The sequence below is a fragment of the Hyperolius riggenbachi genome, chromosome 3 (genome assembly GCF_040937935.1).
Source record: "Hyperolius riggenbachi isolate aHypRig1 chromosome 3, aHypRig1.pri, whole genome shotgun sequence".
In the NCBI taxonomy this organism is placed as follows: domain Eukaryota; kingdom Metazoa; phylum Chordata; class Amphibia; order Anura; family Hyperoliidae; genus Hyperolius; species Hyperolius riggenbachi.
Window position 1 is genome coordinate 129633691 of NC_090648.1, and position 72089 is coordinate 129705779.

General features: G+C 46.3%; 1 protein-coding gene across 1 annotated transcript; it reads left to right on the plus strand.

Moving 5' to 3' along the window:
* The first annotated feature begins 2094 nt into the window (after window positions 1-2094).
* Window positions 2095-56576, plus strand: LOC137562223 (uncharacterized). Its single transcript, XM_068273556.1, has 22 exons — window positions 2095-2169; window positions 3549-3626; window positions 4621-4734; window positions 6657-6719; window positions 6847-7077; window positions 22698-22735; window positions 34571-34621; window positions 36436-36466; window positions 36579-36612; window positions 38195-38213; window positions 39661-39691; window positions 39804-39837; window positions 41420-41438; window positions 42438-42503; window positions 44084-44137; window positions 49391-49435; window positions 49752-49817; window positions 49907-49945; window positions 50948-50977; window positions 51249-51353; window positions 53208-53229; window positions 54594-56576. The coding sequence occupies exons 1-22, from the start codon at window positions 2095-2097 to the stop codon at window positions 54651-54653; spliced, it is 1305 nt and encodes a 434-aa protein (XP_068129657.1). The 3' UTR covers window positions 54654-56576.
* The last annotated feature ends 15513 nt before the right edge of the window (window positions 56577-72089 follow it).

Genomic DNA, 72089 nt, shown 5'->3' on the forward strand with positions numbered 1-72089 from the left:
CACCCCCAGGCCTGATTACTGCCACACCTGTTTCAATCAAGAAATCACTTAAATAGGAGCTATCTGACACAGAGAAGTAGACCAAAAGCACCTCAAAAGCTAGACATCATGCCAAGATCCAAAGAAATTCAGGAACAAATGAGAACAAAAGTACTGTAATTGAGATCTATCAGTCTGGTAAAGGTTATAAAGCCATTTCTAAAGCTTTGGGACTCCAGCGAACCACAGTGAGAGCCATTATCCACAAATGGCAAAAACATGGAACAGTGATGAACCTTCCCAGGAGTGGCTGGCCGACCAAAATTACCCCAAGAGCGCAGAGAAAACTCATCCGAGAGGCCACAAAAGGCCCCAGGACAACATCTAAAGAACTGCAGGCCTCACTTGCCTCAATTAAGGTCAGTGTTCACAACTCCATCATAAGAAAGAGACTGGGCGAAAACGGCCTGCATGGCAGATATCCAAGGCGCAAACCACTTTTAAGCAAAAAGAACATTAAGGCTCGTCTCAATTTTGCTAAAAAAAAACATCTCAATGGTTGGCAAGACTTGTGGGAAAATACCTTGTGGACCGCCGAGACAAAAGTTGAACTTTTTGGAAGGTGCGTGTCCTGTTAAATCTGTCGTAGAAGTAACACAGCATTTCAGCAAAAGAACATCATACCAACAGTAAAATATGGTGGTGGTAGTGTGATGGTCTGGGGTTGTTTTGCTGCTTCAGGACCTGGAAGGCTTGCTGTGATAGATGGAACCATGAATTCTACTGTCTACCAAAAAATCCTGAAGGAGAATGTCCGGCCATCTGTTCGTCAACTCAAGCTGAAGCGATCTTGGGTGCTGCAGCAGGACAATGACCCAAAAGACACCAGCAAATCCACCTCTGAATGGCTGAAGTAAAACAAAATGAAGACTTTGGAGTGGCCTAGTCAAATCCCTGACCTGAATCCTATTGAGATGTTGTGGCATGACCTTAAAAAGGCATTTCATGCTAGAAAACCCTCAAATAAAGCTGAATTACAACAATTCTGCACAGATGAGTGGGCCAAAATTCCTCCAGAGCGCTGTAAAAGACTTGTTGCAAGTTATCGCAAAAGCTCGATTGCAGTTATTGCTGCTAAGGGTGGCCCAACCAGTTATTAGGTTCAGGGGGCAATTTCTTTTTCACACAGCGCCATGTAGGTTTTGAGTTTTTTTTCTCACTAAATAATAAAAACCATCATTTAAAACTGCATTTTGTGTTCAATTATGTTATCTTTAACTAATGGTTAACGGTTTTTGATGAGCAGAAACATTTAAGTGTGACAAACATGCAAAAGAATAAGAAATCAGGAAGGGGGCAAATAGTTTTTCACACCACTGTACATTACCCAGCCTGGCACCAGCGATCGGCGCAGCCTCCCCGCACAGCTCCGGTCTTCTCTATGGGGAGGATAACCTGACATCATGACATCGCCAACGTCATGACATCATGCACAAACCCGATCCTCTCCACAGAGAGAACAGAGCTGTGCGGAGAGGCTGCACGATTGCTGGAGCCAGGCTGGATAATGTATAAATGGAGGGATCGGGGGGGGGATCGCAGGTGATCGGGGGGTGCCGGACACCTGTACTAGCTAGTCTAGTGCTAGCTAAAGCTTATGCTGTCATTTGATCAAATTAATTATGCATGGGGGACTCCTGAGGCCAGCAAGCGGTATGCGCAACACAGTGTCGGGCATACCGCTAAGGAGGTTAAAGGAAAGCTACAGTAAAACAAATTTGCCCAGTTTAACTTACTGTATTTTTTGGAATATAAGACGCACTTTTTCTTCCCCTAAACAGGGGGGGGGGGGGGGTGTTATATTGTAAAGTTACGGTATTTTGGTCCCCATAATATACTTACCGGATCCTGCCGCCACGATCCTCTTCTCTTCTGTCACACTGCAGAAATCCGAGGGTCACAGCTGTCATCCGAGGGTCCCAGCCGTCATCTGAAGGTCCCAGCCGTCATCCGACGTACACCACTCATCACACAGTAGGGGGCACTGTAACCAGGAAGAGGATGCCGTAACTATGGAGGATGTCGGCGGATCAGCAACACGTGTATATCGCAAGGATGCAGTCTGTATACGGAGACTGCAGCGAAGAGGAGCCAGCGGCTGGGACACTGAAGATCTTGATCCTGGATGATGTCTGGGACCCTCGGATGACTGCTGGGACCCTCGGATGATGGACTGCAATCAGATGGAGGAGGAGAGGAGCACGGTGGCAGGATCAGGTGAGATGAAGCAGGGATTATTTAGTGAAGTGTAGTGTAGTGTGGGTTGGCTGCAGGGGTTAGTTAGTGAAGTGTACTGTAGTTTGGGTTGGCTGCAGGGGTTAGTTAGTGTAGTGTAGTGTAGTTTGGGTTGGCTGCAGGGGTTAGTTAGTGAAGTTTAGTGTAGTTGGTGGTGGCAGCAGGAGTTAGTGTAGTGTAGCAGGGGTTAGTGTAGATGGGCAGTGAAGCTTAGATAGAGACAGTTTTTAGGGAGTTAGAGGTCCATAAGACGCCCCTGCACCTCAGACACACCTAGGTTTAGTATTTTCCACTGATTTTTGCCCTCTAAAACTAGGTATGTCTTATATGCCAGAGTGTCTTATATTCCGAAAAATATGGTACCTGGGGCTTCTTCTTAATATTTTTTATTTATATAGCGCCAACATCTTCTGTAGCACTGTACAGAAACATACAATAATGAGGAAAATAGATCCATGAGCAACTAGTGATACAAGTACAGATACATACAATTGATGTGTAGTTTGATCATCACCAGTACTGATGGATGTTCATTTGATAAAATGGGGTGGGGTGGGGTGGAGACACTGGGGGAGTAGACAAAAGGGGTTAGCAGATGAGGCAGTGAGCTTTAAATTATAACTATAGCAAATTACACTCACCTAAAGGAGTATTGGGAACACCATACCAACTGCCTTAATTCTACGTGGCATTGATTCAACAAGGTGCTGAAAGCATTCTTTATAAACGTTGGCCCATATTGATAGGATAGTATCTTGCCGTTGATGGAGATTTGTGGGATGCACATCCAGGGCATGAAGCTCCTGTTCCATCACATCCCAAAGATGCTCTATTGGGTTGAGATCTGGTGACTGTGGGGGCCATTTTAGTACAGTGAGCTCATTGTCATGTTCAAGAAACCAATTTGAAATGATTCAAGCTTTGTGACATGGTGCATTATCCTGCTGGAAGTAGCCATCAGAGGATGGGTACATGGTGGTCATGAAAGGATGGACAGGGTCAGAAACAATACTAAGGTAGCCCGTGGCATTTAAACGATGCCCAATTGGCACTAAGGGGCCTAAAGTGTGCCAAGATTACATCCCCCACACCATTACACCACCACCACCAGCCTGCACAGTGTTAACAAGGCATGATGGATCCATGTTCTCATTCTGTTTATGCCAAATTCTTACTCTATCGAGACTCATCAGACCAGGCAACATTTTTCCAGTCTTCAACTGTCCAATTTTGGTGAGCTTGTGCAAATTGTAGCCTCTTTTTCCCATTTGTAGGTGAGTATGATTGAAAATTTCCAGGCTTGGGGTGAGACGAACAGGCTGTGGGAGAGTTCCAAAGGAGAGGTGACACTCGTGAGAAGTCCTGGATGTGAGAGTGAGAGGAGGTGACCAAGCTGGATGACAAGAGGGTCTCTTGGGAGGAGCAAAGGTTCTGGGAGGGATGATATCTGGAGATTAATAAGGAAATGGATGGAGAGGAAAGCCTATGTACAGCTTTGAATGATAGTGTTAGGCGTTTGAAGTGGATCCTTTGGGTGATTGGCAAAGAGGGGCAACATCAGAGTAGTGGAAGGAGAGATTTCAGGAGGTTGTTAATGTATTACTATGTGGTTTAAATTCAAGCCCCATGTAGTCCTTATGGATAGATACAGGTTGGGTGGGGAGCTAGGGGTGTGTACCAGACTGACTGGGGATGGGTGCTAGGCTGAATGGGGAGTTGGGGTGCCTCTTCTGCACCACCTCAAGGGGACAGGGTGATATGTGTTGTGTCTGTTGTCCTGACTTTGCTGGCGGACTCTGATTCTGTTGGTGGTATTGGAGTCTTTACCTGTTTAGCAAATTATTATATCAAAATATAATGCTACTGAGTCCTGTGAGAGGTTGATTGGCGCAGACTTGCAGTGGTCGGCGATGGGTCTGTAGTATTTTGCGCGCCTGTGGCTGGGAGTGCTGTGCGTATGACGTAAATGATGTCAATGCGCAGGGTGCAAAAAACGGGGTTCTCAGTGCGACTGTGCATGACTGCATGACCCCCTTCAGGTGTGGGGCCTGGGGCGAACGCCCCACTCCCCCCCCCCCCCCCCCCAAGGCCGCCTCTGGCCCTAGACAAAAGTTAACATGGGGCTTCTCTGACCCCACTATAATAGGTGGCGGTATTAAAGCATACCCTAAGTGACAAGCGATAACTTAAGCATAAATGCTTATAGTACTAGTCTATTAAGAAATTATTTTAAGTCCCTTTCTATTTTCCTGTATATGCAATAAATGCGTTTGAAATACACAGCAGTAAATGATCAGCTTTGCTTCTGACTTTCTTGCCCTCATTTCCATATTGTTTATAATTTAGCCATCGTGGTATGGATCAGTCACTCAGAACTGGGCAAACCACATCACTAGTTATGCAGAAACCATCCCTGGAGACCTCACTCACGCTGCCAATGGCTCTACAAACCACTTACCGGTAACTTAACTGCTGGAGGGCTAAGGATGGTCCTACATGATATTGCCCACAAGAGTCACAAGGTAAAATGTGACAATGCTATTGTACTATCTCAGCATATTTTGTATCCTCCATTTAATATATAGGGGTTAATTCACTAAATTGCAGAGAAATTTCCAATTTTTACAGATGTGTATTCAAGAAATGTGACAAGCTCTGCTTTTCTGCTGTGACAATTACAGGAAGTTTAACTATCCCTGTCGGAGTGTCCATATCCACTGATCAGCCAAAACATTAGGACCACCTGCCTGAGATTGCTTAGGTTCTTAAAGGGAACCTGAGATGGGCATATACAGACAAAATATACATACCTGGGGCTTCCTCCATCCCCCCTCAGCCTGATCGCTCCCATGCTGTCCTTTTCCGAATCCCCGAAAGTTCTCTAGTCCGGGGCAAATTGCGCATGTGTGGACTTGCCGCACGCATGCTCCCGCTGTGTTCACGTCACTGAGAGCATTCTGTGCCAGCGCAGTACCATGGCGCAGAATTCTCCCGGAGACGGGGGAGCGCGCCTGGTCAGACTGCCAAATGGCCCCGACTGGAGGATTTTCCAGGGGCCAGTTGGGGGTGAAGGAGGAGGCAACTGAGGGACAAGGGAGTGATCACGCCGGAGAGGGCTGGAGGAAACCCCAAGTATGTATACATTTTTAAAGTGGCCCCATCTCAGGTACACTTTAAGACTTATATGGGGTGGGGATGACACAGTCTAATTATGTTGCTTAAAGTGGTACCATACACCCAAAACTAAAATTTCAGTAACTACTCTTAGTTACATAAAGAACATTTAAAAACATTCCCTGTATGTAAAAACTTACATTTTCACTGCAGAGAGCAGCACAAGCTTATCTGTGTCTCATCGGCAAAGGCAGTAGACACTCTCTGCCTCTGTTTTGATTCTGCTCCCTCTGCTGAACAGACACATTGGCAACAGCTGAACCACTTCAGAAGAAAAAGAGGGATGCACAGTGAGGGCACATGCCTCAGAGAGCTTCAGCCAGCAATTATTATGTTTACCATTAGCCAGAGATAAGCGATCTTGCACTGCTCTCTGCAGTGAAATTATATGTTTTTACACAGAGAGAATGTGTGGGATTGCTTTCAAATGTTTTTTTATATAACAAAGCATATTTGCTGAAATGTTTGCTTCGGGAGAATAATCCCACTTAAAGAGACACACTGCCTATTGATGTTGTACTAGTGACCTTTGCCGTTTAAAAACAAGCTAGATCTGTCACCGCTCATCTGCTGTGCGTGCGCTCACACGCCCGCCCATCCTGGCCCCCGCCACGTCATTCCCCCAGCTCTCCGCGTGCGCTCACACGCCCGCCCATCCTGGCCCCCCGCCACGTCATTCTCCCAGCTCTCCTCAGTGTCTCTGTATCCCTCCCTGCACATGCGCACTGCAAAGAAACACACACATACAGGGACATTGGACGCAGAGACACTTGCGTTTTATTAGGTAGGATAGAGGAAATGCTACTAAGTTATGTTGTTTGGGGGTATATGATGATCTGCTGGATAGCTTACTGGTAAAGCTGTTGCCCTTGATGTGGGATTTGAGCTCTTTGACAAGTATTTGAATCCTGGCTCAAGCCAGTATGTAAAACAGTAAGGAGTCTTTGGGCAAGGCTTCCTAATTATCCTGGTTGCCAGAAGAGCGTGCCTTAATTGGCTGCAGCTCTGGTGCTTTAAGTCAGCCAGGAGAAAAGTGTTATTTAAATGCTCTGGGTCTTGTCTTGTCAGGAATGTTATTTGGGGAGAATTCCTGTCCTCATCAGCATATAGCTATAACTTAAGTATTCGATTTTTAGGTAATGCTGAAATTATGCTTAGATAAACATTGGTCTTTTTCTGACTGTTGATAATAATTTGCATGTCATTAGGTGGATGTTCGAAGGACTCACCGAAATCCCTCTCGGAATCAAGTGGAGGCAGATGTCATCATGGTACACTGACTTTTTCCGCTTATAATTCCTACACTGGGCTAGTTTCAGAAGAAGAGAAAAAAGAGCTCAGTATGGATCACAACAAGGGCCCCACAGAATGTTTGACTCCAACCTCTAACGCTCACAGCAATCAGAAGAAACTGAAAGTGAGAATCAATACTGGAGCAAACAGCCATTGGTGGCCATCAGTACAGAACACACATTAAATGCTATGGCCACAAAGAGCCCACACCTTGCCAATGGTATCCACTGGATTGGGGACTCTCAGGATAATCAGACTGTCATTGGCCCACCTTTTACTGTAGACAGTGGAGATTCATGTTCAGAAGATGTACCACTAGCTTCAAGGGCTCAGCAAGTACTGCCTCTAAGCAATACATCTGTCCCACCACATGCATTAAATCCAGAGGAGACCGTGCACTGAACTGTAGAGAATAAGAGACACACCAGCTATACTGGATTTGGTACGGCCTTTTTCCTTGGCATCAAAGATTTTGCAAGAGGACTCCATTCCACGTGATCAGTTAACCAATTTAGCCTGCGGGAATTTTTCACCTGATGCATCAGAGCAATTTTCACTTCCCATTCATTCACTAATAACTTTATCGCTACTTATCACAATTTATTGATCTATATCTTGTTTTTTCCGACACTAATTAGGCTTTCTTTGGGTGGTACATTTTGCTAAGAATTATTTTTTTATAAATGCATTTTAACAGGATTAATAAGAAAAAAAATGGAAAAAATTAATGATTTCTCAGTTTTTAGCCATTATAGATTTAAAATAATCCACGCTACCATAATTAAAACCCGCGTATTTTATTTGCCCCTTTGTTTCGGTTATGACACCATTTAAATTTTGTCCCTATCACAATGTATGGCGCCAATATTTTATTTGGAAATAAAGGTGCATTTTTTCTGTTTTGCGTCCATCACTATTTACAAGCTTAGCATTTTAAAAATGTTCGTAGTATACCCCCTTCAAATGCATATTTAACCACTTCACAACGCAGGGGTTTTACCCCTGAAGCACCAGCGCGATTTGTAACTTGCAGCGCTGCTTCGATTCATTTTTTTCTGTGATATGATTGCTTATTGGGGACTGGGGTCCCCATAACCAATCATTGCACTGCAGAGCGGGGGTGTGCGCGCGCCCGCGCGGGTCGCGGGGGCGCGCGATCGCACGCTGCACGTTTGTTTACATTTTATTGTTATCAATGGAGATTGCTTCTGTTTGAAGCAGTCTTCATTGTGTCCGCAATCGGCGCGTCTAATTGGATTTAGGAACGCTTGTTCCTAACATCCAATTAGTCACCTGCTGTGCTGGCTAGCTGGAGTGTGCGCGCAAGGTCCCCGCCCACTCCCAGCCAGTAAACAAACAAGTGCGCCTTTCTCCATCCCTGGGGGTGAAGCAGTGGACGGAGAAATTTAGCACTGGGGGGGTAAAGTGGTTAAAAAGTTCAGACCCTTAGGTAACTATTTATGTCTTTTTTTTTTTTTTTAATTGTAATTTTTTTCCATTAAAAATGTTATTTGGGTAATATTTTGGTGTGGGAAATAAACAGTTAATTTTTAATGTTATTATATGTGTAAATTGTAATGTAAAGAATAGAGATGGGACGAATCCAATTTCTTCGAATCCGAATCCAGATCCGCATCTAAAAAGGTTCTCGAATATCTCGAACCTTTCGAATCCCGAATCTAACGAATCCTGCACATAAGAATTGTGCGATCCGTGGTATAGTTGCCCGCAGTATAGGTACCCAGGCATAGGTAGCGAGGTAAAGGTGCCTTCAGTATAGCTAGCTAGGTATGGGTGCCTTCAATATTGGTAGCTTTCAGTATAGGTAGCAAGGTATAAGGGCCTGCAGTATAGGTAGCAAGGTATATGGGCCTTCAGTATAGGTAGCAGGGTATATGGGCCTTCAGTATAGGTAGCAGGGTATATGGGCCTTCAGTATAGGTAACAGGGTATATGGGCCTTCAGTATAGGTAGCAGGGTATATGGGCCTTTAGTATAGGTAGCAGGGTATATGGGCCTTCAGTATAGGTAGCAGGGTATATGGGCCTTCAGTATAGGTAGCAGGGTATATGGGCCTTCAGTATAGGTAGCAGGGTATATGGGCCTTCAGTATAGGTAGAAGGGTATATGGGCCTTCAGTAAAGGTAGCAGGGTATAGAGGCCTTCAGTATCGGTAGTAAGGTACATGTGTCTTCAGTATCGGTAGCAAGGTACGTGTGCCTTCAGTATAGGTAGCACGGTACATGTGCTTTCAGTATTGGTAGGTAACTAGGTATAGGGGCCTTCAGTATAGGTAGCAGGGTATATGTGCCTTCAGTATAGGTAGGTAGCAGGGTATGGAGGCCTTCAGTATCGGTAGCAAGGTACGTCTGCCTTCAGTATCGGTAGCAAGGTACATGTGCCTTCAGTATCGGTAGCAAGGTATAGGGGCCTTCAGTATAGGTAGCACAGTACATGTGCTTTCAGTATTGGTAGGTAACTAGGTATAGGGGCCTTCAGTATAGGTAGCAGGGTATATGTGCCTTCAGTACAGGTAGGTAGCTAAGTATAGGGGCCTTCAGTATAGGTAGTAAGGTACATGTGCCTTCAGTATAGGTAGGTAGGTAGGTAAAGGGTATATGGGCCTTAAGTATAGGTAGGTAGGTAGGTATAGGGGCCTTTAGGTAGGTAGGTAGGTAGGTAAAGGGACCTTCAGTATAGGTAGCAGGGTATAGGGCCTTAAGTATAGGTAGGTATGTAGGTAGGTAGGTATAGGGGCCTTTAGGTAGGTAGGTAGGTAAAGGGACCTTCAGTATAGGTAGCAGGGTATAGGGCCTTAAGTATAGGTAGGTATGTAGGTAGGCAGGTATAGGTGCCTTTAGGTAGGTAGGTACGTGTAGGGGGCCTTTAGGTAGGTAGGTGGGTAGGTAGGTATTGAGGCCTGTAGGTAGGTATAGTGGCCTTTAGGTAGGTAGGTAGGTAGGTATAGGGGCCTTTAGGTAGGTAGGTATAGGGGCCTTTAGGTAGGTAAGTATAGGGGCCTGTGGGTAGGTAGGTAGGTGAGGATAGTGGCCGGTAGGTATAGTGGCCTGTAGGTAGGCATAGTGGCCTGTAGGTAGGTAGGTATAGTGTCCGATAGGTAGGTATAGTGTCCGATAGGTAGGTAGGTAGACCAACCACCCCCCCCCCCCCCCCCCCGTGCCTCCTCTGCTCACCCCCAACGGCCTCCTCCGTCCCCTTTGCCTCCTCCGCTCAGCCCTGCATAGGTATCTACTCACCTTTCCCGTGGAGCGTAGAGCGGCAGACCTCTTCGTTACTTCCCTGTTCCCTCTAGTGGCCGGACCGGCTTTTACTGATGACGTCATTGTAAAAGCCGTCACTAGAGGGAACCAGGAAGTCAGCGAGAGGTCTGCCTCTCTGCGCTCCGCTCTGGATAGGTGAGTTGATACTAAGTATGCGGGCGGAGAAGGCGCGGGGGGGTCGGAGGAGGACGAATGCGAGCAACGGATGCGAGCGGCGGATGCGTGGCGATGCAGCATCGGGCTTCGGCGGATTCGTACAGTGGAAAATGGCGTCGGGTTTCGATTCCACGAATCTCGAATATTTCCCAATATTCGAGGGATTCGTGGATTCGCCGGATTCGTCGTCCCATCCCTAGTAAAAAATATGTAGATGTAGTTTTACTATTTGGCCACAAGATGACCACGTTGAATGTTTTTTTCCCACCTTGTGCTTCTCGCTAAGCGGAAGCACAAGGGGGATGCGGAAATTTTTACGGGCAGAAAGACTGAAGCCTCTAGTAAGAGCGCTTTGGTTTTTCTGCTAGGGACATGGATCGGTGATCGGGAACCATGTTGTGTGGGGACACCACGGAGCCACCGCAGCAGAGCAGCCGCCCGGACGTGAGCTTCACGTCCGAGCGGCAGAAATGGTTAATGGTGTGGATGATTTTAAAAATCTAAGCAAAAGTTTGACTCTTTAGTTATATTGGGCAACTACAGTTTGCTCTGACCTAGAGGACTTTACAGACAGCCTTATAAAGTATAAGCATTGCTATGCACAAGAAGTTGGTAAAACTGGAACCAGATAGAGTCAGTAGTGAGTATGAGAGGGGATAGTTAGAGCAACATCCAATACATTAAGTGATAATTTTGCTATTACTGTTTACAATGACTTTAAGTAGAAATGTTTCTGTATTACAGATATCTTTTTAAAGCCATGTGAGAAGAGCTGTATGTGTCACAAAGTTTTCTACAATTTAAAGTCACCATAAGAAGTCTAATCATTTATATGGATTTGGATGATGCTGTAACATCTGCTGGAAAACCCTGGGATGTAGGACAGGTCCAGATATATCCAGGATTATGAAAGTCATTGGTGCCATGGAAAAACCCTATTATATGTGAATTGGAGAACACTATGGGTTCAGGTCATAAAATGCTGTCCATAATATTCTTCACGATTAGTTAAACAGCAGTTTTTAATCAGGACTCCTTCAAATCTTTAATGAGGGCTCTCTTTGCCACGTGAACTGGTATTGATTTTTGTGCCTGTGATTCTTGGTCTGTTCGGCAATAATGGAATAGCCAAATAAGGACAGGATTTTCTTCTATGGCAAATAATTTTTTTTAATATAGAACTGGTCACAAAGACAACCTGCTTTTGATAAGTTTTAGTTATCCACCATGGCTGCTAATGTTAATTAAGGTAACAGGTTTTCCTCACAAGACTATTGGTTAGGGAACGATGCAGAGCTTTTTGATTTACCACAGTGGGTTGGGCGAGTAGAGTAGGATCAGCTTTGTAAGTCCAGACAGAGTCTCCATAAAATTGAGTTTTATTTGCATGAATTTAAGTGGATACTCTGAACCAGGAGTATATGTTTCATACTCTGTATCTGTCTGTGGCATTATGTCATCACAGGTGACATCATCGTCATACTCTTCAAATGATTCTGCCATGTCTTGCCACTCTCTGCTCCAGGCATACGGAATTGGTGACCTCAGTCCATCTAACCTTGCACTAAACGACTGAGAGGATGTGGACATCAGAAGGAAACTCTATGGAGATAACCACACCACATAAGGTCCAATAAATGGATGGGACCTCCGATATGTTTTCAACGTCAAATACAATTTTTATTGTTATAATCAGTCAAAGCTAGTGGGAAACATCAGTTAGGATACATAATAGATAAGAACCACAGACGTTTCAGGCATAAAGGACTGATGTAATTGTTTCAGGGCGGTTTAGATAAAACACTGTGCTTTAAAGAGTTTACGGAAGCCACAGATGCTATCGTCGCACCTTCCCTGTGGATAAGAATTGGGCAGCTAGAAGGGGAGGGGGGGAGGGGGGACAGGACAGCTCCTGTAGCTACTAAAACACCAGGAAGAGAAAAGTGGTGCATGGTTGTCTTTAAGAGGAAATACATATGGCAGCCTCCATATCCCTCTCCCTTCAGTTGTCCTTTAAGTTAAACCAAATTGCAATGAAAAAGGATATATTAGGTCTTGAAGAAGATGGGTGTCGTCCCCGCCCTTCCCCGACACACACCTGTGTGAACTTTGAGTTCTCCAGCACATTTTAGGTCAGGCTAAATTCACCAAACAAGTTGCCTTCATGCACGCCCAGTGCAAAATCTCCTACATCTATGTACTGTAATGTACTTTCCATCTACACTGACAATGCTCTATGAAATGTACACAGATGAATGGCTAGACAGCTGCAAAGACCAATACCTGGCAGGCCTCATTACCCATCAGGCATATGTTCTGTTGTATGCTCTGAAGCCTTCATTACATTCCAAGGTTGCATTGTATATTTGCCTGGAAGTCTTGTGTCTATTCACTGCCCAGGGCTTATTAACATTCCTTTATGCCATGTCTGGGGATTTCATATAAAATGTAAAAGGGCCACAGAGCTCTGACTGAATCCGTAACAGCAATTACAGTACTGTTATGATGTGAATGGATGCTGCGTTTCAGCCCTCTGATTGGTCACAGGCTTGGTACTATTGTTATGCGAAACTGCATGACAACTCAAGACTCATGGACGGTGCTACACAAGACCCTTCTGTGTTTATGTGCCCCTTTCTATGCACTCTGAGTGCCTCACAACCGCCTACAAACTTTTTTTTAAGCCCCAAACCATCAACACCCTCCTGTCTTTACTGAAGTTTCTATATTTCATGTTTTTCCCTTCTCTATTTCAGATCCCTTGTACAAGTGTTATTAGTTTATTTTTGTTACGCCGCCTGGACTGCAGCCTTTTCTCATTGGGTAGGACTTCTGCCCTATCATAGAGTCCAAATTCAAGAGAGGAGGAAGGTCATGAGCTTGATAAAGCAGCCTATATCCATCAAAGGTCACACTACAAAAACTCATTTTAAAGGCATTAGCAGTGTTTAGCAATCATTTTATTAATTAACCTGAATATTGTTTACAACTTTTATTATTCAGTGCGGGGAATAAATAACACAAATGGGATCACTATAAGCAGCTTTGCGTTGCCTTTTTTGTCATTAAAGGATACCACAACTGACATGTGGCATAATGAGATAGACATGGGTATGTATAGTGCCTAGCACACAAATAACTATGCTGTGTTCCTTTTTTTCTTTCTCTGCCTGAAAGAGGTAAATATCAGGTATGTAAGTGGCTGACTCAGTCCGGACTCAGACAGGAAGTGACTACAGTGTGACCTATACTGATAAGCAATTCCAACTATAAAACACTTTCCTAGCAGAAAATGGCTTCTGAGAGCAAGAAAGAGATAAAAAAGTGGGAATTTCTTATCAGTAAGGGTTACACTGTAGTCACTTCCTGTCTGAGTAAGGACTGAGTCAGCCACTTACATACCTGATATTTACCTCTTTCAGGCAGAGAAAGAAAAAAAGGAACACAGCATAGTTATTTGTGTGCTAGGCACTGTACATACCCATGTCTATCTCATTATGCCACATGTCAGTTGTGGTATCCTTTAATGCAAGCCTTTCAGATACACGTGTCAACTGTGCCCTGAAGTAACACATAAAGCATTCTCATAATGCTCAAAACAGCTGACTTTACCGACCATTTAGCAAAGTGTCCATTCATAAAAGCTGTTTCCGCATGAAAAGCTACAATTCCTGAGCAGTGCGGGAAATTACCGCCTTATGCAGTGATTATCTCAACACGTCACTAAGGGCCCTTTTCCACTTGCAGTCGCTAGCGTTCACGCTGAACGCTAGCGATTGCTGAATCGCAATTACCGGCGATTCCCCGACGTTCACGGCCGCGATTTTGCTATGCTATGCACTGCATAGCAAAATCGCGGCAAATATCGCTCCGCCGCGCGTTCGCGTTCCCGTAAAAAGCGAATCGCGGTAGTGGAAATGACCTACCGCGATTCCTATGTTAAAAAGCAAACCGTAGCGATTGTAAAATCGCTAGCGGTTTGCGTTTTTGCGATTCAGCCAGCGCAAACGCGCTGGTGGAAAAGGGCCCTGAATGTCAATTCATAAAGATTAGAGCAGGCGGAATGGGAAAGGAGAATACCGTCTGTTTAGATAATGCGATAAGCATGTGGATAACAGGCAAGCTAATGGGGACAGACCTCCCAGGCAGCAGCAGAGAGAACAGAGCAAACAAGACATCCAGGAATACCAAGGCTGTGTTTTTTAACCCCTTGGGTACCTGTTTTCAGATACATTTCACATCAGAAAGCCTGCATGTGTAACATTTCTGGAAGTTCTTCTAAGCTGCGGCAATTAAATAGATTGTTTAGAAAGACTAATAGACAGATTCAGCGCAGATTCAGGGCAAGGAGAGGCAGTTTTTAAAAAAATGCACATCTATAAGAATGCTGGGGCTGCCTCCTTTATAGTAACTCTGTCTCTGCACAGAGAAAATGTATCAACTCAGCCAGCCCCGCTAGTTTAGTGCTGGAATTCCCCGACCTTTCATCGCAAGTGTAAATATTTTTATGAATTAGCACACAAAAGTCTAAAATACCGATGCTGTGTTTTCCCTCCAAGATTTTTTTTTCCGCAAATGTTTTATGAATAGAGCCCAATGTGTCACAATGTGTGCCGTAAGTTATGTAGTACTTATCAGCCCCAATGTGGGTTTGATGCACGAAGCAGCGGAAATATTGCTGTGCGCAGGTAGCACACATCACTGTCACTGGTACTAACAGCAGCGTGCAGCACCCGTTACCATATTAGTGCAACGGGCGTTTGTGGGGTAATGCGCAGTACACCACCCATAACCATAGTAACGCGCACGTAACCCTGGGACTGCTTATTACACCAAAAGGGTTACGCATGCTGCCCCCTGCCATTACTACTGGTAAAAATCCCATTCGCTGCCTTGCTCACTGCAATTTTACTGCTACTTCCTGCATCAGGCCCATTGGGGAATTCTGTAACTACTGCAAAAGCCGTAGTTATGTTACATGGAATTAAAGAATAGATTGCTCTCATTATAAGAATCCAGGGAAACAGAGATGGTTGGTAAGATGCAAATCATTCCAGCTTGCATGCAAATTGTATGCAGCTGGGCCAATCCAAATCATCAGGAAGCGCATTTGATTGGCTCAATTTCAAGCTTCACACGATTTACATGAAGTTTGCATGCTAGCTAGAATTGTTTGCATCTCCTTGACCATCTCTACAGGTGAATACATTGGGGTTGATTCACTATATGATGGTAAAATTGGTGTGATTTGAAAAGCTCTTGCTAATGTAAGGGTATGGTGGATCTTTTAAAAATGACATCCCTCAAGTGGGATCACACACATTGCATTACATTAGCAATAATCAGTGATAGGCCAATCAAAATTGGATGTGTGTATGCACCCGCGTCCCGCTGGCTGTATTGAGCTGTCCCACATGAAGGTGGCTGCAATGTGCTGCTGGAAGCTTGGGCCCGCCATGTAGTGTGTGCCCTCCCTGGGCCTGAAAGAGGCCATCCTGCGCGAGCCGCTATCCACCTACCTCTCCAACCTGCAACACTCCCGGCCCGGACAGCTGCTACTCCTGCAGCTTTCCCCACCCAAATCCTCTGCGGGACACCAGTGCACGTGTCTGAGCAAACTCAGGGTGACCCCACTGACAGCCACAGCCCAGTACATGAGCAGCAGCCCCACAGCAGCAAACAAGTTGGTTGCCCTCTCTGGTGTGTGTGTGTGTGTGTGTGTGCGTGCGTGCGTGCGTGCGTGCGTGCGTGCGTGTGTGTGTGTGTTATTGCCTGTGAATATACTGCCTACCCTTTCCTCTGTGTATGTGTGTGTACTGTCTGCCCTCGCTCCTTTGTGTGTACCGACTGCCCTCACTCTTCAGATCTCATCCTTCCCAGAACCTTCACTCCTCTCATGAGACCCTCTTGTCATTCATCTTGATCGACATCCTGAGGCTTCCCTCTCTTTAAGGATACCCGAGGTGACATGTGACATGATAAGATAGGCATGTGTATGTATAGTGCTTAGCACACAAACAACTCTGCTATGTTCCTTTTTTTCTTTCTCTGCCTCAGAGCTTAGGTCGCAGTGTTTTGCGGGAGTGATTTTTCCGCGAATAACGTGGCAAAAATCACTGGACACTGCAGCAATTTTTCTGCGATCGCGATTAGCGCTTCTATAGCACTAAACGCGATTGCTGGGAAATCGCCTGAAAATGGTGCAGGCTACACATTTGCATTTGCCAAATTATGTTAATCGCTGACGATTAACGCAAATCTCCCAAGTGAGAATGGGCATAGGTTATTATTGCACTAACGTTTTAAAAAGCGCTAGCGCTTGAGCGTTTTGCCGAAATCACGGGCATGCCGCTTTAGTGTGAATGGACCATAAGAGTTAAAGGGAACCAGAGACAAATGATCTCTGAAAAATGAAAAAAGATGTTATACATACCTGGGGCTTCTTCCAGCCCCATAAGCCTGGATCGCTCCCACGCCGCCGTCCTCCACTGCCTCTATCGCTGGTACCGGGTCCTGTTACTTCCGCTGGACGTGACCAGTTGTACGCATGTGCAGGGGCTCCCTCCGGCTTTGTACGCATGCGCCTGCGCAGTACGGAGGGAGCGCACTGCGCTTGCGTCGACTGGCCGAAAAGACGGGACCCGGTACCGGCGGACAAAGGCAGCGAAGGATGGTGGCGTGGGATCGATCCAGGCTGATGGGGCTGGAGGAAGCCCTGGATATGTATAAAAGTGGTAAGTAGTTTGTCTCTGGGTCTCTTTAAACATCAGGTATGTAAGTAGCAGTTCCTGTCTGAGTCAGACTACAGTGTGACCCTCACTGATAAGAATACAACTATAAAACACTTTCCTAAAAGAAAATGGCTTCTGAGAGCAGGAAAGAGATAAAAAGGTTCAATAGTTCATAGATTTTAGCTCTGGAATACTTCAATGAATGTGTCATTAAGCAAAAACAATAAAAACTTAAAAAGTAGATTTAACTATGAAATAAAACTGTCGAATATCTAAAAAAAAACATTTTTAGGAGAAGGAGGATAGACACAATTGTTGGGTGTCCTTTAAACTACATGCACACATCATACCAAAATTCGTTGAAATGTAGTAAGACCAACGGTTGTTCGACAAAACTATGTGACTATGAATGACCAACTTCAGTCGACCGTTATACACATATGAACGACACAAGAAAGATGAAAATGTGATAGTAGACGGAAATGACACAAATGAGCTAATTGGTTAAACGATTGATCTGCGTACAAAAATCTTTGACTACAACCGACTGTCAGGAAGTGATGTTGAAAAATGCCCCATGATGATTGAAGAAACGTAAGAAATGTGCGGGTGGAAATGCAGCGATCAGCGACGGCCCAGAAGTCATGTTAGTCTATGGCGACGCGTGGATTTGTAAATATTCCGTGCACTTCCACATACCCAAAGCACGAAATAACGGCAAGCGTGCAACACACACGCATCATTTCCTGCTTGGCCGGTGGCCAGACTGGGAACACCGCGCAATAGCGTGAGAGTGGTATGCTAAACATTCAACAATAAACCCTATTGAAATGTAACATTAAGGAACGACCGTTCTTAGTACGAATATGCGGAAAAACCCGCGCCTGCGCTCTTCGGTCGCACTACTACGCAGGCATTACTTTCACTCATGTGCTTTAATAAAAATTTATGTTTTTACGCTGGTTAATTATTTGTACACACATACAACGATAACAGACCTTTGGCCGAACGATTCCAACAGATTCGATCATGGCCGACTCCCGATATCGGTTGTTTCATTGAGTCATTGATGGTCGGTCATTGTTGGTTGCTGCCCATAAATCAGATCGAAAGCACTTTAATAGGTCTTTATTAGGCTTACAACCGATTTTTATCTAATGTGTGTACATAGCTTTACTCCGAAAACTGTAGGAGGAAAAACGAATAGAAAAACAGGGCAGAATAACAATACGCTGAAAACAAATAATATATTGGCTTCATTACGCTGACCATATGTCCCGCTTTACCCAGGACAGATCCCGGATTCGGGGTCCCCTGTCCCAGGCTGCATGAGGTCCAGGCCTCGGGACTCTGGCCAGCCTACTATTCCATGAAATGGCCACGGCGTCTAATAGACACCGCGCCAGTTCATAACCCGCAGCCCTGCTTCAGCCTGCATATTCTTCCGGGCCCGGCAGGCAGAGCAGGGCTATGGGAAGATGGCGTCCAAAGCCCTGTACTGGAGACTATTTGTGTCTCCAGTACAGGGCTTCGGGTGCCATCTTCCCGTAGCCCTGCTCTGCCTGTCAGCGCGGGAGACTGCAGGAGGATCGTCCGAGGAGCTGCTGGACGGCCAGAGAAGACTTCTGTCAGGTGAGTAAATTCTTTTTTTTTAGGTGAAATGTGGCCCAAATTGCGTTTATTTCCTGCTAAAATGTGGCCCAAAGTGCATTTGTTTTCTGCTGAAATGTGGCCCAAATTGCATTTATTTCTTGCTAAAATGTGGCCCAAAGTGCGTTTATGTCCGCTGAAATGTGGCCCAAAGTGCGTTTATTTTGTGCTAAAATGTGGCCCAAAGTGCATTTGTTTTCTGCTAAAATGTGGCCCAAATTGCGTTTATTTCCTGCTGAAATGTGGCCCAAATTGCGTTTGTTTTCTGCTAAAATGTGGCCCAAATTGCGTTTATTTTCTGCTAAAATGTGGCCCAAATTGCGTTTGTTTTCTGTTAAAATGTGGCCCAAATTGCATTTATTTTCCGCTGAAATGTGGCCCAAATTGCATTTATTTTGTGCTAAAATGTGGCCCAAATTGCGTTTGTTTTCTGCTAAAATGTGTCCCAAATTGCGTTTGTTTTCTGCTAAAATGTGGCCAAAATTGTGTTTATTTTCTGCTTAAATGTGGCCCAAATTGTGTTTATTTCCTGCTAAAATGTGGCCCAAAGTGCGTTTGTTTTCTGCTAAAATCTAGCCCAAATTGCCTTTGTTTTCTGCTAAAATGTGGCCTAAATTGCGTTTATTTTCTGCTAAAATGTTGCCCAAAGTGCATTTATTTTCTGCTAAAATGTTGCCCAAAGTGCGTTTGTTTATTGCTAAAATGTGGCCCAAAGTGCGCTTTTTTCCAGCTGAAATGTGGCCCAAATTGTGTTTATTTTCTGCTAAAATGTGGCCCAAATTGCGTTTGTTTTCTGCTAAAATGTGTCCCAAATTGCGTTTGTTTTCTGCTAAAATGTGGCCAAAATTGTGTTTATTTTCTGCTTAAATGTGGCCCAAATTGCGTTTATTTCCTGCTAAAATGTGGCCCAAAGTGCGTTTGTTTTCTGCTAAAATCTAGCCCAAATTGCCTTTGTTTTCTGCTAAAATGTGGCCTAAATTGCGTTTATTTTCTGCTAAAATGTTGCCCAAAGTGCGTTTATTTTCTGCTAAAATGTTGCCCAAAGTGCGTTTGTTTATTGCTAAAATGTGGCCCAAAGTGCGCTTTTTTCCTGCTGAAATGTGGCCCAAATTGTGTTTATTTTCTGCTAAAATGTGGCCCAAATTGCGTTTAGTTCCTGCTAAAATGTGGCCCAAACGTGCCCCCGGGTTGGACCCTGAAAAATCTGGTCACTGTAGCTTCATTCTGCACAACATAATATCAATATTTCTCTGCCCTGGCTATGTTAGTGCAGAGATTAACAGCCAGAGCATGCGACCTAACTGGCAGAGCATGCGACCTGGCAGTATGACATAGCGGAGCATGCGGGAAGCAGGAGATTTGGGCGCATGAGACAAGTGGACAAAAAGGGCGCCCCATTCACTCCCATTATAAATATCGTTTAATGGGCGCCGAACAGGGAAAAAAAGGCGCTGGAGATTATTAACGTTTTAACAAACGGCGCCCGGAGATTTTTAAGGATTTATAACTGTGCTTGTGATGATTTAACTTTACAAAATGAGCCCGTGACGAATAACGTTTATAAAGATACTAAATCACTATTTCTAAAACATTTCTAAAACATTATCCACCCAAAAAAATTATTTACATTTTTTATTTAGTAATGTCTGTAAAACATTATTATCCATAGGGGGTCTTAGGTTTAGGCACCACCAGGGGGGGTCTTAGGTTTAGGCACCAACACGGGGGTCTTAGGTTTAGGCACCAACTGGGGGTCTTAGGTTTAGGCACCAACAGGGGGGTCTTAGGTTTAGGCACCAACTGGGGGGTCTTAGGTTTAGGCACCAACAGGGGGGTCTTAGGTTTAGGCACCAATAGGGGGGTCTTAGGTTTAGGCACCAACAGGGGGGTCTTAGGTTTAGGCACCAATAGGGGGGTCTTAGGTTTAGGCACCAACAGGGGGGTCTTAGGTTTAGGCACCAATAGGGGGGTCTTAGGTTTAGGCACCAATAGGGGGGTCTTAGGTTTAGGCACCAACAGGGGGTCTTAGGTTTAGGCACCAATAGGGGGGTCTTAGGTTTAGGCACCAACTGGGGGGTCTTAGGTTTAGGCACCCACAGGGGGTCTAGGGGTTAGGGATAGGTACAGGGAGGGTTTTTAACAAACGTAAATATAAGTTTCAGTTTACAAACAGGGAAGATTAACGTTTTAAGAATTGCCGATCTCATACACATTATTTAGTGATTTATAAATTCTTAAAACACTATTTGTAAACGAAATTCTACACAATATTTCTATAAACGATAATACTGTTTATCGTTTACACCACGCGCCCTTTTTTCCCGATGCCCTTTTTTGATGTACGCGAGCATGCGACCTAACTGCCAGAGCATGCGACATGGCAGTATGACATAGCAGAGCATGCGACCTGGCAGTATGACATACCAGAGCATGCGACCTGGCAGTATAACATAGCAGAGCATGCGACCTGGCAGTATGACATAGCAGAGCATGCGACCTGGCAGTATGACATACCAGAGCATGCGACCTGGCAGTATAACATAGCAGAGCATGCGACCTGGCAGTATGACATAGCAGAGCATGCGACCTGGCAGCAGGGGCGTAGCAGGAAATGACTGGGCCCCATAGCAAAAAAATGTTATGCCCCCCCCCCCACAACCTTACAACCCCACGGACCTCCCACCCAAACATTCCTCCAGGACCCTCCACCCCAACAGTCCCACAACCCTCTAAGTACAGTATAAGTAGCCAGGTCTATAGGTGTCCCCAGAACAGGTAGCCAGGGGTAGAGATGTCCCCAGAACAGGTAGCCAGGAGTAGAGATGTCCCCAGAACAGGTAGCCAGGGGTAGCGATGTCCCCAGAACAGGTAGCCAGGGGTAGCGATGTCCCAAGAACAGGTAGCCAGGGGTAGCGATGTCTCCAGAACAGGTAGCCAGGGGTAGAGATGTCCCCAGAACAGGTAGCCAGGGGTAGAGATGTCCCCAGAACAGGTAGCCAGGGGTAGAGATGTCCCCAGAACAGGTAGCCAGGGGTATATGTGCCCAGTATATGTAGGCAGGGTACAGGGCCGGTTCTAGACTGGCACATATGAGGGGGCAGTCAAAAATGGTTAGGGGGCAACATGTTTGTGGCCATGATGTCATGTGGGTGGGGCTAACTAATGTAGTTATACTAGCTAATGTAGTTACATAAAAAAAAATATGAAGTAAATGCACATAATGAGAGACAGCCTTTCACCAGTAAATGCACGTAATGAGAGACATCATTTCCCCAGTAAATGCACATAATGAGAGACAGCTTTTCACCAGTAAATGCATATAATAATAGACAGCTTTTCACCAGTAAACGCACATAATAAGAGACAGCTTTTCACCAGTAAACGCACATAATAAGAGACAGCTTTTCACCAGTAAACGCACATAATAAGAGACAGCTTTTCACCAGTAAATGCACATAATGACAAACAGCCAGTGTCCCCAGTATATGTAGCCAGGGATATATGCGCCCAGTATATGTAGTTCGGGGTATATGCGCCCAGTATATGTAGTCAGGGGTATATGCGCCCAGTATATGTAATCAGAGGTATATGCGCCCAGTATATGTAGTCAGGGGTATATGCGCCCAGTATATGTAGTCAGGGGTATATGCGCCCAGTATATGTAGTCAGGGGTATATGCGCCCAGTATATGTAGTCAGGGGTATATGCGCCCAGTATATGTAGTCAGGGGTATATGCGCCCAGTATATATAGTCAGGGGTATATGCGCCCAGTATATATAGTCAGGGGTATATGCGCCCAGTATATATAGTCAGGGGTATATGCGCCCTTTATATAGTCAGGGGTATATGCGCCCAGTATATGTAGTCAGGGGTATATGCGCCCAGTATATGTAGTCAGGGGTATATGTGCCCGCTCCATTACCCCCCCCCCCCCAGCAGCCAGCAACATCATAATGTAAACAAAAAAAAAAAGTCCCCCGACTCGCACGGGCCCCTTGTGGCTAGGGGCCCCGTAGCAACGCTATGGTGGCTATAGCGAATGCTACGCCACTGCCTGGCAGTATGACATAGCAGAGCATGCGACCTGGCAGTATGACATACCAGAGCATGTGACCTGGCATGTGCCACATTTGACAGTTGGTAACTTCATGTTTACTTTCTGCTGAGCCTTGGAGGTGAGTAGATGCTGATTTGGGGTCTCTGAGGGGTTATGGCTGCAAATTGATGGTATTTACATTTCAAAGTGTACCTGAACGTTTCTTTTTAATGAGAAAGATGTGTTTTTACCCCTCGATTACATAATTAGCTCCATATACCCCTCCATTACATAATTAGCTCCGTGTGTCCAGGGGAGGACTGGGACCTTTTGGCCTGGGGGAGAACACAAACTAGAGGCCCATTTTCACAGAAGCCCCAGCCCAAATGACATCACTTATATGCTGGTAGTCATGTGGGAAATGCAGCAAGGACACTCAAGAGACAGCGTGACAGGTAAAGTATAAATGCACTTGCACCAGGGGCACATATTGCGTTACATTTTGAGTTACAAGCAGCCCTTCTGGAGTCTAGGGACTGTCTGCCAGCAGCCCTCCTGGAGTCTAGGGACTGTCTGCCAGCAGCCCTCCTGGAGTCTAGGGACTGTCTGCCAGCAGCCCTCCTGGAGTCTAGGGACTGTCTTGTAAGCAGCCCTTCTGGAGTCTAGGGACTGTAAAAAAAACTTTTTAACCTAGACAATATCTTATGTAGCTGTGCACATGCAGTTAACAATGGTGAGAGACCAGACATATTTTTTCCCATGGACCCTGTAGGCAAGGCGCTGCTCTGCATCATGCTGTGTATATTTACCAGTTTGCCCGCCCTCTAATTGCTCTGTAATTGGGTGTTTATTTCCCTCAGCCAGCTTAGTGGTTCACATTGCTTTATACAAAAACCTGAATGCCCCAGGCATTGTTCCAGCCCTAAATCATTAAATGAGAGGCAGCCTGGGGGGAAATCTCCCCCCTTCCCCCCTGGCCAGTCCTCCCCTGCGTGTGTCCCCCCTTCCACCGCCCGCTGTGTTTTGCCTGCTCCAGCGTCTCTCTCTCTCTCTCAGTAAACTCGGTCCTCTCTCTCTCTCCCTCCCTCTCTCCTCTCTCTGTCTCGGTGTTGTCCGGATCATGAACGATTGAATCTATTTTGTGAGTCGAATCATCCGAATCATCAAAATGAGTGATTCTGATCGCAAAAGGGGCGGGGCCAGGAGCGACACGCCCCCTCTCAGCGGGCAGCGGGGTCCTGGAAGCAGAGCAGAGATGGATCGCTCTGTTGGAGGGGACTCAGGGGAGCCAGCCTTGCAGGGACAGGTAGAGGGGACATGGGTGCCACTGCCAGATATGTGTAGAGCACACATACTGGCTGAAATGTGCTGCTCATTACAGGCTGTCTGTTCCGTAGTGCTGCACAGTGAACACATTGGAAACTTTTGGCTCAGCTCAGCATAGCTCAGTAACTTTGCAGGCACTGTGATTGCAGGGCAATATGATCCTCCTGCACTGGGCACTAAACAGCTGCACTTCACTTCGGGGAATGCTTTCTTTCAATGTGCGACGTTTCCATTCAAGGTATACAGATAAACATGTAGGTGAAATACATGTAAAGCATATGATTGCAGCATGTGGGTATTGTGTGCAAACAAACATTTATGCTCTCTGCTTCCCTCCTCCCTTCTCTGTCCACTCATTGCCCTCTGTCCATCTTCTCCCCTTCTCTGTGTGTCCACCCCCCCCTCCCCTTCTCCTGTCCTGCTAGTCATTTCACCCCCCCAATGCTTCCCTTGTAAAATGATCCAAGATTCGGATCAAAGATCCGGATCTTTTCAATGAACCGATTCGAATCATCCTGATCATTGAAAAGATCCGAACTTCCCATCTCTAGTAGAGATGGGAAGTTCAGATCTTTTTAATGATTCGAATCGGATCATTGAAAAGATCCGGATCTTTGATCCGAATATCGGATCATTTTACTATGGAAGCATTTCGGGGGTGAAATGACTAGCAGGACAGGAGAAGGGGAGAAGATGGACAGAGGGCAGGGAGTGGACAGAGAAGGGAGGAGGGACGAGCAGAGAGCAGAAATGTTTGCACACAATACCCACATGCTGCAATCATATGCTTTACATGTATTTCACCTATATGCTCATCTGTATACTTTGAATGCAAACGTCGCACAGTGAAAGAAAGCATTCCCAGAAGTAAAGTGCAGCTGTTTAGGAGGACCATATTGCGCTGCAATCACAGTGCCTGCAAAGTTACTGAGCTGTGCTGAGCTGAGCCAAAAGCTTCCAATGTGTTCACTGTGCACAACTACGGAACAGACAGCCTATAATGAGCAGCACATTATAGCCAGTATGTGTGCTCTACACATATCTGGCAGTGGCACCGATGTCCCCTCTCTCTCTCATCTACCTGTCTCCCTGCAAGGCTGCCTCCCATCCAACAGAGCGATCCATCTCAGCTCTGCTTCCAGGACCCCGCTGCCCGCTGAGAGGGGGCGTGTTGCTCCTGGCCCCGCCCCTTTTACGATCCGAATCACTCATTTTGATGATTCGGATGATTCGACTCACAAAATAGATTTGGATCAAAGATCCGAATCGTTCATGATCCGGACAACACTACTGATAAGTGCAGCTTTCCTGTGATGAAACGCGGAAAAGCCGCTGTCTCTCAAGGCGAGGCGGCTGTTTCCGCGTCCAGCATGGCGTCACAACGCGGAAAAAACGCCGCATGCCGCTTAGGCAGAGCGGCGGAATCCGCATCGGAGGCGGCTCCCGCACTCAGTTCACTGGATACATTGCAAGACAGTACTGGTGTGGCTGGGACTGATAGTCCACCAAGATTCAGACTTACACGCGCGCGAGCACAGAGGCAGAGTTTAAATAGCAGTTAGAAGGGTGTCGGCTGACCAGCTGGGTCAGCTGACAAATTCCACTGCTCTCATTGGACCAGCAATTAGGGAGGTCCTGGAAAGGTCCTAGAGTATATATACTGCTGGTTGTTCACTTGCTCTTTGTCTGGCGTGCGATCACATATGTGGAAGCACCCAGATCCGTAGTCAGATCCGCAAGTGTGCCGGGACCAGCTGGAGCTGTAATCCTACACTTAGCTAGATTTTGTTGATAGCTTAAAGAGAACCCGAGGTGGCTTTGTATAACGTTAGTGGGGCACAGAGGCTGGTTGGGCACACTAACACCAGCCTCTGTTGCCCCATGGTGTGTGTCAAAGACCCCCCTGCTCGCCGCTATACCCCCGCAATGCTGGCGACACGCAGCGTGTCGCCAGCACAATGTTTACCCTAGCGCTGTCTGTCAGCGCCGCTCCGCCGCCTCCTCCGCATCGCCGCTACCCGCCCTCGTCCCTTCCCTCCCGCTGATTGGAGGGAAGGGACGAGGGCGGGTAGCGGCGATGCGGAGGAGGCGGGGGAGCGGCGCTGACAGACAGCGCTAGGGTAAACATTGTGCTGGCGACGCGCTGCGTGTCGCCAGCACTGCGGGAAGGATAGCGGCGAGCAGGGGGGTCTTTGACACACACCATGGGGCAACAGAGGCTGGTGTTAGTGTGCCCAACCAGCCTCTGTGCCCCACTAACGTTATACAAAGCCACCTCGGGTTCTCTTTAAAGTACTAGTTTGATTGTGATTATTTGTTATGACTTTTGCCTGCCTTGACTACCCTTCTGAACTCTGATCTTGTACCTTGATATTTCTGATACCCTGTTGCCGAACCCCGGCTCGTTTCTAGACTCCGCCTCAGCCTCCTGATTCTGTACCTCGATATTTCTGATACCCCGTTACTGAACCCTGCCTGTACTTAGACTCCGCCTTTGCCTCCTGATCTTGTACTTTATCTGTCCGTGTGTGTACGACCTGGCTTGTCCGACCTCGAGAACCGACCTTACCGTTAGAGGCGGTTCCTCGCTCTGTTAGCGACCTTTCCTCCTGAGGGTCACTTCCAGACATCCTTCCTACTGTCAGTCTGACTCCTCCCGTCTTGGAGAGCTCAGGTCTGCAGAAGGAATCTGTGCAGTACTCCTTGCTGCACTGAGGCCTAGTCCTCAAAGTGTTACTGTTACACCAAACACTACACTCTACTCAGGTGAATAGAGGTTAGCTAGTATATCGGATTATCGGTGAGACTGCAGATCACTTATAATCTGGTATATATCTGTATTCCCAGTGATACTGCAGATCACCGGTAATCAGATCCTCTCTGTGCTTCACCGATCGTTACATTTCCCTTCTGTGTCATGCTGGGGCCGATATCTCTGCAGGTATTCCCTCTACACATCCCAAATTTTGAGGGTTAGGAAGGGACAACCCGATATACATCTGTGCCAAATTACAGCCAGCGAGCCCTGCTGGTTCCCGAGATAAGAGTATAAGAACCTATCTGGTGAACCAGCAGGGCTGGGGGGCTGATATTCTGCACATAGGCAAATCAGGGGGCCCCTCCCTACCCTCAAACTTTGGGGTGTACAGGGGGAATAACTGCTGAGATATTGGGGGTGATTAGCACTGAGCATGTCACGTGGGTTAGTGAGGCAGCTCTGGGCAGCACAGACACTACTGCAGCCAGTAACAAAGTGATGATCAATGTGTGTTTTACATTAGCTGGACCAGTGCTGTGTCTGCTCTGCTGCATATTCAATTCCAACATAGGGCAGCAGTATAAGAGGTTTTGACATGAATAGAAATTAATTTCAGTTTTGTTTTTTTTTATTCTGGAAAATGCTTCTGTTCATTAAGGTTATCTAAGACGTTTATTAGCATTTGTTTGGTGCTGGCCATGCTGAGAATTGCAAGTCTACCCACCTACTTCTGCTCATTGCTAGATTTATTTTATAATTGTGAGGATTGCATCACTGGCATGCTATGGACTGGGCTCAGCATCACCATGCCTGGGGACTGTGGAGCAATGAAAGGGGCAAAGCACACCACAGCTGGTTTCTTCTCAGTCTTCTGTAAGGACACGTTCACATCTAAGGGGGAATCGGGCGATTCCTGCAAACCGCTAACGTTTTCACAAAAAGGCTACTCCTATCCTATGGCAGTGTTCTCACTGCCGCGACCACAGGCGGTTTTCAATTTTCGGTAATCTCAAACGCATTACCTGCAGCTGTTTGCCGTCAGTTCTGGAATGATCGCGATTAGCATCTATATAACCACTAATCGCAATCGCTCCTAAAAAGCTACTTCGTCCTGTGATTTTTCTGCGTTTATCGTGGAAAAATCACTCCCGCAAAAATGCTAGCGGTAATCACTAGCATTTTGCGATTTCCTCGTGTGAACGAGCCCTAAAGTGCAGCTGTTGCTTGCCCAGTTGAGAGGTTAGTGGAAGCCTGCTATATCACTTTTCTATGGGAGCTCGGTGTGTGTGTTGCTGGGCACTATGTGTTGTCACATATGCTGTTACTGCAGTCCAACAACACTGTCATCCCCAACTTTACACCCCCTTCCCTCCCTTCCTACCTGTAAGAGAATTATATATGTGTATGGGGCTCTTCCATCTCTTCCTATATGGGCATTGTATAAGTATCGGGAGATTCCTCTCTCCTTCCTTTAGGGGCATTATGTATGGGGTGACAGCACTGCCCCTAAAGGAAGGAGAGAGGAACACAGGCCGGAGTGTGACATGTATTCCCTAAAGGAAGGAGGGGAAAGACCTTGGATAGGAAAGGGGGGACCACTAAACATCAGGGAATTGTATAGACGAGGGAGGGAAGACCGCTAAACATCAGGGAACTGTATAGGGGATGATGGAGGGGGCTACTAGACACCAGGGAACTATATAAGGGAGGGAGGTGGCCACTAGACATTGAGGTTGGCCCGCGACTTGGTCCCAGAGCTCAATTGTGGCCCACTTTGTATTTGAGTTCGACACCCCTGCTGTAGGGCCATCATATATTGGGTGACAGCTCAGCAATGTTTATAAGGGGTGCCTCTCCTCAGTCTCCTATAAGTGCATTATATAAGTAGTAGAGAACAGAGGCACCAGCAGGATAAAAAGGTCTAAAAACTTTATAAATGCTTGGGAGGCAGTGGTGGACTTACCTCCAAGAAGCAGGCACGATAACTGTCATTTAGGACAAACACATTTATTGCATATTCCCCAAAAAAGATGCAATGCGTTTTGCAGGTGTACCCTGCTTCATCAGGCAATAAGTAGGGGCATAGACTGTGGACAGAGACAAATATGCTCCATGAGCCTACTCGTATATGAATTGATATCGAAAATAGAAAACGGTTTACATACATTGAACTTTAAAAACATTTAAATGATATTTGTAAGTATGTTTTAAGAATTAGACCAAATGGATAAAAAAACGTAAACAATAACAGATTAAAAAAAAAAATTGTGTGTAGTCGTGTGTTCTTATAGGGGTTTGGCATGCCCTAAACATATATCACTTATTCTAATATGAAGGGTAAAAAGGGTGGATAGGTGCTGAGCCAATAGCAGGAAATACTGAAGAATGTCAATAAGGTGAGACAGGTGATGTGGCAGGTAATGCTAGATGGCGAGTGTTAACTAAAAATTGTTGATCCAATATGAATCAATAAGGTGCAGGCAGGTGTGCAATTTCATCAACTATTAACTAATAAAGTGCAGGGGGGGGGGGGGGGGGGTGATGAGTGAACTGACAATCTAGTCACAGCAAGCGAGGAAGGGGGAGCCCAAAGGTGAGGAAAGGGGGGGGAGGAGATGTCCCCCCTTTCCCACTGCTGAACCTACCGCTCCCTCTTCTCCGCGCTCTCTCCCTCCACACAGCCCAGCGTCCAAAAAGGAGGACATCTGGCTGTCCGTCCTGCCCAGACGGAGGACATGCAGTCCAGAAACCGAACTGTCCGGCCTAAATCCGGACGGATGGCCACCCTACTGCTAATGCAAGGCTAATGCAAGGTACACATTGCAATTTGCAGTCAGATTGATTTTTTTCCAACATGCCCAATCTGATTTCTGCTCGATTTTCCATAGAAGTGAACAGAAAATCGATCGAAAATCAGATCAGACATGTTGGAAATAATCGATCTGACAGTAAATCTGTCAGCAAATTGCATTGTGGGTATCTAGCATTAGATTATGTATATTTGGTTCACAACTACGCCCACATTATGTTGCATGGCTATGCCCATTTTTTCAGTGCTGAGTCCTTTTCATGTTGCAGGAATGGGTGTCAGTAAAAAAAATATTTGCAAGTAAATTTTGAGAAGTTTGTCAGTAAAGAATAATTTGAAAGCTTGACACTTGTGTTGGCTATACTTGTGATTTGAGGAACCTGTAATGGCTTCTGCAGGTTAGGATTATCTCCTGAAGTTGATTGGTTCCAGCAATTTATGTTTATGTGTTTCTCAGCATGATAAGTACATGCAGGGCCGACCCTAGACTTTTTGCCGCCCGAGGCAAATTTTTTAAAAAATTGTCACCGCCGCCCCTCCCCCCCCCCTCGGGGGGGGGGGGGCGCTCTGGGGGGCCACCGAGCTGGAGGAGTAGCTGGCAGGACGGGGGTATTGGGCCAGCGGCGGGGAGGGGGTCGGACCCCCCCCCCCCCTCCCTCGCCTGGGAGGACACTCACCTCTTCCCAGCGTGCGCTCCACTGACGTCACTTCCTGCAGCGTCCTGCAGGAAGTGATATCAGTGGAACGCATGCTGGAGCGAAGAGGAGGTGAGTGTCTCCCCGCCCGTGCCTCTTACACATACGGCTGCTTCTATTTAGGCTGGAGGGGAGCGGAGGACGGGGGACCCAGGCGAGGGAGGGGGGGGGGGGGGGTCCGACCCCCCCCTCCCCGCCGCTGGCCCAATACCCCCGTCCTGCCAGCTACCCCTCCAGCTCGGCGGGCCGGCTCCCTGCACCCACGGACGGGCGGGTGCCGCCCCTGGAAATTTGCCGCCTGAGGCAAAAGTTTCACCCCGCCTCATGAGCGGGCCGGCCCTGAGCACATGTAGCCTGGAGAGTGGCAGTTAGCGGGGGCGGAGTCTGTGTCTGATCTTCTGGGCCTATAGGCTCTAGATATGTAAATCCTGCCCTGTGTGTTATTAGTAGGGGACACCAAAGATTGCTTGATTATCTGGTTATAAATGCTTTTATGCAATGCTTTGTAATCATGTGATAGAATAAAGTTTATGAATTGATATATACTTAAAGGAGTTCTCTGGAGTTAAAAAAAAAAAGCACAGACACTTACCTGGGGCTTCTATTGGCTCCCTGTAGCTCTCGTGCCACGCCGTCCTCCTCCGATCACTCGTTCCCCGCCGCCAGTCACGGTCTAATCATCCCTTCAGCGAGACTGCGGCTGCACGGCGGTGGCCGCGCGCATGCTCCCTCCTGCTCGCGTCTCCGGGACCGTACTGCAGTAGGCGGGAGCACGCACTATTCGACTTGACCGGTGCCGGCGGCAGGGAACGAGTGATCGGAGGAGGACAGCGCAGGACATGACAGCCACAGGGGGCCGATAGGAGTCCAAGGTAAGTGTCTGTGCTTTTTTAAAACTCCACAGAACCCCTTTAACATGTGGTGCAATGCTTATGCCAAATTGCTTCCCTGGTTAGTGTCTGTGTGTCATTATGTTATTTGGTCACATTAGAGTTATGATATGGTTATATCTACCTCTGAAATAGTCCCTGTGACCCCATTCTATGCACAATTTATTAAGTAATAATGAAATCTGGACTCGGCCATGTAAGGCCCGGTTCACATTAGTGGTGAGCCATTCCGGGAGCGGAACGCATACTGTACAAACGGACCGGTATGCGAACGGATCCAATGTTAAACCAATGTAACCATTTACCTCCATCCCCTTGTACGGATCCATTGTCCGTTCCGCTCAACAGACAAAAAAAATGCAGCAGGACCTAATTTCCCAGCGCCCAGCTGACCAGAAACGGAAAGTTTTGCAGCTACATAGGAACAAATAGAAAACTGACTTTTTACAGCACACTGGCTGTAAAAACTGTTTTTACCTGTTCCTGATGGCCGGTTCCATGAAAACCACAAATGTGAACCTGGCCTTACTGCAGAGATTTGTTGCCAGACCATATGACCTGGCATGATGCCACCTGGGACTCCCTGATTGGTGCAGCTGTTGCTATGTTGACCATTATGAGATGGGCATGCTGGGGATTGTGGTCTCCATGCTGGGGCTGCACTGCTCACTTCCTGCTGTGACTTGAAGGTGAGTAGCTGCTTTTTAAGGCGGTCTCTGATGGGGCTTATTATCACTATACTAGTAGACCTAAGCCCATTAATATAACGAGCTCTAGGTCTCCCTCTTGCCCAGACCGCACTCGGCTGCCTGGGCCCGTCCTCCTCCTGTCCCAACGGCTGTCCGTGCTACACATGCGCAGTAGCGCAAACGCACAGACACGGACAGGGGAGGCAGAGACACTTGCTGATTATTCTATAGGATGTGGTGCAGAAATCACCTGATGTGATCACACTATATTGCACTTTATAATAGATATGAAGTTGGGCTTATACTGAGTGTGGATTGTGCTGTTATTTATCTGATATACAGAGGTGTAGCAATAGTTATGGGCACAGCAGCTGCTTTGGGGCCTAGAAGATAAGGGTCCACCCGAGATGAGAGGGGCCCATGTGTCCTGTAACTCCATCAGCAGTCCAGGGCTGTAGTTAGGGTTCGGACTCCGACCTATGACGCCCCCCATTACTTTGAAAAAAGAACACGGGCCGTGGCCACAAACTGTGGTGGGCGTGGCCAATGAAAATTTCCTAGTAAGAGTGCAACCCAAAGTCAGTGGGCCTGTGTTTCCTCCCCAGATATGAGTAAAGTGACCCTTAAACAAGCTAGTAGGAAATTTTCCCACCATAAAACACATTAGCCAGTGTTGTCCCCACAAAATGGTAGTAGGTATTAGATTGTGAGCTCCTCTGAGGACAGTCAGTGGCATGACTATGTTCTCTGTACAGTGCTGCAGAAGATGCCAGTGCTATATAAATGCATAATAATAATTACGGTAGGACATTAGACTATGACTATGGTAGGATTAGATTGTGAGCTCCTCTGAGGACAATCAGTGACATTACTATGTACTCTGTAAAGTGCTGCAGAAGATGCCAGTGCTATATAAATGCATAATAATAATTACGGTAGGACATTAGACTATGACTATGGTAGGATTAGATTGTGAGCTCCTCTGAGGACAATCAGTGACATGACTATGTACTCTGTAAAGTGCAGCAGAAGATGTCAGTGCTATATAAATACATAATAATATGGTTGAATATTAGAGTATGGCAGGATTAGATTGTGAGCTCCTCTGAGGACAGTCAATAACATGACTATGCATCTGTAAAGCGCTGTAGAAGATGTCAGCAGCAGTGTATCCCTAAAAATACACACACTCCAGCAGTGTATCCCCCAAAATACACCCAATGCGGCAATGTATCTCCCAAAGTACACACAGTTTGCCTCTTTTGTCCCCCTGTGACACCTCTGTTCCCCCTGTGTGCCACTTATGTTCTTCCTAGCCTAGGTAGCCAGGCATAGATGCCCTATTATAAGTAGCCAGGCATAGGCACGCCAGTATAGGAATCCAGGCATAGGTGTCCCAGTATGGTTAGCCAGACATAGGTGCTCCAGTATAGATAGCCAGGCATAATAGGTGCCCCAGTATAGGTACCCAGGCATAGGTAGGTGTCCCAGTATGGGTGGCCAGGCAAAGGTAGGTGCCCAGTATAGGTAGCCAGGCATAGGTAGGTTTCCCAGTATTGACAGCTAGGCATAGGTAGGTGTCCCAATATAGGTAGCCAGGCATAGGTAGGTGTCCCAGTATAGGTAGCCAGGCATAGGTAGGTGCCCCAGTATAGGTAACCAGGCATAGGTAGGTGCCTCAGTATAGGTAGCCAGGCATAGTTATGTGCCCCAGTATATGTAGCCAGGCATAGGTAGGTGTCCCAGTATAGGTAGCCAGGCATTGGTAGGTGCCCCAGTATAGGTAGCCAGGCATAGGTAGGTGTCCCAGTATTGGTAGCCAGGCATAGGTAGGTGTCCCAATATAGGTAGCCAGGTATAGGTAGGTGTCCCAGTATAGGTAGCCAGAGAGTGCTCCCCCCAGTATAGGTAGCCAGAGAGTGCTCCCCCAGTATAGGTAGCCAGAGAGTGCTCCCCACAGTATAGCTAGCCAGAGAGTGCTCCCCCAGTATAGGTAGCCAGAGAGTGCTCCTCCAGTATAAATAGCCAGAGACTGTTCCCCCCAGTATAACTAACCAGAGAGTGCTCCCCAGTATAGGTAGCCAGAGAGTGCTCCCCCCAGTATAGGTAGCCAGAGAGTGCTCCCCCCAGTATAGGAAGCCAGAGAGTGCTCCCCCAGTAAAGCTAGCCAGAGAGTACTCCCCCAGTATAGCTAGCCAGAGAGTTTTCCCCGCAGTATAGGTAACCAGAGAGTGCTCCCCCTAGTATAGTTAGCCAGAGAGATCTTCCAGTATAGGTAGCCAGAAAGCCCCCTACTATAGGTAGCCAGAGAGTGTTCCCCCCATTATAGGTAGCCAGAAAGCCCCCTACTATAGTTAGCCAGAGAGTGCTCCCCAGTATAAAAAGACGGGCTACATGTGGCCGGATCCTGATGCCCTCTTTGCATATACCCTTCCAGGCTGCGTCTCTGAGTGTGGCTCAGGGTTCTCAGTTTATAAACTGAAATAACCCTGAGTCACACTTAGAAAAAACTCTAGGTGGTTAAGTAACATGTGAAGGCTAATTCTCTGCAATGACCACACATCTCCAGCTAGTCCTGCCAATCACAGGGAACTTAGATCCCTTTTCTGACCTCTTTTCTTGTATTACTGTTATTATTATTGTAGAAGGAATGTTATCCCACTATATTACACTGTCTGCCACTGAGGCCTGATTTATTTTGACCTGTGTTTTATTGTGCATTGGCAAATGTTATTATATTACTATGGCTGATGTGATATCATACAGATCATGTGATCTCAATGTTTCTTTTGCTCTTTTCTCTACAGAATTATGTCTGATCTTGAGGACCCGCAGACTTTGAGCCCTCCATCCATGTCGTGAGTATACCCATATTCTGTTCAGTGACCCTCCTGTAACATGAGCAATACTATGGGCGGCGCACGAAGGCTACCTAATACTACTATGGGGGGTGCACAAAGACTACCTAATACTACTATGGGGGGTGCACAAAGACTACCTAATACTACTATGGGGGTACACAAAGACTAGCTAATACTACTATGGGGGATGCACAAAGGCTGCCTAATGCTACCATGGGGGGTGCACAAAGACTACCTAATACTACTATCGGCAAGGCACAAAGACTACCTAATACTACTATGGGGGGTGCATAAAGACTACCTAATACTACTATCGGCAAGGCACAAAGACTACCTAATACTACTATGGGGGGTGCATAAAGACTACCTAATACTACTATCGGCAAGGCACAGAGACTACCTAATACTACTATGGGGGGTGCACGAAAGCTACCTAATACTGCTATGGGGGGTGCGCGAAGGCTTCCTAATACTACCATGGGATGCATGAAGGCTACTTAACACTACTATCGCAGGTACACAAAGGCTACCGAATACTACTATGGGGGTGCACAAAGAGTACTTAATACTACTATGGGGGATGCACAAAGGCTACCTAATACTACTATGGGGGTGCATAAAGGCTACTTAATACTACTATGGGGGGGGGGTACAAAGACTATCTAATACTACTATGGAGGGTGCACAAAGGCTACCTTATACTACTATGGGGGTGCACGAAGGCTACCTAATACTACTATGGGGGGTGCACAAAGGCTACCTAATACTACTATGGAGGGGTGGACGAAGGCTACCTTATACTACTATGGGGGGTGCACGAAGGCTACCTAACACTACTATGGAGGGTGCATGAAGACTTCCTAATAGCTACCTTATACTACTATGGGGGGTGCACAAAGGCTACCTAATACTACTATCGGGGGTACACGAAGGCTACTAATACTACTATGGGGGGTGCATGAAGGCTTCCTAATAGCTACCTTATACTACTATGGGGGTGCACGAAGGCTACTTAATACTACTATCAGCGGTACACGAAGGCTACCTAATACTACTATCAGGGGTACACGAAGGCTACCTAATACTACTATCAGGGGTACACGAAGGCTACCTAATACTACTATCAGGGGTACACGAAGGCTTCCTAATACTACTATGGGGGGGTGCATGAAGTCTGCCTTATACTACTACGAGAGTGTACAAAGACTATTATTATGGGGGGCACAAAGGCTACCTAATACTACTATGGGTGTGCAGAAAGACCACCTAATACTATTATAAGGGCAGTACAAGGGCTCCCTAAAATTACTATGGGGTGCACAAAGACCACCTAATGCTACTATGGGGGGTTGTACAAAGGCTACCTAATACTACTATTGAGTGTGTGCAAAGTCTACATAATACTGCCATGGGGCTGCAGAAAGGCTATCTATTATTACTATGGGGGATGTAGAAAGGCTACCTAAAACTACTATGGAGGGCGTGCACAAAGGCTACCTAAAACTACTAAGGGATTTAAAAAGGTTACCTAATACAACTATGCGGGCATTAAGAGTGGGCCCAAAAACTACTAAAAACTACTATCGGGGTGGGTGGACCCAAAAGCTTCCTAATACTATTATTTGGGAATGATAAGGGGGCACAAGTGGAGGGGAGGCAAAAAGGCTACCTAATACTGCTACCTGGGAGTAAACTACCTACTACTATCTGGGGTAAGGGGTGATGGAGGGCCACAGAGGCTTCCTAGTATTGCTATTTGTGTTACTTTACTCTTCCTGTATCTGACACAGTTTTTGTTTCTCTCATTACAGTGAGGACCGTGAGGTTTCAGACAGTGACTCGGTAAGTACACCCCACTTGGCATGGGAGGAATAGATGGAATTTGTTGAATATAATGTATGTATATGTATAATATGAAATACTAATTTATGTCTTTCCACTTTTCTCTTTTCAGTCTGATTTTGAAAATGGCGGATATCTTCTTGACTGTAAGTATAAGTCTTATAAATACACGGATGTACAATTGTACACACCCCGGACCAGCAGCGGTAATGGCAGAGCTGCAACTGGAGTATGATAGAGTTTACTCACATCTGCCATCTATACTGAGGAGGGGGCTACCTAATACTGGGGACACATCTGCTATCTATACTGAGAAGGGGGCTACCTAATACTGGGGGCACATCTGCTATCTATACTGAGGTGGCGAAACCTAATACTGGGGGCACATCTGCCATCTATACTGAGGAGGGGGCTACCTAATACTGGGGACACATCTGCTATCTATACTGAGAAGGGGGCTACCTAATACTGGGGGCACATCTGCTATCTATACTGAGGTGGCGAAACCTAATACTGGGGGCACATCTGTTATCTATACTGAGGAGGCGAAACCTAATACTGGGGGCACATCTGCTATCTATACTGAGGAGGGGGCTACCTAATACTGGGGGCACATCTGCTATCTATACTGAGGAGGCGAAACCTAATACTGGGGGCACATCTGCTATCTATACTTACTGAGCAGGCGAAACCTAATACTGGGGGCACATCTGCTATCTATACTGAGGAGGGGGGAAACCTAGTACTGGGGGCACATCTGCTATCTATAATGAGGAGGGGGCTACCTAATACTGGGGGCACATCTGCTATCTATACTGAGGAGGGGGCTACCTAATACTGGGGGCACATCTGCAATCTATACTGAGGAGGGGGCTACCTAATACTGGGGGCACATCTGCAATCTATACTGAGGAGGGGGCTACCTAATACTGGGGGCACATCTGCTATCTATACTGAGGAGGGGGGACCTAATACTGGGGGCACATCTGCTGTCTATACTGAGGAGGAGGCTACCTAATACTGGGGGCACATCTGCTATCTATACTGAGGAGGGGGCTACCTTATACTGGGGGCACATCTGCTATCTATACTGAGGAGGGGACTACCTAATACTTGGGGACACATCTGCTATCTATACTGAGGAGGGGGCTACCTAATACTGGGGGCATATCTGTTATCTCTATACTAAGGAGGGGCTACCTAATACTGGGGGCACATCTGCTATCTATATTGAGAAGGTGGTACATCTGCTGTCTATACTGAGGAGAAAGGGTTCCTAATATTGTAGACACACCTGGGCAACTACACTGGGTGGAGTGATTCCCTAATACTGGAAGCACATCTGGCAACTTTTACTGGGTGTGTGAAGGCAGTTTGGCTACCTATTCTGGGTGGGGCTAGGGTACGTAATACTGGTGGCACATCTGGCTACCTATGCTGGGTGGGGGGGGGGGCTACATAATACTGGAGGCACATCTGGCTACCTATACTGGTGGAAAGGGGTAATTGCTTTTTATTACTGCAGGTGCATTTCTTACCTATAGTGGGGTGAGCACAATTGAATGGGGGGACTTTGTCCTGGCCCTGGTGACAAAGGTCTAGTCAGTGCAGGACACTAATATTACTATAGGGGAGGACCAACTTATCCCACAAAGCCTACAATACTCCAACTATTCTGTGCCTGATATTTCTGAATAATCTCACTTATGTTTTCTCTTTTATTTTCAGCCCTCTGGAGAGACGAATTGTAAGTCATTTTTCTTTGTCTACAAAGCCTACAGGTGCAACTCGAAAAATTTGGATATCGCTCAAATTTTCATTTATGTCAGTAATTCAACTTAAAAGGTTAAACTAATATATAAAATAGACCCATTATATGCAAAGGGAGATATTTCAAGCCTTTATTTGTTATCATTTTAATCATTATGGCTTACAGTTTATGAAAATCCCAAAATCAAAAGACCATTAAAATATTGTACAAATGTTCCATATTCTAGGCTCAAAGTGTCAGACTCTAATCAGTTAATTAATCCAAAACACCTGCAGTGGGTTCTTATGTCATGTATCAGTTTCACCTTTTAAGTTGAATGACTGAAATTAATGGACTTTTGCACGATATTCTAATTTTTGGAGTTTTACCTGTTTATATTCACTTATAGTATAAACAGATGTGTGATATACATGCTTTCTATGTGTGATTATACCATATTTTTCAGAATATAAGACGCACCTTGGTTTAGAGGGTAAAAACCAGGGAAAAAATATACATACTAAACCTGATGCGTCCATGTTCCAGTAGCATCTAGATGTTCTCCCCATTGTCCTCCTGTGTCCCCTTCTGTCCACCATGTATCCTCTTTTGTCCCTCTGTGTCCTCCTTTACTTCCCCTGTGTTTCCTCCCTGTGTACTCCAGTGTGTCCCACTGTGTCCTTATAATCTTAACCTCCTTTTAGCAAACTACCCCAGTGACCTATGCAGGTGATGAGCATTATAGCCAAAAACAGGCTTTTCCTTAGAATTCCAGCAATGCCTGCTCCCATACCCCTGAGGACAGGTGCAGTGCTGGACAGGAAGAGGTGCGGGATCCCCTATTATTATGGGGGGCACAAAGGCTACCTAATACTACTATGGGTGTGCAGAAAGACCACCTAATACTATTATAAGGGCAGTACAAGGGCTCCCTAAAATTACTATGGGGTGCACAAAGACCACCTAATGCTACTATGGGGGGTTGTACAAAGGCTACCTAATACTACTATTGAGTGTGTGCAAAGTCTACATAATACTGCCATGGGGCTGCAGAAAGGCTATCTATTATTACTATGGGGGATGTAGAAAGGCTACCTAAAACTACTATGGAGGGCGTGCACAAAGGCTACCTAAAACTACTAAGGGATTTAAAAAGGTTACCTAATACAACTATGCGGGCATTAAGAGTGGGCCCAAAAACTACTAAAAACTACTATCGGGGTGGGTGGACCCAAAAGCTTCCTAATACTATTATTTGGGAATGATAAGGGGGCACAAGTGGAGGGGAGGCAAAAAGGCTACCTAATACTGCTACCTGGGAGTAAACTACCTACTACTATCTGGGGTAAGGGGTGATGGAGGGCCACAGAGGCTTCCTAGTATTGCTATTTGTGTTACTTTACTCTTCCTGTATCTGACACAGTTTTTGTTTCTCTCATTACAGTGAGGACCGTGAGGTTTCAGACAGTGACTCGGTAAGTACACCCCACTTGGCATGGGAGGAATAGATGGAATTTGTTGAATATAATGTATGTATATGTATAATATGAAATACTAATTTATGTCTTTCCACTTTTCTCTTTTCAGTCTGATTTTGAAAATGGCGGATATCTTCTTGACTGTAAGTATAAGTCTTATAAATACACGGATGTACAATTGTACACACCCCGGACCAGCAGCGGTAATGGCAGAGCTGCAACTGGAGTATGATAGAGTTTACTCACATCTGCCATCTATACTGAGGAGGGGGCTACCTAATACTGGGGACACATCTGCTATCTATACTGAGAAGGGGGCTACCTAATACTGGGGGCACATCTGCTATCTATACTGAGGTGGCGAAACCTAATACTGGGGGCACATCTGCCATCTATACTGAGGAGGGGGCTACCTAATACTGGGGACACATCTGCTATCTATACTGAGAAGGGGGCTACCTAATACTGGGGGCACATCTGCTATCTATACTGAGGTGGCGAAACCTAATACTGGGGGCACATCTGTTATCTATACTGAGGAGGCGAAACCTAATACTGGGGGCACATCTGCTATCTATACTGAGGAGGGGGCTACCTAATACTGGGGGCACATCTGCTATCTATACTGAGGAGGCGAAACCTAATACTGGGGGCACATCTGCTATCTATACTTACTGAGCAGGCGAAACCTAATACTGGGGGCACATCTGCTATCTATACTGAGGAGGGGGGAAACCTAGTACTGGGGGCACATCTGCTATCTATAATGAGGAGGGGGCTACCTAATACTGGGGGCACATCTGCTATCTATACTGAGGAGGGGGCTACCTAATACTGGGGGCACATCTGCAATCTATACTGAGGAGGGGGCTACCTAATACTGGGGGCACATCTGCAATCTATACTGAGGAGGGGGCTACCTAATACTGGGGGCACATCTGCTATCTATACTGAGGAGGGGGGACCTAATACTGGGGGCACATCTGCTGTCTATACTGAGGAGGAGGCTACCTAATACTGGGGGCACATCTGCTATCTATACTGAGGAGGGGGCTACCTTATACTGGGGGCACATCTGCTATCTATACTGAGGAGGGGACTACCTAATACTTGGGGACACATCTGCTATCTATACTGAGGAGGGGGCTACCTAATACTGGGGGCATATCTGTTATCTCTATACTAAGGAGGGGCTACCTAATACTGGGGGCACATCTGCTATCTATATTGAGAAGGTGGTACATCTGCTGTCTATACTGAGGAGAAAGGGTTCCTAATATTGTAGACACACCTGGGCAACTACACTGGGTGGAGTGATTCCCTAATACTGGAAGCACATCTGGCAACTTTTACTGGGTGTGTGAAGGCAGTTTGGCTACCTATTCTGGGTGGGGCTAGGGTACGTAATACTGGTGGCACATCTGGCTACCTATGCTGGGTGGGGGGGGGGGCTACATAATACTGGAGGCACATCTGGCTACCTATACTGGTGGAAAGGGGTAATTGCTTTTTATTACTGCAGGTGCATTTCTTACCTATAGTGGGGTGAGCACAATTGAATGGGGGGACTTTGTCCTGGCCCTGGTGACAAAGGTCTAGTCAGTGCAGGACACTAATATTACTATAGGGGAGGACCAACTTATCCCACAAAGCCTACAATACTCCAACTATTCTGTGCCTGATATTTCTGAATAATCTCACTTATGTTTTCTCTTTTATTTTCAGCCCTCTGGAGAGACGAATTGTAAGTCATTTTTCTTTGTCTACAAAGCCTACAGGTGCAACTCGAAAAATTTGGATATCGCTCAAATTTTCATTTATGTCAGTAATTCAACTTAAAAGGTTAAACTAATATATAAAATAGACCCATTATATGCAAAGGGAGATATTTCAAGCCTTTATTTGTTATCATTTTAATCATTATGGCTTACAGTTTATGAAAATCCCAAAATCAAAAGACCATTAAAATATTGTACAAATGTTCCATATTCTAGGCTCAAAGTGTCAGACTCTAATCAGTTAATTAATCCAAAACACCTGCAGTGGGTTCTTATGTCATGTATCAGTTTCACCTTTTAAGTTGAATGACTGAAATTAATGGACTTTTGCACGATATTCTAATTTTTGGAGTTTTACCTGTTTATATTCACTTATAGTATAAACAGATGTGTGATATACATGCTTTCTATGTGTGATTATACCATATTTTTCAGAATATAAGACGCACCTTGGTTTAGAGGGTAAAAACCAGGGAAAAAATATACATACTAAACCTGATGCGTCCATGTTCCAGTAGCATCTAGATGTTCTCCCCATTGTCCTCCTGTGTCCCCTTCTGTCCACCATGTATCCTCTTTTGTCCCTCTGTGTCCTCCTTTACTTCCCCTGTGTTTCCTCCCTGTGTACTCCAGTGTGTCCCACTGTGTCCTTATAATCTTAACCTCCTTTTAGCAAACTACCCCAGTGACCTATGCAGGTGATGAGCATTATAGCCAAAAACAGGCTTTTCCTTAGAATTCCAGCAATGCCTGCTCCCATACCCCTGAGGACAGGTGCAGTGCTGGACAGGAAGAGGTGCGGGATCCCCTTTTATATAGCCTAAGAATAGGGGTTAGACCCACAGGGAGTATTGTTTGAAGAAATAAGCTTAGAAGGTGGAAGGATTGCTGTTGTAGATGTTTTAAACCTGTCAGAATCCCAATCCAAGCAAAGATAGCTCATTATTGTCTCTTTCATCTCTTAGCTTTCTTGCTTCTCGTCTGGCTTCTGCCCTCTACTTCAGAGACATCCTGCATGAGCCACGTCCGGAGTGAGTATCACATCTACTATTCACTTATTGTTTATAAAATGTTTTTACTGTATGTATAATGTTATGTTATTGTGGGAAGGTGAACATATGAAGTGACTAGTCTGGTGAACACCAATCACATTGTTTAGTGACACACGCACACATGCACGCACACACATACACGTGTATGCACGCACGGACGCCCACACATACACGTGTATGCACGCACGCCCACACATACACATGCACACACACACACACACCACACACACATACACACACACACACACACACACACATGCACGCATGCCCACACATACACATGCACACGCACACATACAGCACGCCAGGAACAACAGGAAACCCTGTAGATGTAACCAGTAATGCTACAATGTGCTGAACGATCTTTTGCGAAAGATTCTTCTTATGACTGATCGGAAATGATCGTTTGTGACCACTGATGGACTGAGATCTCCTAACCAATCCTATCTGATTGACGGGATTGATCCAAAATTCAGATCTATTTCATTCATCTGATCAGATTGGTTTGGGAGATATTTGTCCATTAGTGGTCCCAAGTGATCATTTCTGATTGTTCATAAGAAGAATTATTTGTAAACGAATATTCAGCAAATTGTATCATTAGTGGCCGCCTTAAGAGGACCTGGGAAGCCTCTGGCTGGGAACACATTAGGCATTGCATAAAAGGTTGCGTTTTGAGTGCATTTTTTTATATGCATTTCATGCTAATCACTAGGAAGTCATGGTCATGCAGAGGTATAGCGTTTTTATTGCATTTTGTATGCCTTTCTTTATGCAATACATCTATTTCTGCATACATCAAACTTTTTTTTTTAAATGCATAAAGAAATGCATACAAAATGCAATAAAAGGCTATATCTCTGCATGACCATGACTTACATTAGGTGCATTTTAGATGCATTCTGGAAAAAATATGCAGCAGGTCCTGTGTTTTCAAAAACGCACATTGCAGAACACAAACAGATGCGTTTTTCATGGGTCCCATTGACTTGCATTATATCCGTTACTGCTAGCAGTTTACACAACGCTAGCGTTTCTGCCTAGCGTGTTTCTACCCTCTAGACTATCCAGAGTCTTCCAGCTACTGAAGTATATGCAACTTTAGCTGTGGAAACGCAATGCAATCTGCAGGGATATCAGCTAGTGCATAGTCTGCACTGTCTGATGTTTTCATCCATGCTTTGCAATCACCATGGAATTACAATGCAGGGTTGCACGCATTTTGCTGCGTTTGCGGTGCGATTCCATTTATTAATTATGAATGGAATCACAATGGCAGCAGGGAAAGTGACAGTGCGGGACAGTGCTGTGCATCGCGGTGGCCACCTGCATTGCCTGCAGCACTAGATGGAAACCAGGCCTCACACTTCCCAGCAATTGGAATAGTAATGGTGAGAACATAGAAATGATTTATTGGCGGAATAGGAGGGCACTAATTCTTCTTCATCACACATCACTTCATTACAGAGGTCACTAATACTGCTCAGATCTGGCTATATACAGATGTGTTATGATAATATGATGGCTCATGTAATCATTCTATCTCCTGTATTCCTTAGGTTTGGCCTGGCCATCGTGCAGACCCGCCTGACCAGAGACCATGGACCGATGCCGTAAGTATTTTATTAGTGTTATTTACTGGATTTATATAGCACCAACATATTACAGAGCACTGTACAATAAATTAGGTTACAGACATTGATAATAAGGGTTACAGACAACACAATACAGGGAATAAGCAATAAGACACACAATGCCAGATCAGGCACTAGAGTAGTAGTCCGAGTAATGCAAGTTCATGTTAATCGATGAGCAGAATGCACGATCAGATAGGCTACACAAGGCGGGAGGGCCCTGTCAAAGGCTTACAATCTATAGGGAGGGGGTGGTGACACGATAGGAGGGGATTGCATCGAGATTCCATGATAGGCTAGGATGGTGTTCAGCATGCAGGGAATTCACAGGCTCTCCGCGCCTATTCCCTCAGCTCCACTCCTGCTTCAGCCACCATAAGTCAGTGTGTCCCTTTAAGAGTATCTCCCACCAGGGCCGAGCCTGGGCGGGTGCTGCGGGTGCAAGGCACCCAGGCGCCTGCCTCTGAGAGGCGCCGCCCGGCCGCCGCTCTCCCCCTGTGGCCGCCGCTCGCTCGCTCCCTCCCTCCCTCTAGCCGCCGGCGCCGCGTCAGACCTCGATCAGGCGGGCGGGCGCTAGGACCTAGCACGCCGCACTGATATGCGGAAGTGACATCACTTCCGCATATAGAGCGGGTGCGCCTGGCGCCTTCTTACTGGTCGGGTCGCCCGCTGATTGAGGTCTGAAGCTGCTGCAAGGTGAGGAGGGAGCGGCGGCGGCAGAGGCAGCAGCGGCGGGAGGGGAGGATTGGGTGCGCTCCTGTCACTACCTAAACGGGGACCCTATACCCCCTGGCTACCTATCCTGGGCACATATTACCCCCTGGCTACCTATCCTGGGCACATATTACCCCCTGGCTACCTATCCTGGGCACATATTACCCCCTGGCTACCTATCCTGGGCACATATTACCCCCTGGCTACCTATCCTGGGCACATATTACCCCCTGGCTACCTATCCTGGGCACATATTACCCCCTGGCTACCTATCCTGGGCACATAATACCCCCTGGCTACCTATCCTGGGCACATATTACCCCCTGGCTACCTATCCTGGGCACATATTACCCCCTGGCTACCTATCCTGGGCACATATTACCCCCTGGCTACCTATCCTGGGCACATATTACCCCCTGGCTACCTATCCTGGGCACATATTACCCCCTGGCTACCTATCCTGGGCACATATTACCCCCTGGCTACCTATCCTGGGCACATATTACCCTCTGGCTACCTATCCTGGGCACATATTACCCCCTGGCTACCTATCCTGGGCACATATTACCCCCTGGCTACCTATCCTGGGCACATATTACCCTCTGGCTACCTATCCTGGGCACATATTACCCCCTGGCTACCTATCCTGGGCACATATTACCCCCTGGCTACCTATCCTGGGCACATATTACCCCCTGGCTACCTATCCTGGGCACATATTACCCCCTGGCTACCTATCCTGGGCACATAATACCCCCTGGCTACCTATCCTGGGCACATAATACCCCCTGGCTACCTATCCTGGGCACATAATACCCCCTGGCTACCTATCCTGGGCACATAATACCCCCTGGCTACCTATCCTGGGCACATAATACCCCCTGGCTACCTATCCTGGGCACATAATACCCCCTGGCTACCTATCCTGGGCACATAATACCCCCTGGCTACCTATCCTGGGCACATATACCCCCTGGCTACCTATCCTGGGCACATATTACCCCCTGGCTACCTATCCTGGGCACATATTACCCCCTGGCTACCTATCCTGGGCACATATTACCCCCTGGCTACCTATCCTGGGCACATATTACCCCCTGGCTACCTATCCTGGGCACATATTACCCCCTGGCTACCTATCCTGGGCACATATTACCCCCTGGCTACCTATCCTGGGCACATAATACCCCCTGGCTACCTATCCTGGGCACATAATACCCCCTGGCTACCTATCCTGGGCACATATACCCCCTGGCTACCTATCCTGGGCACATATACCCCCTGGCTACCTATCCCGGGCACATATACCCCCTGGCTACCTATCCCGGGCACATATACCCCCTGGCTACCTATCCCGGGCACATATACCCCCTGGCTACCTATCCCGGGCACATATACCCCCTGGCTACCTATCCCGGGCACATATACCCCCTGGCTACATATCCTGGGGACACTGGCTGTTTGTCATTATGTGCATTTGCTGGTGAAAAGCAGTCTCTTGTTATGTGAATTTGCTGGTGAAAAGCAGTCTCTTGTTATGTGCATTTGCTGGTGAAAAGCAGTCTCTTGTTATGTGCATTTGCTGGTGAAAAGCAGTCTCTTGTTATGTGCATTTGCTGGTGAAAAGCAGTCTCTTGTTATGTGCATTTGCTGGTGAAAAGCAGTCTCTTGTTATGTGCATTTGCTGGTGAAAAGCAGTCTCTTGTTATGTGCATTTGCTGGTGAAAAGCAGTCTCTTGTTATGTGCATTTGCTGGTGAAAAGCAGTCTCTTGTTATGTGCATTTGCTGGTGAAAAGCAGTCTCTTGTTATGTGCATTTACATGGGGAAAAGCAGTCTCTCGTTATGTGCATTTACATGGGGAAAAGCAGTCTCTCGTTATGTGCATTTACATGGGGAAAAGCAGTCTCTCGTTATGTGCATTTACATGGGGAAAAGCTGTCTCTTATGTGCATTTAGTGGGGAATTTTTGTCAGTAAAAATAATCTTTTGTCAGTAAATTTTTAGGTATTTGTCAGTAAAAAATAACGTGAAAGGTTGGCAACACTGGCAGGCTGTGTGGCGCAACGGGAAAGATACAGGCAGCCCACCTTGGGCTTGGCAGGGGGGAGGAGCCGATGTCAGCGAGCGAGAGTAGGGTGGCCGCAGGCAGCCATAAATACGCAGTGTGTGACTGCGTCGCACTCGCAGAGCCTCTCAGCCTGAGTCAGTCCAGAGACTAGCAGACTGTCACTCGCAGGAAGCCAAAGCCAGCCAGGAGCAAGCCCATGGAAGAGGGGTAGGAATGGGGTATCACATGCATGCGTAAAGAGGTGGAAGGTGTGGGTGTGATTAGGAAGGACATGGGTGTGGTTATGTGGTTGGGCGTGGTTAATTTAACCACTCCCATAGGCGCCAGAGAAAATCTTGCACCCAGGTGCCAGGCACCCCAGGCTCACCCCTGTCTCCCACTGTTGGCCTCAAATGAAAAGAACACCTCTCATTGCACAACATTGCTTAAAAATTAAAACATTTATTGAGAATTGGCTAATAAAGTACATATGGCATAGAGTTTTCCCCGCGGGCTCTCCTCGCTCGTTCTCCCGGGCTGACCGCTCAGCTCCCCAGAGTTCCTGCTGGTATCTCCAGCAGCTCTGCCTCTCCTCCAATCACTTGCTAGGAAGACGCCATCAGCAGCTCTGCCCAGTGGAGCGGAGGGAATAGGCGAGAGGAGCCTGGCAATGCCCCGCATGTGCAAAAGACCATTGTCATTAGTGGTCCCCCTGACTCGGTGAGTCGCTCTCCATTAGGTGTCGTCCTATAGATTATTGCGCAGCTGGAACCCTAACTGGGGCTTTATTATCTTTTATTACAAACTAGTCTACCTAAGCACATTTAAAAAGGGGCTCTAGGTAGTGAAATTACTGCCGCCAGTCAGTGCGGATACGCTTGCCCGCCGCCGTGCACAGCCAACCATGCGCACCCGGTCGCCCTGCTCCCTTGCCCGACCTCCCGTCCCAACGGCTGTCTGTAATGTGCACATGTGCAGTACAAAAAAGCCACGGACGGACAGACAGACAGGGAAAGTGGATGACGCAGGGACAGTTAGGTTTATTATTCAGGATGCGGGAACTGAAGGACATTGGCATCTAAACCGATTGGTTCACATATAAGTGCATAAGCATTGCTGGTGTTACGCAGTTTGAAGTAGCTGTCGATTTCTCCAGAGGGATAAATGTCTGATGTGGTTTGTGCTTGATTAGCATTTTATTGGTTGTTTTATAACAGTATATTACTCATCCTAATGTAAACCAGAGATCTAAAAATGGCAAGAATCAATACTTACCCAGAGCTTCCTCTAGCCCAAAAACACGTCTGAGTCCCTCGCGGTCCTCCTGCGGTCTCCTCTGCCAGGACGAGCGGGAATCAATCCACGCACGGGCGAGCGGTGACGCGCCGGCATTAAGCCGCTGGCTCGATACTGGCGCATAAATGAACCATGTATGCTCAGCATCAGGTTAACAGACCCTCTTTGAAGATACAGATAAGCCAGCAGGTTATAGGTGTGAAACAAGTGAAGCCAGAAATACAAACAGCAGTAATGAAAATCACTATATGCAATCCTGCAATTGGTAAATATGATGAAGGCAGATCACATAGTATAAGGCACACACAGGCAATACTTGTAAGATGCAGTTGGTTGTCAGATACGTGTGCAGTCAGATGGACGGGACACACACAGGCAATACTTGTAAGATGCAGTTGGTTGTCAGATACGTGTGCAGTCAGATGGGTGGGACACACAAGGGCAATATCTGTAAGATGCAGTTGGTTGTCAGATACGTGTGCAGTCAGATGGGCGGGACACACACAGGCAATACTTGTAAGATGCAGTTGGTTGTCAGATACGTGTGCAGTTAGATGGGTGGGACACACACAGGCAATACTTGTAAGATGCAGTTGGTTGTCAGATACGTGTGCAGTCAGATGGACGGGACACACACAGGCAATACTTGTAAGATGCAGTTGGTTGTCAGATACGTGTGCAGTCAGATGGACGGGACACACACAGGCAATACTTGTAAGATGCAGTTGGTTGTCAGATACGTGTGCAGTCAGATGGGCGGGACACACACAGGCAATACTTGTAAGATGCAGTTGGTTGTCAGATACGTGTGCATTCAGATGGGTGGGACACACACAGGCAATACTTGTAAGATGCAGTTGGTTGTCAGATACGTGTGCAGTCAGATGGGTGGGACACACACAGGCAATACTTGTAAGATGCAGTTGGTTGTCAGATACGTGTGCAGTCAGATGGACGGGACACACACAGGCAATACTTGTAAGATGCAGTTGGTTGTCAGATACCTGTGCAGTCAGATGGACGGGACACACACAGGCAATACTTGTAAGATGCAGTTGGTTGTCAGATACGTGTGCAGTCAGATGGACGGGACACACACAGGCAATACTTGTAAGATGCATTTGGTTGTCTTTTACTTGTATGCTGAGATTATGTCTGCTTTATTCTCTGCAGATCGTACAAAGACATGCAGACCCCAACACCCGAGAACCTGTGGGGGTAAGTATTACCACTGACCAATCAGCTCTCTGGTACATTTTATAGACAACAGCGTGTCCAATCACCTACCTGTACTACATGACATTGTATAGCCATGGAGATATACAGGGATGGTGTAATATAGACCTACTACTACTGCCATGCTATAAGCTGGCCCTGTGATCACGTGTCTCCATTACATGTATTACATTCCAGCCTCCAGCCGCTTATCCGGACTCCTTTCCATTCTCGAGTTGCTGTGTAAGTGAGTATTACGTTTGAGTTTATTCATCAATAACATAAAAAGTAACGCCTCGCCCTCTGTCTTATTTCCTAGGATCATCACCGCCGTGGCTGCCGACATCATATTCGCCATGGAGATGCACCCGGTGCCCCCCCTCTTGTAAGTATTACCTGAATCTTATAGTCTGACCTGCATTAGATTGCTGTCCAAGGATTGTAACCTCATTTTACATTTGTTTCCTTTTATAGGGACGATGAGGAAGACGCCTGGAGGAAAGTGGTGAAGAGGTGAGTATTACCATATATACAATACACAGCAATACACAAGCAGCTCCACTATTTCCCCCATTAGCACTGGGGATGGCAGACACACCTCTTTCCTTTGGGCCCTCAGTGATACAAGGCGGTATTTAGGTAGGGAATGCCTAGGTGCAGTGGTGTAGCTAGACTTTATGGGGCCCCATAGCAAATCTTTCATGGGGCCATAAAATGTAGGCATTCTTGGGAAATGCCACCTACCTCTCCCCTATGGATATGACCACCTACCTCTCCCCTATGGATATGACCACCTACCTCTACCCTAAGGATATGACCACCTACCTCTCCCCTAAGGATATGACCACCTTCCTCTCCCCTATGGATATGATCACCTACCTCTCCCCTATGGGTATGACCACCTACCTCTCCCCTATGGATATGTCCACCTTCCTCTCCCCTATGGATATGATCACCTACCTCTCCCCTATGGGTATGACCACCTACCTTTACCCTATAGATATGAGGTAACTGGGAGATTTGCATTCTCATGCGATCTACACTGCTTATAGTCCATGGGACATCAAGTACCACCTGGGCCCCCTCTGCTCCAGGGCCCCAAAGCAGCTGCTATGACTATTGCTATGCCCTTGCCTAGGTGTTATATTGGGGTCTTCCATGACTGAATGTCATCTCCCCGGGCCCCTCTAGTGGTGAACATTAGTATTCACAGTACAGCAATTCAGTCTTTACCTTACTGCAGAAATGCATTAGAAAAAAGTGCCTCTGTTAAGCCTTTCCAATACTATTCCTCAATCATCCCTGTCCCCCCAGCAGCTCATTATTTCCTGGGTGCTGGAGGGGGACCTGGGTGATCAGGGAAAGGACTGGTGGGGGTGGTCCGGGGGGTCTATAGCTCCTTGCACTAGAGGAAGGAAGTGACTTAGCATCCGCACAGCGTTATTTGTTGGCGCTATATAAATCCAATAAATAATAAAAATATTAATTCCTGCTATTTCTTATCATTCTTTGCAGGATCCGAGACAACTACACCGAGGATCCAATGTAAGTACTTTATTAGCCAAACAGGTAAATGGAAGCGCTGAACCGTAAGTACTTGCAGGAGTCTTTACATATATGTATCTCCTTGCTGTTTTTTGAGAATAAACATATTACAAGCTATGTCTTCTTTCCTTAGCCCTACAAAGTATTTACTGTGAAACTAATAGTTAGTTCATCCAGCCACCACCACCACCAGAGGACATCCAGCCATCACCATATCCATCAAATATTTCCACAGCCTCCTTACTCTTACCTTTGTGTCTTCCTTTTCCAGGCCATCCACTCCAGGACCAGCAGAGGGATCACCACCGGCCACTCCAGCCCCACCACCAGAGGCCCCACCGGCAGAGCCAACACCAGCTCCTCGGAGGAGAGGAAGGTAAGTTGTCCTGTAACCTGTCTATAGGTGTGGCCATCTGTAGCGCTTCCTATAGGCTCCCTCCTTGTGATGTCACTTCCTGAGAGGTCAGGTTTTAATGTATGGCTTATGATTTGCCCATCCATCATATCACCTCAGTTCTACCTTCCCAGTCTGCTTCTGTACAGTACATACTCCTACTGTAATTAATTTTTGAATACTTTTTCCTTTTTCTTTTGCAGTGAAATTGCTTCCAAAGATCACTTAAATCTGTTTTTTGTGGCCCTAAAAAGCTATCCTCTCTAAAGGTGTCCATATATCAGGCGACTCGGTGGCAGATTGACCATCCGATTCGATCATTATAATCGAAATCGGATGAAAATCGGTGCCGCCAATTGCATGCCTGTTCGACAATGCAACCAATTTCAGGCTGAAATTGGTTGCATTAGTTAATTGGACATGCTGCAAGATGTAGGGCCGACTTGTTCTATCGGGTGCGTGGCGGTAACGGCAAGCGATATTAGGACGAGCGATGAAACCCCTGGCATTGTTCCCGCAATGTTTACAAGTGTGTGTAATGTGTAAATGTGCTGTAATGTGCATTTATATATTACCTGTTCTGTGTTGCGGTGGCCGTCCGTCTTCCGCCTCTGTTTAATTAGCCGCATATATGCTGCCAGCGCATAGCACGCCGGTGTGTGATGTCACACACCAGCAGCGTGTATGCGGATAATTGAAGAGAGGCGGAAGATGGATGGCCACAAGGTCACAGGACAGGTAGTGTATAAATGCACATTACAGCACATTTACACATTATACACACACATACATACACACGCAGCAGCGAGGCGGAAGATGCAGCGGGCTCGTCTGATTCCCAAGAGATTTCATGCTGAAATCGATTAGGAATCGATCTCTGGTGTATGGGCAGCTGACAGATCTCTCTCCGATCATATTCGATCAGAGAGAGATTTTCTCTTTGTCGAATCTGCCCATCATTGCTATATTTATGACTACCTTTACTGTCAGCTTATATTACTTGTAAGTTAGTTCTCACAGGCAGAGTCTATTGTTCCTCTGGCTGATTGAATTAGCCCTGCAACTCTCAGTCACGGTATCTATCTCTTTAATGATCTCTCTAGCAGGTATTAGCCTGAATTATGACCAGAGATAGATCTGAACTTGTATGTTCACAAAGCATTGCTGCTGATCATTTCTGAAGCATAAAAAAGTTATTTCTGTTTAATTCCCATGCGGGTAAATTCTCCTTTAAAGGGAATCGGAAGCGAGAGGTATATGGAGGCTACCATATTTATATTTATTACCCAACTTCATTGTGGTCCCGGGGGCCCTGCAGAGTGTTTGGCAGTGTAGTGACTCACCTGTCCTGGCTGACACACTCCCCATTAGTCTGTGGCTCTGTGCGTTCCCCTCTTCATCCTCACAGGGCTGCCTCTCCTCCAATAGTCTGTGGCTCTGTGTGTTCCCCTCCTCACAGGGCTGCCTCTCCTCCATTAGGCTGTGGCTCTGTGTGTTCCCCTCCTCATCCTCACAGGGCTGCCTCTCCTCCGTGACCTGGTACATGGTAATACATAATATGCCGCGGGTCACTAAGAAGATGCGGGTGGCGCGGATGAAGATGCGGGAACGCTGGAGCAACACAATAATGGAGGAGTGCCTCAGCCTGCAGAATAGAAAGAAAGCAGAGACTTCAGGTACACACATCATCCTGCGCTCTGTACCCACTGAGGGGACTGATGTACTTTTTATAGGTTCCGGAAAGTGATTGGTGTTGTTAACTTTGTATCTAGTGCATATCCCTGACATGTGTCCTTATTCCCTCATGTGACGCAACCTTTATTCTTTCTTTTTCAGACTCGCCAGGGCTTGGAGACGGGTGAGAGGCTTCTTCACCTGCAGTGTGTAACGATCGGTGTAACACAGAGAGGGTCTGATTAGCGGTGAACTGCAGTATCACAGAGAATACAGAATATACTCGATTATTGATGATCTGCAGTATCACCGATAATCAGATATATCTACTAACCTCTGGACACCTGAGATATGCGAGTGAGTGTTAAGTGCAACAGTAATACTTTGAGACTAGCACAGTAGTAGTTCCTTCTGTAGGCCTAGACTCTCCCGCGGGAGGAGCTAGGCTGAGAGTAGGAAGGACAGAGCGTGAGTGACACCAGAGAGAGGGTGTCACTAACAGGTCTGGGAACTGCCTCTAACAGTAAGGCCAGTTCTCGAGGTCGGGCAATCCAGGTCGTCAACACACAGACAGATACGGTACAGATTCAGGAGACAGATACGGAATCCAGTAAACAGGCAGGGTTTGGCAACGGAGTATCAGAGTAGCGAGGTACAGAATCAGAATGCAAATACAGAGTCCAGGAACGAGCAGAGTTTGGCAACAGGATATCAGAAATAGCAAGGTACAGAATCACAGTACAGGAGGATAGTCAGGCAGGCAGAAGGTCATAACAAATAATACAGTTAAATTTCCTAACGCTAAGGTGTGAGGTCCGTGATCGTCAACACCTTTGGAAACTATGCTAGAACACAGATACAGACAAGGCTTGAGTGCTACCACGTAGTGATCGCAACGCCAGACACCAGAGGAATGCCCAGCACCCAGTATATATACACCAGTGCTCTCCAGCACCTCCCTTAAGTGCTGGACCAATGAAAGTTGCTGCAATTGTCAGCTGACCGGCCTGGTCAGCTGACCCTCCTCTGACTGCCATAAAGGCCCTGCCTCTCTGCGCGCGCACGCGTCCTCCTAAACCAGTGTGGACTATCAGTCCCAGCCACACCAGTCATGTGTTGTAATGTTGTTGCTGTATGGGATGTGGAATCCGCCGCCACGCTGTCTGAGCGTGCGGCATTTCCTCCGCATCCCGCCTTACTGTGAGAAGCAGGCTTATGCGTACAAACCGCCGCGTCAGCCGCAGCGGTTTCTCCGCGTTCCGCTATGCCAGCCGCGGAAACAGCCGCCTCCTCTTGCGTCCATGCGGCGGCTTTTCCGCGTTTCTTCACAGTACCCCCCCCCCCCCCCCTGAGGAGTGGACTCCGGACAGCTCCTTCCAGGCTTCTCAGGATGTGAAGCGTGGAATTCACTTTTCAGTTTGTCAGCATGCATGCGACTTTCAGGCACCCATGATCTCTCCTCAATACCATACCCTTTCCAATGAACCAGATATTGTACTGAGTTCTGAACTATGCGTGAGTCTAAAATCTTCTCTACCTCGTACTCAGGTTGGTCATCTATCATCACAGGAGGAGGAGGAGTGGGACCCACATGGACTGCTGGCTTAAGCAGAGACACGTGAAAGGATCTTACGCCACGCATACTGGCAGGAAGATCAATGGCATAAGTAACATTGTTGATCTTTCTAGTTACCGGAAACGGACCCACAAACCTGGGACCCAACTTGGCTGAAGGTTTTTTCAGGGTCAAGTGACGTGTGGACACCCAGACCAAGTCACTTGGTTGAAACCTCCACTCTAGGGAACGTTTCCTGTCAGCTTGGATTTTTTGACTTTGGAATGCTTTCTCCAAGTTGTCTTTCACGATCCCCCAAATGTTTTTAAATGACCTTTGCCAGGCCTCCAGAGCTGGAAACGGAGTGGAGGCCACCGGCAATGGGGAGAATTTAGGCAACCTTCCAGTCACTACCTGAAATGGAGAAAAACCAGAGGAAGAGCTTTTCAAATTATTGTGCGCAAACTCTGCGAAAGGCAGGAACCTGACCCAATCATTTTGCGCCTCTGCAACGTAGCACCTCAAAAACTGTTCCAATGACTGATTGATTCTCTCAGTCTGCCCATTTGTCTGTGGATGGCCCGACGAAAATGACAGTGCATGCCCATTTGGTGACAAAATGCCCTCCAAAATCTGGAAACAAATTGGACTCCCCTATCTGACACTATGTTTTCTGGAATGCCATGCAGCCGGAAAACGTGGATGATGAACAAGTCGGCCAACTCCTGGGCCGAGGGGAGTCCTTTCAAGGGCATGAAATGGGCCATTTTGCTAAAGCGGTCGACTACCACCCAAATGACTGACATGCCCTCAGACCTGGGGAGCTCACCCACAAAATCCATGGACAAGTGGGTCCATGGTTCACTCGGGGTGGGCAAAGGCTGCAACCTTCCCACAGGTGCCAGCCGGGAGGGCTTACTTTTAGCACATACTGCACATTCCCTAACATATTCCTTGCAGTCCGTTGCCAACGAAGGCCACCAGGCACACCTGGCAACCAGATCCTGTGTTCTGGAGGCCCCAGGATGTCCAGCATTCTTGTGTGCGTGGAACATCTGCAAAATCCGGAGACGGAATGGCAGAGGAATAAACATAACCCCTTCAGGCTTTCCCTCAGGGACATCCTGCTGAAAGGGACTTAAGGTCTCTGTCCAGTCTTCCCAAGTCTCCGTTAGCACCAGGTTTTGTGGGACAATAGACTCTGGGACAGGGGGCTGTGCTGTCTCCGGCTCAAAGCATCTGGACAGGGCATCTGCCTTAATGTTTTTGCTACCCGGAGTGTATGTAATTATAAATCTGAACCTCGAGAAGAATAAGGACCATCGAGCCTGACGGGGACTCAATCTTTTGGCCCCCTCGATGTATTCCAAATTTTTGTGATCAGTGTAAACTGTAATCGTATGCTCCGCCCTTTCTAACCAATGACGCCATTCTTCAAGGGCCAATTTAATGGCCAGGAGCTCTCTGTTGCCTATATCGTAGTTTCTCTCTGCCGGAGAGAACCTACGAGAAAAATAGGCACACGGGTGTAATCTACCCTGCAACCCTAACCGCTGAGACAGCACAGCCCCTACCCCGACCTCCGAGGCGTCTACCTCAACAATAAAAGGATAGGAGGTGTCAACATGTCTCAGGATGGGTGCCGAACAACACAAATCCTTCAAAGTGGAAAATGCATGCAAAGCTTCAGGAGACCAATGAGTGGTATCTGCCCCTTTTTTAGTAAGACAGGTGAGGGGTGCAATGACGGTGGAGTACCCCTTTATGAACCTTCTATAGTAATTATCAAAGCCTAAGAATCTCTGAAGAGATTTTAACCCGACCGGTTGGGGCCATTCCAGAACAGCAGAGACTTTGGCAGGGTCCATAGACAGGCCCGAGGTGGAAATGACAAACCCCAAAAAGGTGACAGATGTTACCTCGAAGATGCATTTCTCCAATTTAGCATAAAGCATGTTTTGTCTCAATTTATTCAATACGAATTTGACGTGTGTTCTATGCTCAGAGAGGTTGTCAGAGTAGATAAGTATATCATCAAGGTAAACCAGAACAAATTTACCTAACACTTCCCTGAATACCTCATTAATGAATTCTTGGAAAACGGCCGGGGCGTTACACAACTCGAAGGGCATCACCAGGTACTCGTAATGCCCGTCGGGTGTGTTAAAGGCCGTTTTCCATTCATCGCCCCTTCGGATCCGTACCAGGTTGTATGCACCCCTTAAATCTAATTTCGAGAAAATTTTAGCATCCGTAACCTGTGTGAATAAATCGTCTATCAGAGGCAGCGGATAGCGATTCTTCACTGTGATCTTATTCAAACCCCGATAATCAATGCATGGCCGAAGACCTCCGTCTTTTTTCTTAACAAAAAAGAAACCTGCTCCAGCAGGCGACCGGGAAGGGCGAATAAAGCCCTTGGCTAGGTTTTCACGGATGTACTCCTGCATAGCCACTTTTTCTGGCCCAGACAAATTGTAGAGATGACCTCTAGGGGGCATACAACCAGATCGGAGATCGATAGGGCAATCAAAAGGGCGATGTGGAGGTAATTTATCAGCAGCTTTGGGACAGAACACGTCAGAAAACTCAGAATACTGTTCTGGTACCCCCTCCACATGAATCCTGGTCTGGCCCAGAGTCACCTTTACTAAACAATGGTGAAAACAATAATCTGACCAGTTAGTTAGCTGACCAGTGGCCCAATTTATCTGTGGTGAGTGCAGATGTAACCACGGCATGCCCAGGATGATTGTGGAGGTTGTCATGTGCAACACAAAAAATGGTAACTTTTCCCTATGCAGTACCCCTATAGTGACCTCCACCTCTGGTGTTTGCGATGGAGGACGGTTCCGTTGCAGGGGAGAATCGTCCACTGCCGTAACCTGGATGGGTGGTTCTACCGGGGTGAGCGGAATACCCAATCTCCTAGCAAATTCGTAATCCATGAAATTAGCCACTGAGCCTGAATCAACAAAGGCCTCGGTGGCTTCAGATTTGTTCTCCCATGTAATCGTACAAGGGAGAAGCAACTTTTTATCCTCTTGGGGTGAGGATCGTGTGCCTAGGGTGTCACCCCCAACTACTCCTAGGCAAAGTCATCCCCCGACTTGTTGGGACAGTTTTGACCGACCAATCTGCATTGGTTCGGGTGGAGGTAAAACAGGAGGAGGTGGAGTCACAGGAGGTGCTGCGTAGGACACCAATTTTACTTGGTTTCTACCCCGGGTTTGTCTCTGGAAGCATAACCTGCGATCGATCCTGATAGCTGATGGAATGGCTTCATCAAGTGTTCTGGGCTCAGGTTGACTCAACATTAGATCAGAGACCTCATCTGACAATCCTGATAAGAAACAGTCTAACAGGGCATAGGTGTCCCACCTGGCTGTCACTGACCACCTCCTAAATTCAGCGGCATAATCCTCGACCGGACCCTTGCCTTGACGCAACAACTTGAGCTTCCGCTCCGAAGTCGAGGCAATATCTGGGTCGTCGTAAATTACTGCCATAGCTTTAAAGAATTCATCGACTGATGTTAAGGCTAAATCTCCTTCAGGTAAATTGTACGCCCAAGTCTGAGAGTCGCCTGATACAGGGTTGCCAAGCGTCCGTATTAGTACGGACAGTCCGTACTAATGACCCTGAAAATCCACTGTCCGTTCCTGTCCGTATTTTGTAACAGGCGTCCGTCCAAAAGTGCAGTTTCTGCAGTGCCTCTGCCTCATGCGCATGTGCGCATCGCTATAGAGAGCTGCTCATCACCGTGCGGCTGAAGCAGGAGTCCTCATCTTTTCCTCCTCCCTCCAATCTCTTACAACCATCTCTGCAACCAATAGAAAGTGAGAGCCTGAGGCAGCCAAGCTAGCGTCACCCCCACAATGCCCTGTGCCCATCATTCATTGCTTCCTGGAAAGGGAAAAAGCACCAGGCAGCGGCCATGCACTTGAACACTGCTGAGTACCACGTGGGGGTCCAGAGAGATTCCAGGAGCTGCTGGACGCTCACCCTGTGTTCTCCCCAGCCTCTCTCCCTCCAGCATGGCACGGAGCATTGCTAGTTGCTACAGCCAGTTGAGCCATGTAACGTGTGTGGCTCAGTCAGGACTCAGTACAGCCGCTGCTCGCTGACTCTCTCGCTGAGGATAGAGAATGAGTGTGATTTCATGCTTGAGAGGTCTTTTAGTCAGGGATGGAATGTGTGCCACTGCTATTCACTGTATTCTCCGTTAACTGATTTATTAGCTTAGCAGCTAATAGAAGGGGAAACGGAGCCGCCACTCCAGGCATGAATACAACTGCTGAAGGGAGAATCCGAGCAGGAGTCAGGACAGCTGATTTGCTGTCACAGGGCACTGCACTTTTTCACTTTGGAAAATAATAATAACCCACCCCCCCCCCCCCCCCCACCCCCCCAAAAAAAGAAAAAAAAATGAGCAGTGCACAGCATGCTGCGTCAGGGACAGGCTGTCTGCGCCTGCAATGTTTCTGCACTGAAAGTGAAGAAGTACAGTGCTGACTGTGACAACAAATCGCCTCTTCTGACTCCTGCTCTGTTTCTCCCTTTCGCTAGCTGCTGGATGTGGCAGGCAGTGTTTTCCCTTCTATTAGCTTCAGAACTCACCTGTACTTCTATTAAATATTATTAAAAATAACTGTTTTATATCCCCTCAGATCAGGGTTGATCGGTGATCACATCAATCAATGACAACCTCATTCCCTGATCTACTTTAGGGGACCCAACAGGATAATTCACATGGAGATGCAGCTAATATAATTGGGTGGACGGCACCCGCTCAAACTGCTTCATTTCTAATAGGTTGTAGTAAACTAAGCCCACACTATTCCACTAATCACAACTCTTTGTGCTGTAGAGGCTACTGTGATTAGAGAACTATTCACAATGAGGTTTCCTGCTAGTGTAGCGCTTTTTTTTCTTGATCCATGTAGCTTAAATTTTTTTTAAAAAAAAACTTTTAAAAATGTGACCTTTCCTCGCTGAAAAAGTGCGCTGCTGACTCCGCCCCCCATGTCCGTCCAAAAGTTTGTGTGTCCTGCTTTTTTGGACCTTTTGTCCGTAAAAAATTAGAAATTAGGTTGGCAACCCTGGCCTGATAGCAAGGTCTTAATAAAGGTGACCCTTTGGACCACAGTGCCTGAAGATTGGGGTCTCAACTCAAAGTAGGATAACACTCTACTCCTACAATTTCGGAAATCAAATCTGTGGCCAGAAAATTTCTCAGGTAGAGGCAAACGTATATCAGAGCTAGGAGGGGATCGCACCTCATTCACTGCCGTCTGAAGGGTTTGTAAAGAACCAGACAAGGCATCAATCATAGTCTGGTGACAAGCCAACACTTGGTTGATGTTGTCCACCGAAGTGGCAAGTGCGCCCAGACGGTCAGTGTGTGCGTCCATTTGTATTTTGGTCTGGCGTTCTGTAACGATCGGTGTAACACAGAGAGGGTTTGATTACCGGTGAACTGCAGTATCACCGAGAATACAGAATATACCTGATTATTGATGACCTGCAGTATCACCGATAATCAGATATATCTACTAACCTCTGGACACCTGAGATATGCGAGTGAGTGTTAAGTGCAACAGTAATACTTTGAGACTAGCACAGTAGTAGTTCCTTCCGTAGGCCTAGACTCTCCCGGGGAGGAGCTAGGCTGAGAGTAGGAAGGACAGAGCGTGAGTGACACCAGAGAGAGGGTGTCACTAACAGGTCTGGGAACTGCCTCTAACAGTAAGGCCAGTTCTCGAGGTCGGGCAATCCAGGTCGTCAACACACAGACAGATACGGTACAGATTCAGGAGACAGATACGGAATCCAGTAAACAGGCAGGGTTTGGCAACGGAGTATCAGAGTAGTGAGGTACAGAATCAGAATGCAAATACAGAGTCCAGGAACGAGCAGAGTTTGGCAACAGGATATCAGAAATAGCAAGGTACAGAATCAGAGTACAGGAGGATAGTCAGGCAGGCAGAAGGTCATAACAAATAATACAGTTCAATTTCCTAATGCTAAGGTGTGAGGTCCGTGATCGTCAACACCTTTGGAAACTATGCTAGAACACAGATACAGACAAAGCCTGAGTGCTACCACGTAGTGATCGCAACGCCAGACACCAGAGGAATGCCCAGCACCCAGTATATATACACCAGTGCTCTCCAGCACCTCCCTTAAGTGCTGGACCAATGAAAGTTGCTGCAATTGTCAGCTGACCGGCCTGGTCAGCTGACCCTCCTCTGACTGCGATAAAGGCCCTGCCTCTCTGCGCGCGCACGCGTCCTCCTAAACCAGTGTGGACTATCAGTCGCAGCCACACCAGTCATGTGTTGTAATGTTGTTGCTGTATGGGATGCGGAATCCGCCGCCACGCTGTCTGAGCGTGCGGCGTTTGCTCCACATCCCGCCTTACTGTGAGAAGCAGGCCTATGCGTACAAACCGCCGCGTCACCCGCGGCGGTTTCTCCGCGTTCTGCTATGCCAGCTGCGGAAACAGCCGCCTCCTCTTGCGTCCATGCGGGGCGGCTTTTCCGCGTTTCTTCACACAGTGCCACCAGGACGGCCTAGGTAAATATTCAGTCGAGGAGAGGTAAATATACACTTATAGTTAGGGCAAGATGGGGGGGGGGGGTAGTCCCCAGGTAGGTTAAAAACAAAAACAAAAACACAAAAAAACCTAAAAAAACTAGAAAAAAAAACACAAAAAACTTAAAAAATGTTTGTATTGTTAAGTGTGTGTGTGTGTGTGTGGGGGGGGGGGGGGGAGTTGGGGTTTAGTCCTAGGTAGTTTAAGAACAAAAAAAAAAACCAAAAAGTACAAAAAAATAGTATTATTAAGTGTCTGTGTGTGTGTGTGGGGGGGCAGGGGGGGGAATGGGGGGAGGAAGGAAGGGGGGTTTAGTCCTAGGTAGTTTAAGAACAAAAATACAAAAAAAACCTAAAAAAAAAAAATACAAAAAACTAAGAAAACGTAGTATTATTATATTATTAAGTGTGTGTGTGTGTGTGTGTGTGTGTGTGTGGGGGGGGGGGGGGGGGTTTAGTCCTAGGTAGTTTAAGTACAAAAATACAAAAAAACCTAAGAAATACAAAAAAAGTAAAAAAAGTAGTATTATTAAGTGTGTGTGTGCGTGTGTGTGTGTGTGTGTGTGGGGGGGGGGGTGTTTTAGCCCCAGCTAGTTTAAAATAAAAAAAACACAAAGAAAAACCACCAAAAAACAAAAAAAAAAGTTAAAAAATTTAGTAGTGTTAGGTGTGTGTGTGTGTTAGTTTCTACAAAAGGGGGAGAACATACTAAAATACATACCTATAAGAAGGGGGTTGGAGGATCACAATTGTTAGGCAATTCCCGGGAGAGCTGATCCAGGGATTCGTCTGACTGCCATTTGCCATCTGAAGTTGGGAAGGAATTTTTCCCTTTTAAGGCTAATTGGCCCTCGCCTTGGAAGGTTTTTCGCCTTCCCCTGGATCAGTGCACACAAAATAAACAGGCAGTTTAAAAAAAAAAAAATCATTAGTGTGTGTGTGGGTGGGTGGGGGGGAGGGGTATAGGGTTGTTAGTTTCTACAAAAGGGGAAAAAAACGACCATCCCAAAAAAAAAATACTAAAAAATATATAGGAAGGGGGTGGAGGATCACAATTACTAGGCAATTCTCTGGAGAGCTGATCCAGGGATTCGTCTGACTGCCAATTGCCATCTGGAGTCGGGAAGGAATTTTTCCCTTTTAAGGCTAATTGGCCCTCGCCTTGAAAGTTTTTCGCCTTTCCCTGGATCAGTGCCCAAAAAATAAACATGATCTGGCAGCAGTTTCCCCACAAAATAAACATGATCTGGCAGCAGTTTCCCCACAAAATTTACACGATCTGGCAGCAGTTCCCCCACATAATAAACATGATCTGGCAGCAGTTTCCATCATAATAAAAATGATCTGGCAGCAGTCCCTCCACATAATAAACATCATCTGGCAGCAATTCCCCCACAAAATAAAAATTATCTTGCAGCAGTTCCCCCACATAATAAACATGATCTGGCAGCAGTTCCCCCACATAATAAACATGATCTGGCATCAGTTCCCCCACATAATAAACATGATCTGACAGCAGTTCCTCCACAAAAAAAAACATGATCTGGCAGCAGTTCCCCCACATAATAAACATGATCTGGCAGAAGTTCCCCCACAATATAAACATGATCTGGCAGCAGTTCGCCCACAACATAAACATGATCTGGCAGCAGTTCCCCCACAATATAAACATGATCTGGCAGCAGTTCTCCCACAACATAAACATGATCTGGCAGCAGTTCGCCCACAACATAAACATGATCTGGCAGCAGTTCCCCCACAACATAAACATGATCTGGCAGCAGTTTCCCCACAAAATAAACATGATCTGGCAGCAGTTTCCCCACAAAATAAACATGATCTGGCAGCAGTTTCCCCACAAAATTTACACGATCTGGCAGCAGTTCCCCCACATAATAAACATGATCTGGCAGCAGTTTCCTGCATAATAAAAATGATCTGGCAGCAGTCCCTCCACATAATAAACATGATCTGGCAGCAATTCCCCCACAAAATAAAAATGATCTTGCAGCAGTTCCCCCACATAATAAACATGATCTGGCAGCAGTTCCCCCACATAATAAACATGATCTGGCAGCAGTTCCCCCACATAATAAAAATGATCTGGCAGCAGTTCCCCCACAAAAAAAAACATGATCTGGCAGCAGTTTCCCCACATAATAAAAATGATCTGGCAGCAGTTCCCCCACAAAAAAACATGATCTGGCAGCAGTTCCCCCACATAAAACACATGATCTGGCAGTAGTTTCCCCACATAATAAACATGATCTGGCAGCAGTTCCCCCACAAAATAAACATGATCTGGCAGCAGTTTCCCCACAAAACATGATCTAACAGCAGTTTCCCCACATAATAAAAATGATCTGGCAGCCGTTTCCTCACAAAATAAACATGATCTGGCAGCAGTTCCCCCACATAATAAACATGATCTGGCAGCAGTTCCCCCACATAATAAACATGATCTGGCAGCAGTTCCCCCACAATATAAACATGATCTGGCAGCAGTTCCCACACATAAAACACATGATCTGGCAGTAGTTTCCCCACATAATAAATATGATCTGGCAGCAGTTCCCCCACAAAATAAACATGATCTGGCAGCAGTTCCCCCACATAATAAACATGATCTGGCAGCAGTTTCCCCACAAAACATGATCTAACAGCAGTTTCCCCACATAATAAAAATGATCTGGCAGCAGTTCCCCCCACAAAATAAACATGATCTTACAGCAGTTCTCCAACATAATAAACATGATCTGGCAGAAGTTCTCCAACATAATAAACATGATCTGGCAGAAGTTCCCCCACAATATAAACATGATCTGGCAGCAGTTCGCCCACAACATAAACATGATCTGGCAGCAGTTCCCCCACAATATAAACATGATCTGGCAGCAGTTCGCCCACAACATAAACATGATCTGGCAGCAGTTTCCCCACAAAATAAACATGATCTGGCAGCAGTTTCCCCACATAATAGACATGATCTGGCAGCAGTTCCCTTACATAATAAACATGATCTAGCAGCAGTTTCACCCCATAATAAAAATTATTCGGCAACAGTCCCTCCACATAATAAACATGATCTGGCAGCAGTTTCCCCACATAATAAAAATGATCTGGCAGCAGTTCCCCCACAAAATAAACATGATCTGGCAGCAGTTCCCTCACATAATAAACATGATCTGGCAGCAGTTTCCCCACAAAATAAACATGATCTGGCAGCAGTTTCCCCACAAAATAAACATGATCTGGCAGCAGTTCCCCCACATAATTAAAATGATTTGGCAGCAGTTCCCCCACAAAATAAACATGATCTGGCAGCAGTTTTCCCCACATAATAAACATGATCTGGCAGCAGTTTCCCCTCAAAGTAAACATGATCTGGCAGCAGTTGTTTCCCTATACAATTTCAATATTTACCTTGCTGACAAGGTGCATGCTAGTGAATATACTGAGATTTATTTATTTTTTCATTACTTTTGAATATATAGTTGGTGGCCTATGTTGGGCCACCAACATATATGATCGGTCATCTGCCGCTGTAGTGTCCTTTTTTCTGTTCTTTTACACATGATCTGGCAGCAGTTTCCTCACAAAATAAACATGATCTGGCAGCAGTTCCCCCACAAAATAAACATGATCTGGCAGCAGTTCCCTCACATAATAAACATGATCTGGCAGCAGTTTCCCCACATAATAAACATGATCTGGCAGCAGTTCCCTCACATAATAAACATGATCTGGCAGCAGTTTCCCCACAAAATAAACATGATCTGGCAGCAGTTCCCCCACATAATAAACATGATCTGGCAGCAGTTTCCCCACAAAATAAACATGATCTGGCAGCAGTTACCCCACATAATAAACATGATCTGGCAGCAGTTACCCCACATAATAAACATGATCTGGCAGCAGTTACCCCACATAATATACATTATGTGGCAGCAGTTCCCCTACAAAATAAACATCATCTGGCAGCAGTTCCCCCACAAAATAAACATCATCTGGCAGCAGTTCCCCCACAACATAAACATGATCTGGCAGCAGTTCCCCACATAATAAACATGATCTGGCAGCAGTTCCCCACATAATAAACATGATCTGGCAGCAGTTCCCCCACATAATTAAAATGATTTGGCAGCAGTTCCCCCACAAAATAAACATGATCTGGCAGCAGTTTTCCCCACATAATAAACATGATCTGGCAGCAGTTTCCCCTAAAAGTAAACATGATCTGGCAGCAGTTCCCCCACAACATAAACATGATCTGGCAGCAGTTCCCCCACAACATAAACATGATCTGGCAGCAGTTCCCCGACAACATAAACATGATCTGGCAGCAGTTTCCCAACATAATAAACATGATCTGGCAACAGTTCCTCCACATAATAAAAATGATCTGGCAGCAGTTCCCCCACATTATAAACATGATCTGGCAGCAGTTCCCCTGCACCGCCCTGATTTTTCACCTGTTCAGCTTAACCGTTTACATCTACCTGCTGCATGCTGATTCTTCATGCCTACCTACCTGCTCCCTGATGACATCAGAAGTCCAGTGACCAGCGAAGCCTATCAACTGTATTCCAAGCCAATCACTTTTGTAGAGATTTTAAATTCTCAATAAAATAGTTAAAACAAAATAAGATTGTAACGTATGTTTTTTTTTTATACAAACTCAGTGTGGCTGTGGAGCCTGTTTGTACAGTGTACAGTGTGTGGGTAAATGTATAGCACCTATGTGTTCAGTGTGTGGGTAAGTGTACAGGCTATGTGTATAGCATGTGGGTAAGTGTACACTGCCTATGTGTGTAGCATGTGGGTAAGTGTACAATGCCTATGTGTATAGCATATGGGTAAGTGTACAGTGCATATGTGTATAGCATGTGGGTAAGTGTACAGTGCTTATGTGTATAGCATGTGGGTAAGTGTACAATGCCTATGTGTATAGCATGTGGATAAGTGTACACTGCCTATGTGTATAGCATGTGGGTAAGTGTACACTGCCTATGTGTATAGCATGTGGGTAATTTGTATACAGGGTGTGGGTAAGTATACACTGTATCTGCCTACAGTGCATGAGTAAGTGTACAGCTGATGCATGCAGTATGTGGCTGAGTGCACTGTATGTCAGTATACAGTAGTTGGGTAAGCATACAACCACGGCTGGGAGCGCTCTGCTCATGATGTAAATAGTGTTGTCATGTGCTTGTACAGAGCACTCCCGGCAGCGGTCGCACACTGTAGGATGTGCGCAGCAGGGCCAGCGCAGGCCCAGTGATGTCGACCCGGAAGAGGCTGCTGGAGGGGCTTCAGGTATGACAGGAGGGGGCAGAGGAGAACGGGGGGAGCGGTGGCCATCAGGACAGCTCCCCCTGTTTCTTTTAGTGTGTTAGGCTCTGGTATCCTTTAAGTGTAAGTGGCATATGGTTTTACAGTGTGTGGAAGAATAGTGTATCTGTTTACAGCACATCATGGGTAAAACTTCAGTGCATGTGTACAGTGTGCTGATAAATCTAGGTGTGTGTACAGAATGTGGGTGAGGGCTACTTTCCATTATACAACACAGAGCCAGTGCGCTCAGCGCGGCTCTGCATTGCACGTGACTCCCTGGGGGCGGTGCTTGTGATTCCATACATTGTACTGAATATCGCCCCGAAATGCAGGCAACCATGCGCTGCGGTTCAGCTTTGACTCACAGCACATGTATGGAAACATCAGACAGTGCAGTCTAGGCACTACTGCTGTCCTTGTGATCACGTTTCCATAAGCACGCCTGAAAGCGCACTATATGGAAATGAGCCCCAAGTGTACTGTGCATGTGTACACAAAGCTTCAGTAAGTATGCAGCGCATGTGTGTACAAAGTGTAGGTAACGCCTGAGCACACTTGTGCATTGCTGATTTCTGCAACAAATGTCAGTGTGCAATATGCAAGGACACCAGAAAGCAAAAACACACTGCAATGCACATTAACACACTTCAATATACACGCTTTTTATGATCCATTTCTGAGCATTTTTGTTATAATGCAGATGTTTGCTCAGGCCCTAAGTGAACACTGCATGAGTTTACTGAACTTCGGTATGTGTACAACATGTGGAAATGGATACTGCACATGGTTCGGTGTAGTTTAATATATACCATCTCACAAAAGTGAGTACACTTCAAACTTTTTTTGTAAGTATTTTATTATATTTTTTCATGGGGCAACTCTGAAGACATGGCATGTTGATACAAGGTACAGTAGTCAGGATAGGGCTTACATAACATGTAAATTTGCTGTCCTATCAAAATAACTCAACACACAGCTATAAATGTCTAAACTGCTGGCAGCAAAAGTGGATACATTCCTAAGGGAAGAATGTCAAAATGATGCCCAAAGTGTCTATATTTTGTGTGCCCACCATTATTTACCATTATTATTTATTGTATTTATAAAGTGCCAACATATTACCCATCGCTGGACAATAAATACATATACAACATTATTATTATTATTATTATACAACATTGGACAAAGTTATACAAGGCAAACAAGGTATCAAATACATGATCATGTGATTCTGGGTTGGTTAGGTAGGCCCAGCAATACAAGTACGAGGTAGTCAAAGGAAAGGAGCACATAGTTACATAGTTATTTGGGTTGAAAAAAGACATACGGCCATCGAGTTCAACCAGAGAACAAAGTACAACATCAGCCTGCTCTCTCACATATGATCCAGAGGAAGGTGAAAATCCCTTACAAGGCATGGTTCAATTAGCCCCAAAAGGGAAAAAATTCCTTCCCGACGCCAGATGGCAATCAGATAAAACCCCTGGATCAACATCATTGGGCATTACCTAGTAATTGTAGCCATGGATGTCTTTCAACACAAGGAAAGCATTTAAGCCCCCTTTAAATGCAGGTATAGAATTTGCCATAACTACTTCCTGTGGCAATACATTCCACATCTTAATCACTTTTACTGTAAAGAACCCTTTCCTAAATAAATGGCTAAAACGTTTTTCCTCCATGCGCAGATCATGTCCTCTAGTCCTTTGAGAAGGCCTAGGAACAAAAAGCTCATCTGCCAAGCTTTTATATTGCCCTCTGATGTATTTATACATGTTAATTAGATACCCTCTAAGGCGTCTTTTCTCTAGATTAAATAAACCCAGTTTATCTAACCTTTCTTGGTAAGTGAGACCTTCCATCCCACGTATCAATTTTGTTGCTTGTCTCTGCACCTGCTCTAAAATGGCAATATCTTTCCTGTAATGTGGTGCCCAGAACTGAATTCCATATTCCAGATGTGGCCTTACTAGAGAGTTAAACAGGAGCAATATTATGCTAGCATCTCAAGCTTGTATTTCCCTTTTAATGCATCCCAAAATTTTGTTAGCTTTAGCTGCAGCAGCTTGGCATTGAGTACAATTATTTCACTTGTTGTCGATGAGTACTCCTAAGTCCTTCTCCAAGTTTGATGTCCCCAACTGTATCCCATTTATTTTGTATGGTGCTAAACCATTGGTACCACCAAAATGCATGACTTTACATTTTTTTTTTACATATAGCTATCCTATACAGATCCTGTTGCAATATGTCCCTATCTTCCTGAGAGTTGATGATTCTGCACAATTTTGTATCATCTGCAAAAATAGCAACATTGCTTACTACTGCATCTACTAGGTCATTAATAAATACATTGAAGAGCACTGGACCCAGTACAGACCCCTGTGGGACCCCACTGCTAACAGTCACCCATTTTGAGTATGATCCATTGACCACAACTCTTTGTTTTCAGTGCTCACAGTTCCCAGCAAGTGAAATCAGCCCTCCACCAGAGTAAGGGCTTTGACCTACACGTCCTGTTTAATTTATCACCTGTGTTACAGCTAATTCCTCCCCCTAGCTAATTGCCTGTCTGCTAAGCAAACTAAAGGGAAAAGAAAAAAAATACGTTTAAAAAGTGACACTTGCTGCTCTAGATATCAGATGAACCGCAATACACAATCCACCAGATATCACAAGAGCAAAACACAATTTACAAACAACAGCAATGTATTATAATCAGTGCTCACAGTTCCCAGCAGTGAAGTGAAATTAGCCCTCCACCAGAGTATCACATGATCATGTAGACTACACTAGGGAAGGGAGGACCCTGCCAAAGGCTTACAATCTAAAGGGAGGGGAGATGGACACTCTAGGTAGGGCTGTAGAATAAGTATTCAGTAGACCTACCTCCCAACTCTGAGAAAATACCAAACTAGGGTATAATAGAAGAGGGGTACACATCAATCAAAAAGCATAGAGTCAAATATAAAATATCATTTTATTGAGTAAACAAACTTTAAAAGAAAGACCTCCAGGTTGGCCGGCTCACCCATACCTCACCAACCACTCCTACAGCGCAGACATGCAGAAGACATATAGATGTAAAGGTGATCACCATATACAGTGGTTTGCAAAAGTATTCGGCCCCCTTGAGGTTTTCCACATTATTTCATATTACTGCCGCAAACATAAATCAATTTTATTGGAATTCCACGTGAAAGACCAATACAAAGTGGTGTACACCTGAGAAGTGGAATGAAAATCATACATGATTCCAAATTTTTTTTACAAATCAATAACTGCAAAGTGGGGTGTGCATAATTATTCAGCCCCCTTTGGTCTGAGTGCAGTCAGTTGCCCATAGACATTGCCTGATGAGTGATAATGACTAAATAGAGTGCACCTGTGTGTAATCTAATGTCAGTACAAATACAGCTGATCTGTGACGGCCTCAGAGGTTGTCTAAGAGAATATTGAGAGCAACAACACCATGAAGTCCAAAGAACACACCAGACAGGTCAGGGATAAAGTTATTGAGAAATGTAAAGCAGGCTTAGGCTATAAAAAGTTTTCCAAAGCCTTGAACATCCCATGGAGCACTGTTCAAGCGATCATTCAGAAATGGAAGGAGTATGGCACAACTGTAAACTTACTAAAACAATGCCGTCCACCTAAACTCACAGGCCAAACAAGGAGAGCGCTGATCAGAAATGCAGTCAAGAGGCCCATGGTAACTCTGGACGGGCTACAGAGATCTACAGCTCAGGTGGGGGAATCTGTCCATAGGACAACTATTAGTCGTGCACTGCACAAATTTGGCCTTTATGGAAAAAGGCAAGAAGAAAGCCATTGTTAACAGAAAAGCATAAGCAGTCCCGGTTGCAGTTTGCCAAAAGCCATGTGCTGGACACAGCAAACATGTGGAAGAAGGTGCTCTTGTCAGATGAGACCAAAATGGAACTTTTTGGCCAAAATGCAAAACGCTATGTGTGGCGGAAAACTAACACTGCACATCACTGAGAACACACCATCCCCACTGTCATATATGGTGGTGGCAGCATCATGCTCTGGGGGTGCTTCTCTTCAGCAGGGACAGGGAAGCTGGTCAGAGGTAATGGGAAGATGGATGGAGCCAAATACAGGGCAATCTCAGAAGAAAACCTCTTGGAGTCTGCAAAAGACTTGAGACTAGGGCGGAGGTTCACCTTCCAGCAGGACAATGACCCTAAACATAAAGCTAGGGCAACAATGGAATGGTTTAAAACAAAACATATCCATGTGTTAGAATGGCCCAGTCAAAGTCCAGATCTAAATCCAATCGAGAATCTGTGGCAAGATCTGAATACTGCTGTTCACAAACGCTGTCCTAGCTGGAGCTGTTTTGCAAAGAAGAATGGGCAAGGATTTTAATCTCTAGGGGCCATATTCTATTCAAGGTGATAAGTAGCTTGCAGATGCGAGCTACTTATCACCTTGCCATCGCGCGAGGATTACCGGCAAATCCTATTGCCCATATCCTTCGCGCAATGGCCGATCGTTAGGGAGCATTACTCAGGCGAAAGCCTGAGCGATGCTCCCTTTTACCGAGCGATGGGGAGTGAGGTTTACGCTGTGGTGCTGTCCATCAGCACCACGGCCTCACTCCCCACACATGCGCACTAACCCACCAAACATCGCCGCCATCTTCCGACGCTGCATCTGGGGGTCTCCTTTAATAAGGAGACCCCCAGAGCTCCCCGTCGGGTCGCGGCACAGTTTAGAAGCCCCCACTTAGCTCTGCAAAGGCTCCTGTCATTATAAATACCTATGCCGATCACCCGACGCCTCTCGCCGCAAAATCCGTCACGTAATTACAGTGTATCTAACACTGTTATTACTGTGCGCATGGAAGGAGCCCGGGCAAAGCATCTTTGAATCTGCAGCCGGGCTCCCCATTGGTCCGCTGTCTGAACCAATAAAATGGCTCAGACAGCGGACCAATGGGGAGCCCGGCTGCAGATTCAAAGATGCTTAGCCCGGGCTCCTTCTATGCGCACAGTAATTACAGTGTTAGATACACTGTAATTACGTGACGGATTTTGCGGCGAGAGGCGTCGGCTGATCGGCGGAGGTATTTATAATGACGGGAGCCTTTGCAGAGCTGAGTGGGGGCTTCTAAACTGTGCGGCGACCCGACGGGGAGCTCTGGGGGTCTCCTTTTTAAAGGAGACCCCCAGATGCAGCGGCGACGACGTGCGTTAGCTAGTTTAGACCTGTTTTTTGCAGGTCTAAGCTAACGCTCATGTCTGCCGGGAAGCATCGCTTCCCGGAGACATGATAAGGATAATTGAATTCCGTGTTAAGAACTCGCTGGGCGATTATATCGCCCAAGCGAGTTCTTTTCCGCCTGGGGGGGTCTAAAGTTTAATTAGATTAGGCGATGCCCCCATCGCTTAAGTTAAGAACTCGCCAGTGCTTAGCGCTGGCGAGTTCAGCAATAGAATATGGCCCTAGATGTGCAAAGCTGGTAGAGACATGCCCTAAAAGGCTGGCAGCTGTAAATGCAGCAAAAGGTGGTTCTACAAAGTATTGACTCA

Excerpts from the sequence above, each read along its gene's own strand:
- LOC137562223 (XM_068273556.1), top strand. The coding sequence starts at position 2,095 with ATGCAGTCTGTATACGGAGACTGCAGCGAAGAGGAGCCAGCGGCTGGG. Across the intron at positions 3,627-4,620 it reads CCAAAGGAGAGGTGACACTC|CCATCGTGGTATGGATCAGT; the intron begins GTGAGAAGTCCT and ends TTTATAATTTAG. Across the intron at positions 44,138-49,390 it reads AGAGACCATGGACCGATGCC|ATCGTACAAAGACATGCAGA; the intron begins GTAAGTATTTTA and ends TATTCTCTGCAG.